The sequence below is a fragment of the Mus caroli genome, unplaced genomic scaffold (genome assembly GCF_978045245.1).
Source record: "Mus caroli unplaced genomic scaffold, Mus_caroli_1 scaffold_8, whole genome shotgun sequence".
Taxonomy (NCBI): domain Eukaryota; kingdom Metazoa; phylum Chordata; class Mammalia; order Rodentia; family Muridae; genus Mus; species Mus caroli.
Window position 1 is genome coordinate 14,075,468 of NW_028227263.1, and position 71,128 is coordinate 14,146,595.

The 71,128-nt window shown below is 46.2% G+C and overlaps 3 protein-coding genes across 3 annotated transcripts; all 3 read right to left on the minus strand.

The window, feature by feature from the left end:
• Positions 1-10,522: 10,522 nt before the first annotated feature.
• Bub3 (BUB3 mitotic checkpoint protein) lies at positions 10,523-21,797 on the minus strand. Its single transcript, XM_021166750.3, has 8 exons — positions 21,661-21,797; positions 21,211-21,405; positions 20,517-20,586; positions 18,864-19,015; positions 16,067-16,225; positions 14,047-14,224; positions 13,687-13,903; positions 10,523-11,539 (listed from the first exon to the last, which is right to left on the minus strand). Exons 2-8 carry the CDS (start codon positions 21,403-21,405, stop codon positions 11,530-11,532), a joined length of 981 nt encoding a protein of 326 aa, XP_021022409.1. The 5' UTR covers positions 21,661-21,797; the 3' UTR covers positions 10,523-11,529.
• Positions 21,798-25,666: 3,869 nt separating this feature from the next.
• On the minus strand, positions 25,667-33,399 carry Hmx2 (H6 family homeobox 2). The gene is made up of 3 exons (XM_021169009.3): positions 33,323-33,399; positions 27,632-27,900; positions 25,667-26,778 (listed from the first exon to the last, which is right to left on the minus strand). The coding sequence occupies exons 2-3, from the start codon at positions 27,897-27,899 to the stop codon at positions 26,225-26,227; spliced, it is 822 nt and encodes a 273-aa protein (XP_021024668.1). The 5' UTR covers position 27,900; positions 33,323-33,399; the 3' UTR covers positions 25,667-26,224.
• A 4,210-nt stretch (positions 33,400-37,609) lies between these two features.
• On the minus strand, positions 37,610-39,291 carry Hmx3 (H6 family homeobox 3). Its single transcript, XM_021168944.2, has 2 exons — positions 38,892-39,291; positions 37,610-38,280 (listed from the first exon to the last, which is right to left on the minus strand). The coding sequence occupies exons 1-2, from the start codon at positions 39,289-39,291 to the stop codon at positions 37,610-37,612; spliced, it is 1,071 nt and encodes a 356-aa protein (XP_021024603.1).
• Between the last annotated feature and the right edge of the window lie 31,837 nt (positions 39,292-71,128).

Sequence of the window (71,128 nt, forward strand, 5' to 3'; positions counted from 1 at the left end):
AGCTTCTGGATAAAGGAGCTCGAGAAAAAGATCATCTTCCTACACTACACAAATGAAACAAAGAAAAAAGGCTCCATGGTGACACCGGCTACCAACGTCATCTCAGGTGAGCCAGGTGAAAGGATTTCCCGACGAAGGCCATAAAGCTAGCAAGAGGGGTCCAGCATCAGAGCACAGGCTCCTTCACTGCACACTGCTGCCTTCTCTGGTGAGAACCAGCTTGGAGCACTATCAACAATGCCCTCCACCCACAGGACAGCACTTCCCAGTCAGATTCAGGGTGATCTCACTCGACTCCGTCTCACACCCAAACTTGAAATGATCCACACAAAGTCATCTTGTCACCAGCTGCCAAGACCAGCAACACTTTGTCCTGGCCTCGGGGGTCACACTGACAATAGAGGTAGGAACACACTCTAAGAGCCCAGCTAGATGGTAGCTCACTGGGTGAAGGTGCTGGCTGTCAAGCCTCACACCCTGATTTCCATCATCCTCAGAAGCCACCTGGTAGAAGGAGAGAATTGACTCCTGAAAGTTGCCATCTGATCTCCATGCATGGGCTGTGGCATGTACACACACACACACACACACACATACACGCATGCACATACACGTGTACACAAACAAATGTAGGTAACAGATGGAAGGCTGAAAATATTTGAACCATTTTTGTCATTTTTTTCAATTGTCTCCAACCAAGCCCACCTTGCACCATTATTAAGGCAAAATATTTTACTTTTTAAAACTTTGTGTGTGTGTGTGTATATATGTGTGTGTGTGTGTGTGTGTGTGTGTGTGTACATTTATATATATATATATATATATTAAATGAAATATTTTTTAAAATAAAGCAAGAAAAAGAAACATACAAGGGCTAGAGAGACGGAGAGATGGCTGGTTCAGCAGTTAAGAGCACTGGCTGCTCTCTCAGAGGATCTAAGTTCTACTACTAGTACATACCTGGCAACTCACAACCAACTATAACTCCAGTTCCAAGGGATCAGATGCTTTCTCTGTCTTCTGCAGGCCCCAGGCATGCATGTGCTGTACCTATATACATCCAGGAAACACTCTTGCACATAAGGTAGCTTTTTAAAATTAAAAACTAAACAACAAAGTAAAACAAAATGTTTTTATTACATATTGAATTTTCAGTTCTAGCGACCAAAGATGGCATTTGAAGCATTCAGAGAGGCAAATGAAGCAACCTGTGAAATGATGTCGCTGAAGTCTGTAAATACAAACCAAGGGGTGGGTAAGACAAAAGTTGAGGGCTGGTGAGACAGCTCAGCACGTAAAGGAGCCAGCCTTCAAGTCTGACACCTGAATTCAATCCCCAGGAAGCCCACAGAGTGTAAGAATAAAGCTGACTCCCACAAGCTGCTCTGAACTCTCCACACACATACCACAACCCTGATACATACATACATACATACATACATACATACATACATACATAATACATAAATGCAATTTTAATTAAGTGGGCATGGTAGTTAATGACTTGAGAGAAAGAGGGGACAAAAAAAAAAAGAAAAGGAAAGAAAATTTGAAAATCTAGAAGCAACAACAACAAAAAAAACAAACTAAATAAAATAAATTCTGGACGAGATACAGATTTCACAAACAGCAAAAGAGTGCTAAGAAACCCAACCAGAACAGAGCATGGGGAGAAAACAAAATGAATACGGAAAGATAATGGACGTGGAGCAAAAGCTTTCATGTTCATCAGTTATCAGTCATCCGTCAGGAGGCGGGAGCGTGTCCGGGCAGGTGGTGAGCCAACGCTCAGGAATGTGACAAGAAAGACTGGACAGGTGGAGATTTGTACTACCTCTGAGTAGCAAGCAGGGATATATAAATCCCGAATTAGACACATCAGGGGAGCTGGGACACACACAGTTAGCAGATGGGTTTAATGGCCTCCAGAGTGTTGGGGAGCTTTAAAAAAATTTAGACAGTGTTTCATTATACAACCAAAGCAGATCTGGAACTCTCTATGTAGACCAGGTTAGCCCTGAAGTCACAGAAATCCTCTGCCTCCCAAGTGCTGGGATTAAAGTTCTGCACCACCACAGCCAACAAGAATATGGCAGTTAACTTAGATTAACATGGCTAACCTGTGATCAGTTGAAACTGGTAAACTTGCAATAAGGCAGAGTGTGTGTCTATAAGGTGAGTGGGCTTCATCCAGGCAGCTGAAGACCTGAAGAGCTCCTGCTTTCAGATTCCCTCTACACCTGGCTGACCTGACTCACGAGCAGACACTTTAGAAGTGAACTACAGTTCTTCCCTTAGCCTTCTATCTGTCTGACAAGAAGGTGTCTTCAGAGAGGAAGGATTCATTCTGGTTTACAGTTCAAGAGGATGCAGTTCATCATGGCAGAACTGCTGTGGTGGGAGTGGGGTGGGGTGGGGATGGATCTTAGTTACTGTTCCATTGCTGTGAGGAGACGCCATGACCAAGGCAACTCTTACCAAAAAAAAAAAAAGCATGTAGGGGCTGGAGAGATGGCTCAGCGTTTTTTGTTTGTTTGGTTGGTTTTTTTTTTTTTTTTTTTTCCTAAAGATTTATTTATTATTACATGTAAGTACACTGTAGCTGTCTTCAGACACACCAGAAGGGGGCATCAGATCTCATTATGGGTGGTTGTGAGCCACCATGTGGTTGCTGGGATTTGAACTCAGGACCTTCAGAAGAGCAGTCAGTGCTCTTAACCACTGAGCCATCTCCTGATGGAAACTCTGGTGAGCTGTGGTTCTGAAAGGTCACTCACTAAGTCCTAGAGATCGCAACCTGCAGAGGCTTTAGCACCTCCAACCACCTCCAGATTCTTACCCTTCCCAACTTTAGAACCAATGGCTTGGAATGGACACCATTCTGCAAAAGGCATGCTTGCCTCTAGTTTGCTTGCTCCTGTCTGTGTCATGGTTCACACTCGTGTGACCTGGTACAGTTGTGCTATTGGAGCTTAGTGGAGGGGAGGGAACGGGGACAAAAGTCCAAAAGCACGCTGGAAGAAAGGGCACAGTCCTCGGGTAGTCAGTCCTCTCACCCTAGCGACTCAGAGACTGTCAAGGGGCTCAAGGGAGATGCTTGGTTAACATCCTATGGGCCTGAAGCAGAGCGTATGGCAATAGGCCTCTGGTATCAAAGCAGAGGAACAAGGACTGAAGGAACCCAAAAAGTACCCAGCAGCCATCCTTCAGTACACCTGGCTGTGGAGAAGCCCTTCATAAAGCTTCCTGCTTCCCTTCAGCCCCCTCACCCCCATTCCATGCCATGTTCCCCTTCTAGCTAAGTCTAACCTGGGACCATACAGGATGCTGAACCAGGTTGACCCAGCAGTCCATTGGATTCCTTTAATTAAATATAGAATACTTAAAGGTGATTATTCACATCTTTGGGGAGACTGCACATTTTAATCGTAATTATGTGATAAATATTTCATGGTATATATCTTTGTCATATAATTAGGAATAAAAAATGTAATCTCAGAAAGATGCTAAATAATTTAAGCTACTGAGGATGTCAAGCCTTGGCTGAAATGTGGTCAGAGGGTAACTCAGGACCCTCACACAGTCTTCCACACGATAACCCTTCTGAGGGGCCCAGGGCTGCTAACACCATTTACCGTCTTCCATGAAGCGTCTATCGGGGTAAATTTTGCTTCAAGAATAAGCTAACAGCATCACTTCAACATCTTTCCTACCTTTGAACTTACCAGGCTTACAATATGTATATAACACCCAAACAGCTATCTTGTTACAGTGTTTAACAAATAACAACAACAACAACTCTGCATTCCCCTGAACCTGAGTGGGGCCTATGAGTGGGAGAGTATCCCATGAGCCCGGGAGAGCATCCCGGGTCTGATAGAGTCTGGTAGAATCCATTCTCAACATTTTAGGAATTCAATGAACTGTAAGCTTTTTTAAAAATAGTTTTTAAATAATTTCCATATACTAACTTAAATATAATAGATTCATATACATTTTTATTCTTTTTTTTAAAGACTTTTTTACTTTATGTATATGAGTATACTGTTGCTTTTTTTCAGACACACCAGAAGAGGGCATTGGATCTCATTACAGATGGATGTGAGCCACCATGTGGTTGCTGGGTATTGAACTCAGGACCTTAACCACTGAGCCACCTCTCCAACCCCACATTTTTATCCTTTAAATATTTATGTGTGGTTAAGTGTTTTGCCTACATGTCTGTCTGTGTACCACATGTACACCTAGTCCCCACAGAGGTCACAAGAGGGTGTCAGACACCCTAAAACTGGACATTTGTTAAGCTGTCACATGAGTACTAGGAATCGAACCAGGGCTGTAAAAACAAGAGCTCTTAACCCCTGAGCCAACTCTCCAGCCCCCGTACTGGAAGTTTTTAAATGGGCTGTCACTGTGCTTTCAAAAGGCCCAGTTCCCTTATGGTGCACACACACACACACACACACACACACACACACACACGGCAGACCAAACCCAACCCAGACTTTGTGGGCACACAGAACAGTGTTTTCATCCGTGGATACCCACCACCACTCAGAACAAAGGGCACAGTTGTGTCTCAAGCCTCCATTGCAAAAACTACCAGCCAACTTTTGCAGATTCCTTTTATTGTTTGTTAATGGAAAACAAAGATAGAGGAACTGAGGGGGCAAGGCTAGCTGTATACCCAAATCACCAGGAGCCAGGAGCCTAGAGAAGACCCTTAACAGCACAACTGTCACCACAGCCCGTGTGGAAGACCCCTAATATTCTTTTCCAGCAAGTCATTGCCAACGTTGGACTAGAAGAATGGTCATGAATCCATGTCTTCTTCTTCCTCTTCTTCCTCCTCTTATTCTTCCTCTTCTGCCTCTTCCTCTTCTTTTTCTTTTTTTCCTTCTTCCTCTTCTTCTTCCTCTTCCTTCTCTTCTTCTTCCTCCTCCTCTTCTTGTTTTTCATCTCCATCCTCCCACTCCTTCTCTTCCTCCTCTTTTACTTTGGTTAGTTTGAGATGGGCTTTCACTATATAGCCATGGCTGTCTTGGAATTTGCTATCCATGGGCTGCATGTTTTCTGAGGTCCTCAGCATTCAGCATGAGATGAGGTCTTCTGGAGTTACATAGAATGTCCTAGGAGTTGGGATAGCCCTGGGTCAGCAGGTTCGGCAGGTTCCTCAGTTGGGTGACTCATTTAAAACTGATTTCAGTTCCCTATTTCTGGATAGCTAACAAAAATAAGATCATTCTCCTTCTCTCAGAAACATGGCTTCCTAAAGAGATCTGACCAGTGCTACTGTGAAAAGTGGAAAGTCAACGAAGCCTCTGCCCTGCACCAAGAACTGCAGGCAGCCAAGGGAAGCTGAGAGCAGATGAGTCTTCCCCAGGGAAGAGCTCGCCAACTGCTTATCCAGTACCAAATGTGCGGCCCTGAAAACATACACACATCCAAGTACCGCCACATGGGCTGAGCAGGCTGTGTTCATAGATTTAGGAATACACATATCGATGACAATTGAAGAAAAACAAGCAGTGAACATGAAAGAGAGCAGAGGATGGAATCATACAAAGGGTTACAGGAATCAAAGGGAAGGGGAGAAATGGTGGAATTACATTATAATCTCAGAAAACACACAAACAAATAATGAGCAGATTGCCAAGACGCCAGGTATAAGCTCTGCAAGAGCAATGCTCCTCTAGACTATAGTTACTGGGGAGGCCAAAGACCAACCAGTGAGTAGCAGCAGCGGGCATGCTGAGAAGCTAGTTGTTGATATGCCTGTCCTCTGTTTCCAGAATTACCTTTATGCTGGGGTCTCCTGGAAAGCCCTGCTTCCCCCTAACAGCAGCGTTCTCAATGAACTAATATCAACCAGAGAGACAGCTGCTTCCTCACTCAGCTTGATGAAGCTGTACATTGCCATGGTTCCAAACTAGGCTATTCCTCCAAGTGGAAACCGTCAGGAACTGCATGCCATGGTCAGAACGGAAGGTTTTGGTCAAGCAACTCTGAGAATGTTGGGTCTTAGCAGAGGAGATACTCTAACATAACACGGAAAACAAATTGGGCTCTTTAAGAATACATGGCTGGTGCTAAGGAAATATTCAGGAGCCAAGTTTTTGAGAATTATAAAGTGATGTTATAACAAGGTCAAGAGTCTAAGGTACAGGGTCTTAAATTACTGCAATAGCCTGTAACAGAGTCCTATAAACGGGATGGAGGAACTCCATTATAACATTGGCCAGGCAAACCAGTAGGTATGATTTGTACTGCTTCTTCGGTTTTGTGTTAACTGCACAGAACTGGTCAGAGGTGAACAAATATTTCTTGAGAAATTAGTTAATGAAATAAACCACAGGAGGAACCGTCGGTCACTTAAGTCTGATAAATGGCACACGGAAGGTCAATAAAGCAGTTCCTTTTCCTTTATCAAGGCAGGTAATTTAGGAAGCCGTGCTGTTAGCCAGGGGTGTAGCCAAGAAAAACAAAGCAACAAAACGCCATCAATTGCTTTTCATTCAAAATAAGTTCTGAAGACCAAATTATATTAAATGAAGAGACCAACCCATGTCAGGATTTCCCAACTACAGACCTCTTTAAATTAGTCTGTTTTTCCACCTTCAGATTTTTCTTTCCCACATCAGCACACAAAACTAAAAAGCCAGTGCCCTACAACAACCCCAGGCCAAGTTCTGTGGGCATCGTTGGAAAATGAAAGCACTGTTTGAGCAAGTCACTGATCAAGGGGAAAGTGCCTTTGTACTCAATGCCCCAATTGGTATTTGTGGCCACTGGAAGCAGCAGCTTTCATTTCTCTTAGCGCTCGTTCCAAAGCAATGTAGCCAGGTGCCACTCTGAAAGGAAACCTCTCTAACTACCCCAAATAGCTTAAGTCAGTACTTCCCCAAGTCAAAGATGGGGTGCCCTGAGACACTTCAGAGGCTAAGGTGGAGAGTCAAAAGAGAGCACCATCAAACGAGAGTTGTGCTGTCTTTCCCAATGACAGCACAGATGTGCCATTTTTAAAAGGCCACCAATTACTGGGAGTATTAGCACATGTGCACATTTTCCTGGGGAGCAAGAACCTTGGTTAGGGTATGAAGTTTTCACCTGTGAAAGAACCAAGTCAGACAGCTGCCATTCGTTGTAATGGGACTGGTTTCCTGAGAAAGGGGCACTTGGCTCAGCCACACCACCACATAACCTTGCTGCAGCTCCTTTTACCACGTCAGGTTAACAAAGCCTGACACTGGGTGGGGGTGAGTTCATTCGAAACAAAAACCTCTAGCATATACGCAAACCGAAAGCTCAAAATCCCTACTGTGTGCGCGTGGGTCTGTGAGCAGGAGCACACGTGTTAGAGGTGCGGTCCTTGAGAAAAGAAGTGATGAAGACGGATGAGAAAAGATACAACTTCCTGTGGACGGCCTCTTCAGACACTTTCAGAGCCAGAGGATGAAAAGGTATAAACAGAGGCCAAGTGGATATGTTTGTACATCAAAGCAACTTGGATGGCTTACAAATGTGATCTGGGACTTTTACTGCTACTTTAGTTCATGGGTTAGTTTTTAATGGTTTATTCTTATTTTTATGTAATTAGTGTTTTGCCTGCATGTCTGACCTTGAGAAAAGAAGTGACTGGAGAGGCAGAGGCAGGAGGATTTCTGAGTTCAAGGCCAGCCTGGTCTACAGTGAGTTCCAGGACAGCCAGGGCTACACAGAGAAACCCTATCTCAACAAAACAAAAACAAACAAACAAACAAAAAAAGAAAGAAAGGAAGTGAATGGAGACGGATGAGAAAAGACACAACTTCCTGTGGACAGCCTCTTCAGACAATGTTTCAGAGCCAGATGATGGCTTACGAACGTGATCTGGGACTTTTATTGCTACTTTAGTTCATAGTTTTTTAATGATTTATTCTTATTTTAATGTACTTAGTGATTTGCCTGCATGTCTGTCTATATAAGAATATCAGGGGGCTGGTGAGATGGCTCAACGGGTAAGAGCACCCGACTGCTCTTCCGAAGGTCCAGAGTTCAAATCCCAGCAACCACATGGTGGCTCACAACCATCCGTAACGAAATCTGGGGCCCTCTTCTGGAGTGTCTGAAGACAGCTACAGTGTACTTACATATAATAAATAAATAAATCTTTAAAAAAAAAAGAATATCAGATCGGCTGGAGCTGGAGTCACAGTTAGTTATGAGCTGCCATGTTGGTCCTGGAAATTGAACTCAGGACCTCTGGAAGAACAGTCAGCGCTCTTAATCGCTGAGCCATCTCTCCAGCCCCAGTTCGTGTTTTTAAAATACACAAGTATCCTTAATAACTAGAGATCCAATAATTACTTGAGAACCACCTCAAGTTATATAAAATAATTAAAATAAGTCAGTTGACCAATTAAATCTGATCCCCCCCATTCCCACCCCCTCTCTGCGCTGGAGATGAACCTAGCACACAGTAGGTGAGCACCATATCACTGAGCCACACTCCCAGCCTAGGTTGAACTTCTACCCAGATAAAGGGGATTTGCATTCAGACTGTGGCTAGCACATTCTGATAAACGGCAAGCTCGGGGTTTCCTTCACAATACAGATGGAGAGACTCCGACTGAATAATTACACTGGCTAGGAACTGGGTGCTAAGGTCAGTCAAGCTCAACTCCCAGACTCACACTACCTGTCCTGGAAACAGATATGACTCTGGAGCTGTGACGTCATACCAAACACTAAGAGCCATCGGTTCTACAATACTGACTGAACAAAGCCAAAGGTCACAACCAACATACCTTAGTGTCAACGTTTCCAGAACTGTATCTGAAGTTACACTTTAGTGGGACTGCCTCCATCACTCAGCAATGGTAAAGCCCAGAGAGGGGGCTCTAAGTAAAGATGGCTGAGCCAAGCTGGACAACCTGAGTTCACTCCCAGGAACTCCTGTGGTGGAAGAACTAACCTCCACAAGTTGTCCTCTGGCATCCCGGGTGCCATGGAACCCACTCACACACATAAATGTGATCTCTAAAAAGTTCCTCGACACCTCTAACTTCCCAGGCATTTTCTTTTCGAGATTTTTTTTTTTAATTTTTATTTTGTGTTTGGATGTTTTGTCTGTACCAAAGGCAGAGAAGCAGGAAACGCTCCATTACATATTTTGAGAAAAAGAAACTTTGTTGTGAGCTGTAATAAAGAGAGAGAGCATCACAGAAGAGAATACCTTGAATCAGACCTTGCAAAGTTTATATAGAAACCTGAAAGAACAATCCAGAAAGGATAGATGGAGATTTGGATTTTACAGTGCAACAAGCAACCCAGCTCCTGCCAACAGTGAAAGTTCTGCTAAGGTATAAACAGAGGCCAAGTGGCTATGTTTGTACATCAAAGCAACTTGGGGGTACCAAGTTGAAAACTGTATGAAAAATCTATGTGTATTTTATGACACTGAAGTAGGTTTCCATATGGCTTTTTCAAAAGGCCTTTAAGCAGGGAATGGTGGCATACACCTTTGGTCTAGGCCCTCAAGCAGTCCAGCCTGTCCTTAAATGAAAGCCTTATTTCCCAGGGGACGGGATGACCAGAAAACACCTTCCCATTTCTGTAGTGGGGCTCAGTACCACACATTTATCTCATCTATTACTAGGATTCCAAGTGAAGGGCAGTCCTGCCCAGCTCTCCCGACAGCTGAAGACTCTGGAAGCATCCCTTCCGTGACTGACAGGCTGAGAATGGGAAACTCTATGCGACTCAAAGGGATACTACAAGTGTCACTTTTGTTTTTGTTAATTTTGCAAGGCATCTGAAAATTACAAGTGACAATGTATTTACTGTTAAATAACATAAAGACATTCTAACCAGAACTAAATTTAGGGGGCACGCACATGCACACACATGCACACACACACACAGAGAATTTAGGGGGCACGCACATGCACACACACACACACAGAACTAAATTTAGGGGGCACGCACATGCACACACATGCACACACAGAACTAAATTTAGGGGGCACGCACATGCACACACATGCACACACATGCACACACACACACAAACACAAACACACCCAGACGTCCCACATACAGAAAGGGCAAATTTGACCAAACTTGTCTGTCATACTAGTATGCTGACTTGGCCTCTGCTAAAACAAGAAAGTCATCACTCCAAGAGGTCAGAGATTTAGGGAAAGGGCTGGATATGTAACATTCAGCCAAAAGACACCGAAAGTAGAAGCAGTCAGCAGAGTGATGAAACATTTATAATATGGTTAAGACAAGCCATTAAAATGTCACTGTTGGGTTGGAGAGATGGCTGAGAGGTTAGGATCACTAGCTGCTCTTCCAGAGGACCCAGAATTCAATTCCCAGCACCTACGTGGGTCTCTAGCTCCAGTTTCAGGGGATTTGATGCCCTCTTCTGGCTTTGTCTGTGCACACTGTTGGTGTACAAAGCACCCAAACACATAAAATAAAGAAACCTCAAAAGGGGAAAAAAAAAAAAAGAGAATGCCAAGGTAACACACCTGGAAAACTGGCAGCAAAGCTAACTTTAATAAACAGGCAAACTGGGAGGGTGAGCTGCACAGGTGGCACACAGGGGGCAGGAGACACATTTAGGGACAGAGGGACAGCCAAACGGAACCATCAGCAGCTCTCTATACCACTTCAAACACAAGTCCATAACACGGCTTTAATTTGATCACCTTTAACAATGGCCCATTCTCTTTTTAAGTTATACAATGTTTGAAATTTATGCTCAAGTGGTTATGACTTTAAAAAGCATAAGACTACACCACAAGACCGATCCCACCAGTAGCTCCTGGCTGGTACACCATTTATCGTCCCGAGGGCTTCACGCTGACGTAGCAGCTGATGGCTAAGTCCAGAGGGGCCTGCCCTTTGGCTCTGTCTGCAGAGGATGGTAGCGTCAGCCCAGGGAAGCATGAGCTCTTCAGCACTGGCACTGCTAGCAGCCATGCAGATGCTGCCAGTCTGTGCCCATCCTGAGAAGCCGCAGAGCTGGCTCCCGGGCCTCACTGAGCCTCCAAAGAAACAGGAGCAAAAAATGGCTGAAAGAAGTCAAGTGGATGCCTTTACCCAGGGCTGACCCCCTGGTACAAGCGCAGATATAATAAGTAAGGCAAGGTACATTTAGTCAAACGTCACCTCTAATGTCCTCTGACAACGAGTACTTTGCCTAAGAGAAGCCTTGTTATGCAATAAATGACACTAATTACCAAAATGTTTACAAACACCCAACTTTTAAAAGTTCCAAATCTCTGATTTATTTATTAGACAGCAGAAAAATAGAACAGTTTTAGATAGCAAACACAAACAAAACTGGCTTAGGGGAGGAGAATCGTCAGACTACTGTACAAGGATACAAAGCGTCCCTACCCAAAACAATCACAGGACACAGAGACAATTCTGTTACGACACAAGACATAGAAATCCACACACTAGACCAAGTGTCCAATGGCTGCAAGCAGGCCTCAGGGAAAGCGCGTGTTTTCCAGAGAAACTGCTTTCCCCAGATTACGTGGACCTGCAATGAAGAAAACACAGTTCAAGGATGCATGTAGATGGCACATTAATTTCTCACTGAAAATCTTACAAAATAAAAATAAGACTTCTCTCCGTAACGAAAGATTTTTTTTTTTTTTGGGTAAAATAAACTTCATAAAGGTCCATGTCCTTTTCAGAGATACACATTTACAAATAATACACATTAAAAATAACAAGCATGACAACAGAAACACTGGAACTACTTGAAACAGGCCAAGCTAAGTTCGTGTTCTGCTCCAAGACATTACATCTAAATGAATCTCATTCTCACTATAATTTTTTCTTCTTAACCTTTAATCACCAGCGGCTGGGCAACTGCAATGGGCATGAGAACTATATAAATGTCAGAGAAATATGTAAACCTCATTAATGTTTCCAAAAATTCATTTAGAGATAGAAACAGGTCCAGATAGATGCCTGTCTAAATGCACTGCAATTACGTTACAATGACTTTCCCAAATGCACAGATACGCTCTGTCTTTTCTCAGCTCATTACTGACTCAAACAATTTGCCCTTCTGGGATCAATTGTTTGCTAATAAATAATTGTTTACAGTCACAAGATGATGTTAGGAGCTTTTCTTATTAGTTTTCCTTCTGCAGTCTAATAAGATTGAAAACTAGCTGATTCCCGCGAGTCTAACCTTAACCTCGCTTTGTTTAGCAGCCCAGGAAATGATGAACCATCTGCTTCAGAAAATAATGGACAGCCGAGAGGAAATATTGTTTAATTGTAGATTAACCTCCTCATGAGGCAGTCTGAAGCAGCTTTCGCATTACCAACTATCACCAGCAAAGAAAGCAGTGGCCCCAGAGCCTTCTCCTCCACCATTTAAGGACAGAGAGAACACAAAGGGATTTATAGAACTGCTATTTACAATCACTTATTTCCACAGCATAAACAAAACCCAAGGTCAAAACTGATTCTCAAAAGTGCAGCCACTGCTCTCAAGTCTGATTTGCCCAAATACCTTTAATGTAAGCAAACCATCAAACCAGCTTGTGCACTTAACTTTTCATTTAAAATAAATAAATAAAAACCTCTTTTCCATTATTTTCAGGTTCTTTTTTTTTTTTTAATCAAAATTAGTATTTTCCTGGTTTCTTTAGTAATAGTTATGAATCCACCTCTGGGAAGAACCAATTGTTTTATCATCATCAGCATGATCAACATGGCATTTACAAACATGAAATCTTGTCAAGAACAAGTTCAAAAAAAAAAGATTAAAATGGCGAGGACAAAAATGATCAAATATATCAAATGCAAGTGCAGGCTTTTCCCACAGGCTCCACAATCTAAAACTCTACACATTGTAAAAGCACACACATTTCTCCTTGTTAAATGCTCTGATCCTACAGAGGCCCAACCAATTTAGCAAGGGGACTTCAGAAAATTACAGAAGTCCCATACATTTTATTTATCCGGAAACTATTCCCCCAGGATTTCCCTGTAGGGCCTGAGAACAGAGTAAGGGACAGGACAAGTCACTGGGGTAGGTACTGCACGGTGTAATCTAGGCCCAAGCGTCTGCATTCTCAGCCCAGGAGAGGTTACGGGGTAAAAGGCTTTGTCCTGCTGCTGCCAAAACATGGAGATGGGCCCTTGCAGACAATCCTTAGAACCCAGAGCCTACACCTCCACCTCCTGAACATGTCAAAAGGAAGGAAATTTGCTATGCTAGGCGAGGCCATATTACTCTGGGTTTCCAGTGTGACCCAGAGGCCATCACTTGTGTAAATACTACAGAAACAATCGCTGGAGAAGGAAGAATTTTTTGGCAGTTTAAATATCTTAAATATAATTTACTAAATTATTCTTGAATTCCTCAACTTAATTTTAAAGCAATGAGGTAGCAGTAAGTCCACAGGTTCAAATAATAGAGCCTATTCAAGGAGCACGAGGGCTTGACATTCTTCTCTACAAACAACTGGGCACAGTTTCATCCATCAGACGTCTATCAACCTGCGGATATTGAAAGCTTGGGAGAACAAGATAAAATCAACTCCAACCCTACAGTCAGCTGTAATATCGAGCAGGCATCAACAATGCTATTCATGAATTTAGAAAAATTCATAAGTCCTGGGTTGAATGCAAGAAAAGGCTTCAATCCAGGTGAAGCCTACTCACTTGGGCTTTGTTTCTGCGTCTGTCACTTGGCGAATGAAGATACCATCTTCAGGATGCTCGGTGTCATCCATCTCATACATATATGACGATGCTATTGCAAGCGTAGTTCCGTCATTACTGAAGGCAAGGGAAGCGATGCTGGTGGGGTACCGATGGAACTGGCACAGGCGCTTCTTGTTAAATGGGTCCCAAATATTGACGAATCCATCTGAACCACCTGCAAGGGATGCAAACAGTTAAAATGGCTTTGTTTCGGAGTCATCGTGCTGTCCAAGCAAACAACAATCTCTCGGGATTCTGCCTGAGCATAAACAGTACACAGTCTTAATACTGAGCTCAGGCCTGTGTGTCCCACTTCACCTGTGGCAAACGTGTTGTGGATGTTGTGAAAGGAGATGGCGTTGACTGGGTAAATCTGCTCAATGTTGTTCTCCTTTAGCCTGTGGCACTTGAAGGCGTACTTCTTCTTCTGAACCTCAGGGCTTGGGTCCAAGTATTCCACAGCCACTCGGCCTTCAATGGAGCTCAACACATAACCCTGCCAAGAGAGCAGAGGCCCAAAGTGGCACAACCTGCCTTCCAGAGAGCACATGAGGTCCCCAATTCAACCCATAAAGACGACTATTTCAAAAATGAAAGTTCATCCAGGTTTAAAAGGCCTGGGCTGTACTGACAGGCACGATGCCTCTATAAATAGCTAAGAGCATCAGCAGCTAAAGGCACCTTACCTGCTGTGTAAGGTAAGGTGCAAGCCCTGATTGCTCTCTCCACACTATCCGTACCTAACACACTGCTACAAAAAATGACTTGTTTTGTCAGATCTAAACAAAAAATTGTAAATTTTAGTATCCTCTGTCTCCGAAGGGGAATCCAATCTGTTCCGTCAGTTAAAACCTCCTCTCTGTCTTTATCTCTCAACAGTGTGCCTCCCCTCACCTCGTTCCAGTCCAGCTGGCCAACCTCTTGCTTTTGCTACAGTGAATCAGGCTTGCCTAAAGCAGACTGTGAGGAACCATCAAGAGTGCTTCATCTTCTCTTCAAATAACAACATGTAAAACGATAATGCAACAAATATGAAATTTATGCTTTTTTATATCTTTACATTTTGGTCAAAATGTTTAAAAAAAAAGTTATTCTCCAAAACTGCTTATAGAAAATGAATTCAATAAAATCCATTTTTAACATATTTGTGTGCACGCGCTTGTGTGTGTGTGTGTGTGTGTGTGTGTGTGTGTGTGTGCGCGCGTGTGTAGGTTAGAAGATTACTTGAAGGAATTGGTTCTCTCCTTCCACCATATGGGTCCCAAGGCTAGAACTCAGGGCATCAGGCCTGGCAGCAAGCATTTCTGCCTACTGAGTGTTTCCACTTTTTTTTTTTAATAAAATATAATTTTAAGCATACATTATAAAAGCAAAGATAAACCTATAGAAAAAGGTAAATAAAGATACAAAAACATTTTTTGTAACGCAAGCATGTTTTAATCACATCTAAACCTCCCGGTTTCATTAAGCACAACTCCATGTCTTCCAGGATCAGCACACGAGGCTCACAGTGAGATGAAGGACTGAGCACTGAGTCCCTCCTTCATATTCACAGCAGCTAAAGGCCAGCCCTCATTCAAATCATCTACTGCCTTAAGTGAACTTTTCCTCTTAACGCCCCGCCATCCCCCCCCCCCCCCCCCCAGCAGCTTACCTCACAACCACCTGCCCTGGCAAATTTTGGGACAGTGTCTCACTTTACAGCCTACGATGGCCTTGAACTCAAAATCTTCCTGCTTCAGACTCCTAAGTGCTAGGCGTATAAGAGTACGCCACCAGGACTCACCTCTCCTTACAGTGTGAAGGACTGCTAATGAATGCAGGCTTACTAATCTTTAGAGATGCTAGAAGGAGACTCACTCAGTATATCATATAAGACACAGCCTGATCTAAATATTGCTATTTTAAAAAAGATTTTAAAAAGAAAAAGAAAATCAAAGCTCTGTTGTTACATGAGAGAAACAACTGCTAGTATTACAAAAAGCAAATTCCATAAACCTCAATTCCCAAATTTAAGCTCTGATTGGAAACTGAAGTATGTTTGAACTCTGAAACTGCATATTCATTAAATATCCTATACCAAAATCAGCAGTAAGACCTATTGAAAACACTTGACTCTGGAACACCAACATCTTCCCTAAAATGTGGAACTTATTCCCACAATTTACAGTTGTCTTGAAAGGAGTATAAAGAACACATACAGTTTTAAAAGATTACAGAAAGCAGACCTAAAAGTCATCACTACTTTGAAATTCCAGGCAAGTGGGGGTGAGTGGGGGGGGGGGGTGAGGAGGAGTACAGTGAAGAGGAGAGGGGAGGAGCGACGAGGGGTGGGTACCTGCTTGTTCGGGAAGGCTCGGATGCAGCGAGTCTGGTACTTCAGGCTGGACTCCCTACGCTGCTGCACATAGCCCATGTTCCTCAGGTCCCACACCAGCACTCGGCGGCCCGCCGTGCCCACAATCAGCCTGTCCCCAGACACGGACAGGGTGTAGACCTTTTAGGAAACATCAAAACTTGATCATCATCTACTTCCTGAAAATGACATTTGCTCCTAAAGTCTATCTAATCCTAAAACCATAAAAATAAAATCAGATCAGGTGTCAACTTTAGACATTTAGTGAAGTGACTCAGATAAACTTCACTAAGTAGAAAATATAACTCAACTAGGCTTGCAGACCTTCTAATGATGAAATAATCTCAATTAGAACATTTTCCCCAAAATGTCTTGCTTCATTTAGGATAAAAGTTATTAAACCCACTTGAAACAGGTCAATAAAGTCAAAACACCTTTCAGAGAACTTCTGGCTTTTTGTAAAAGAATCATTTTCATTTTTTTTCTATGACCAGGCTAGCTTTTCAAAGATTTCATTTGGCAGCTCTCAAACTCTTGGCCTTTCCCAGCTGTTTCCCGGGAAGAATCAAGAGACCCTCACCAGCGGGCTGTCTCAAGGCTTGCAAAGCCACAAAGCCATGCTTAGGCTCTGACATCAGGTTCCACGTTCCAAAAGGAAGCTCAATTTTGGGAAATGAAAAAAAAAAAAAAAAACAAACTAAAGACTAAAAAGCATTTTATTCCCTGAAAGTATCCATTTTCCCTCTCATAATGTCTTTTCTGCCATATTTAAGTTTCCACAAAAAAAAAAAAAAAAAAAAAAAATTCCTTTATAAGAAATCATAAATTTCCTGCAAGCAATGTGTGGACTTCCTTGCAAATCAGATGCTATGCAGATGGCAGAGGGGGCTAATTCATGAAAAAGCACACAACATCTTCCTAAGGAGAGTCATTCTTTAAAAATCTAGACTTGAAGTCTACAACTGATGTTACTGTTCACTTTCAACTCAGCAGGATTGCTATTATGTAGAGGACCCAAGATATGGCAAGGCTTCATTTTCACCCTCAATATCTAAGCCACATAGCTGATAATCACCCACAGGTTAACTTCAGACCACCAGGCAAAGAAAGCAGGCCAGGTCACAACATGCAAACAGTAGCCACTTTAAATTTCAACAACTAAATCAACTGAGGGAAAAATAATTATAAAATTTGAAATATTAAATGATTGCATATGTAAATATGAATACTTTATGTTTATTCTGAAGGTCAATGTCTTCCAAAAAGGCAAAGAAAAAAGAAAATTAATTTAAATTTTATGAAGTACTAAACTTAAAAAATAAACCAGAAAAAGATCAATTTATAGTGGCACGACTGCATCCAGAATTTTACCTTAAATCTTTATACAGGTGACACACAAGCTTCTAAAACTGCTTTCTATTCGCACTGATCATAAATCAAGGGAAACCACTGTCATACTACTGACTGGGTATATACATTTATCAAAGAAAGTATTAAAAAAAAGCGACATAATGAACTTCGCTGAACCAGTAAGCAGCTTGCTTCAGTGTGGCTGTCCATTATATGATAGTCTGTCAGCAATTTATCACAGTTCTTAACATGTTACATACAACCATAAATCAAAACTAGAAACAATGCAATTATTTTATTCTGAACAAAGGTCTTGCCAGGAGTAGAGTCGACTGTGATGGGACAAAAAAAAGAATGGCTCTTTGGATTCACTGCTGTGTGTAACGACGGCTGGCAGGGCCCACCAGTGTATTTACACTAGGGAATGGACTCAAGTGAAGAATACTTGAAACTGCTAAAACAATCCATCTTTTAAATTAACTACTACCCAATAAAAGTCTGGGGAGGACACAGCCTAATTGTGTTTATGAACAGACTGAGAAGTGAGAATACACCCAAGTCGGTTTTAAAAGCTCCACTCACAGGAGGCAGATTCCGTTTTCTCCAGGGACAAGACCCCTAGGAGGTTTTCCAATCCTGAGTGGTCAGCCACAAACACATGTATAAACAACACCACCAAATGGTGTCAGTAGCTTGTGTGTATTCACATGTGTGCATGTGTATAAAACAATCCTAAGGGAGAGGCCAGGCACCTGAGTGAGCGGAGGAAGTCAGAAGGGGACGATGTAAATACAGCGTACTCACGCATGAAATTCTTAACAAAAACACAGGCATCATAGACATAAATGGTTTTATAATTCAAAGGTAGAGGCTGTCAAGCTGGGCTGATAAAAGGTAAGACCCAACTATGGTGCTGTCTGTGGGAAAGGAAATTTAGATTCAAAGGTGTTTAAAAGCTCCATTTACTACAAACCTTCAAACTACATCTGTCAGCATTTAAATGCACACACAGCAGTAAGTCAGAGAACACAGCTCTCTCTCTAAAGCCGAAATGATTCCCTTTTCATTCTCAACTGTCAATTCAAATGGAACCTTGAGTCACAGCCGAAAATGAGTCATGTTCCACCCTATCTTCTGGTTTGGGGTGTCAGACCAAACTTAAGACAGTAAGCCTCTGTTAATGGCTTCTATGAAAAGGTAGTGAGTTACCTCTCAGACCCAAAGCACTAACAACAGACTGAAGAGGAATTTGAGCTCTTGCTCTCCAGCCCAAGTTTAATAACTGACAGAAAAAGATGACCAAAATGTAAAAGTTAACTCCCTTCGCATTAAAGCATTTCTATACAGTTAGGTTTCTCAAAAACGATTCGTAACCTATTCAACAGCACACTTGCCAACCACCACACCCCTGGTGCAGATAAAACCCTACCTTTTCCGGCTGGGAGAAGGTCCCAGCATTACACGGAGTTCTGGGGTCCCATAGTTTAACTGTCTGATCCCAACTTCCAGTTACCATCACGTTCACTTCTGGACAGTATTCAACACATCTGATAGGGGCATCGTGAGTTCCAACAAGATTTTCTATTGCAAAGAAAAGAGAAAAACAACACAGCTAGCTTTACTCTCTCATAGGATACCTCAAGTGAACCCACAGGGCTGTCAGCTGAAATGAATTCATCTCGGTCACTCCACAGAGATGTCTGCATGCAGAGCAATCTCTCCACGACTACAACGTTACCCATTCCTCTCTAATTGACTTCACACTGGCCAGGTTTGGTCATTCACTAGCAGGAAAGCAGCACAGTGAACTGTATGAGGATGGTGTACAGTTAACTTGATCCTAGGTTTTGTAAGAAAACTGATTAGCACTGCACCTTTGCTTGTATCTAGTGCATGCTTGGTACACTGTAGGCGCCCCAGAAATACTTGGTGAGTGAGCTAAGAGTGGAGATCTCTGGCTTCCTGCACCCTGACAACACTTATCTTCCCATTAAGTCAATGCTAGTATGAAATGGTTACAGGATTTGAAGGCTGAGGGGAATCTTTCAATTAATTCACTTGCTTCTCATGGTAGGGTCCAATTTCTGCTACATAATTTCCTTCCTGTTAATTTCAACTTTCACAGTATCTCATTTGTTCATTCAGTAAACATCCACTAAATATCTACTGTGTGCCAAAGCCCATGTGATAGACAAAAAAAAAAAAAAAAAAAGGATGAGGACCAGGACCAGGAATATAACTCAGGCAGAGTGCTCTCCTCGCATGTGCATATTACACACAAAAGGTCACTTTTGGACAGAGGCCTCTTCCAATGAAAAGCCATTCCTTTTCTCCTGGAAACAGAGTCTTAGGTGGTCTAGGCTGGCCTCTATCTATGTAGCTGAGGCTGGCCTTGAATTTCTTATCCTCCCACCTCCCCTTTCCAAGTGCTGGGATTCCAGGAACAGCATCACACCTAGCTCAGATGTGCTTCTCAGTCCACTCACATTGCTCAAGCTGGCCTCTAGGTAGCCACATGTCTACACCCCCACCATCGCTTTCCAGTATACCTACATCCAATACAGGGCAGGCAAACAAAGTTCAGAGCGCTTTGCACGTCTTGAGTTCCATTCCAAATCCTGCCACAGTGATATGTTTTTACACAGCCAACTGAAATACATTCTCCTGCTAAGAATGCAAAGGCATCACTAAGATAAATATGACGGGGCTACCGTGCTCCATTTTTAAAATGTACTTTTTTTTTTTTTTTTAGCCTGTGAAAAGACTACCCTAAAATATCAAACTGTCCAAAGAAATCCTGACAAATCGGACCCTGAGTCCAGTCCTCTGCTTAAGACTTCTAACAGTGACAGTCAAACGCTTAAGTGATGTTTCCCCTAGACACTTAAGACAGTGCTCAGAAGGGGCTTTACTGCAAAATTCAGGTTCCATTTGTGGTAACATAATCCAATTTTAAAAGTCTATTATCAAAGCCGTGTTCCACCTTCACATAAGTATTGAAAACACCTACTCTTCCTAAATAAGCATTTCTACACAAACACACTAGTAAAGAAAAACTGGTAAAGTGTAGCTATATTAATACCTTGATCAGTGTTCAAATCATGCATTTTCAGTTGATGATCTAATCCACCACTCCAGGCATGCGTTGGATCCTACAAAGCAAAATTTGGGTTTAATTTTTTTTCTTTCTTACTTTTTTTTTTTTTTTTTTTTTTGAGATACTATGTAGCCCTGGTTGGCCTCAAAACTCAAGAGCTCTTCCTGCCTCAAGGATTAAAGTTGTGCCCACCACATCCTCCCACCCCACTCTTACATTTGGAGCCATTTCAAAGTTACAAAGCTTTAGCAAGCATTTTCAACACTGCTATTTCTACAGCCAAGTGTTATGTCCAGTGTGACAGAAACTAAGCAAACAAAAATGCAAGTGAATGATCGCCCCAAGGAAGCAAATACAAGGCAGACACCAGGAGTTAAGGCTAAATTAGACAACATTACTTTTCAAAGGATAGCTAAATCAGTCTTGCTGCTAACTTCAAACAATTATCTATGTCCAGAAAGTTTACTCAAGTCTGAATTTACAAATGGAGATTGAAATTACCATGAGAGAAGAAATAAGAACAAACCATTGCAGTAGGCTTGATGCCAGGCTAAAGGGAAGAATTCCCGGGTAGTAGTTATGAACTATCAGAATTCTCGAACCGTGTCTGAGATGCTACAGGCAACGCCTAGGACATCTCAGTAGTAAGAGGACAGGAGCAGAAACTGAATCCACCTACGTAGAAGGCGCAGTCCAGGACAGCACCAGTGTGCTGGTACTTGAGCCTCATGGAATTGGCGGGCACATCGTAGAGGCGCACAGACGTATCCCAGGAGGAGACCAGGAGGAACTGGGATGTGTTGGGGCTGAACTTAACCGAGGAGATGCCATCCTCGGGTGGCTGGTTCAGCTTGAATTCGTTCGAACCGGTCATCTGTAGAACAAAACGCTAAGTCTGAGTTCCTAACCCGAGCAACAGAGGCCGGCCACGGCCTGCGCCTGCGCGAGTCCCCCTTGATCCAGGCCGGCCGCCATCCCGCTTCCGCCGAGCTCCACCCGGCCTGGCCTCCTTCCTTGCCCGCAGATCCCCATATAAAACACAATGGAACTCGACCGGACCCCTCTGTGCATCGATGCGCCGGCCACGAACCACAGATCCCACTCCGCCCGCCCTCACCCGAACCTCTACCTCGTGTCCGCCTTAGCAACGTTTCTGCACCGGCCACTACCGATCCGCTTCCCTCCGAGCACTCGCAGGCAAAGCGGAGGAGGCGGAGAGGAAGCTCCGGAGCAGGCCTATCATTGGCTTATTTTGAACGCCAACGGCTCGATCTCGGCAGCTGATTGGTCTGATTTACTGCCTGCCTCATTTTCCGCAGTCATCTTGTTCCGGCTCAAAGGGAAGCCGCGTTTTTTGGTTTTTTTTTTTCCGTTCACCGGGTCTCTTAGTACCACCACGCCGAGGTTACGTCTCTGGAGCTGCAGAAGGAAAACTACAACTCCCAAGTATGCTCAGGCCATAAAGGCGTTCACGCCCGCCCACAATTGTACGCTGCATGCTGGGAGTTGTAGTCTCTCTGGAGCTGCTTGCCTGAACATCCACAGACTAGGAGGCAGAAAAGATATTTTTATCTAGCTCTTGTGACATCCTTCTCCTCTATCTCTCAGACACAAAATTTCATTTTGGTTAATAACTACTATAGATATAAATTAATATTTTCTTTCTGGCCGTGCACATACCCCTGGAATTAATCCAGACTAGTCATACTGAAGGATAATTTCTAGTCAAAGGCACTATTTGCTTTTATTTTGCTGGGTTGTCAATTTGTGAACTAGAGACTCATTTCCCTTGAGTTCTAGTGATCTCATTTTTATCATTTCATCTCTCCACAGTTTTCAAGCACCTGAATGCCAGGCCTCGTAAGCAGCTCTGGGAGTACACACTCAGTCAAACTACCCCTTGTTTTAGAAGAGTACCACACCTGGAAGGGTGAACAGAGCAGGACACAAATATTTCCAATCTTTAACGATCAGCCAGAATCTCTTAGGAATGTGCATCATAGGACTTAGCATTGTGGCTGTCCTCCCTCTCCCACCTTCCTCTGCATTATCATGGGGGTTGCAGGCTCAATTTGCTGCACTTTCTGTTTCTAGAATCCTCTAAAAAAATACGAGAATGGAAAGGTTGTTTTGGTTCTGTGAAAGAAAAGCAGTGCTTAACAAACAATATAGTAGCATACTGACATGCAAAATGTTACTGAAAGTTTCTAATTAATCCTCAGATACAACTTCTTTTTCTCTGTCCCATCTTTTTGAGACAATCCCTTTTATTTTGAAATTGTTGCATGAAGTAGGAAGCTGTCTCTAGTTTTAAACTACTTAACTTTCAAGGTACATTAAAAAAAGAAAGAAAGAAAGAAAGAAAGAAAGAAAGAAAGAAAGAAAGAAAGAAAGAAAGAAAGAAAAATGGAAAAATGACCTTGCCGGGCAGTGGTGGTGCATGCCTTTAATCCCAGCACTTGGGAGGCAGAGGCAGGTGGATTTCTGAGTTCGAGGCCGGCCTGGTCTACTGAGTGACAGCCAGGGCTACACAGAGAAACCCTGTCTAAAAAAATAAATAAACATAAATAAATAAAGATCTTATATGTGCACAGACTCTGAACTAAATGCACTTAAGATTCCTGACAATAACACACACACACACACATACACACACACATACACACACATACACACACACACACATACACACACACACACACACACACACACACACCAGCCTTTTATCCTGATGATAATTATTATGGCTAAAATATTCTGGTTGTCTTCCCTTTCCAAATAGTTCCAGTATGTGGTTCTTTCTCTCTCTTCTCTTTCAACAAATCAATGGCCAGGTTCAATTTTCTTTAATGCATTGAGTTGTTTTGCATTCTAAGTTTAGCCAAATAATTTTACCTCTTGACTTATTTGGTTCTCTTTCCCAGTTGTTTATTTAATTCCATTACTGTTTCCAGATTCTGAGCATAAATTACCTGCTAATAAAATCTAAGCATATTTCATTATCCCATGTGTGTATGATTCAGGCCCCTCTGGCTGTGCCCTTGCAGCCCAACTCTATTTGAGTTTTAAGAAACGTCAATCTTTTAAATCAAGTTTAGAGCCTGAAACGAGATGGACTATTTTGCTGATTATTCAAATGAATTGCTAGACTTGAGATAGGAAATCTGGCCACAAGCAGAGTCTTGACCATTTTACAACACAAATGTAAAGTAAGTGTGTGTGTGTGTGTGTGTATGTGTGTGTGTGTGTGTGTAATATTCAGTTACCTGTTGCAGTGGTGAGTCGCCTGCCACAGCTAATGTCTGGGTGAGTAAAGAGAGTCAGATATATACCACATGACAACTGCGGAAATGGTCATTCCCTAAAACATTATGAGCAAACTCAAGTCATTAATGCCGACAGTGACAGGAGGAGGAGGTCACTGCCTATGGAGAAAGCCATCCTGAAGCAAAGATGGTGACCCAATACTGTTAAGTCCATCATTGAATTGTAATCTGCTGAAAGGCAGATCAAAAGCATCTGAACGGAATATTTTTTTTACAAGACAGTCCTCTGAAGTAATGTGGTTGTTTCTGGGTGGAACACTCAAAGAATGCTGTCAGGGAAAGAATGCAAAGAGGTTATCTGGAGTGAAAACTACGGTGACAGAAAATACGCATATCCAATAAGCAATTGAACACACATATTTAATAAGTAAGAAGAGAACTGATAGACCTCTTTGTGTTCTCCTTTGGACCACCCCAAATTTAGTGTAGGTTCTTAGCACATGTTGAGAGCTCAACAAATACTTATTGAGGTGAACACAGCTAAAATAAAACAAAGGCAAGCGAACCAACCTAGTATTGTCCGGTGCACTCTTGTGTAGCATCCATCTAATGTCACCTAGGAGGAGTTGCAGGTTTTATAAAATATAATGTGTTAAGAAGAAAATAGGCAATATCAGAGCAAATCTCTTCTGCCAGGCATCTTTCACGGAATGATATGGGCCATGTAAACGTTTACATTCTGTGAATTTCTACAAAATGCAAGTCATTTTGATGCCACTTGGCTCAAGTGACCGGTCCTTCAGGCACCAGGTTTTCTTCTGAAGAAAGAAATAGATAGGGCCTTGGCGCTGCAGACTCCTAGCTCTTTGCACCCTGGTCAACCACTGAGGGGAGGCGGGCTGGACCTAATAACTCTACCTGAGGCCTCCTCCAAGCTCCAGACCCATTTCTGACATTTAACAAGGAACAGGTGGATGCTATGAAACATAGAGAAAATACAGTGCTGTGATTTGCATGATCCTGACGAAGCAGTTCTCCGGGTGCAGCGCCTCCCCAACCCTGCATGGTGGCGGGCAGCCGGGCACTGCAATCCTCAGGGCTCAATTCAGAAACAGCTGCTGCGCGTTAGCCAGTGATCCGACCTTTTGGTCACTCACAGTGCAAATTTAACAACTACAAAAAGAAACTAGGGAAGCGCCCGTGTCATCTGCTCCACGAAATTCCTCCAACGAAATCTGACCCTTAGGCATCACTTCCCGCTCTGCGCAGAGCTCTCGCAACTGTGTCACCAGCGGAAGACCCCTGCGAGGGCTGCAAGCCGGTCGCGTGTGGCTCTGGAACCCAAGCGGACACTTTCTCACACCCCACGTTTTACTCCGCGCAGGAGGACGCCAAGAACGCCAAGAGCTCCGGCCTTTCGTGGCGTGCCCAGCTTTCGTCTAGCCCAAAACAGCCCAGTATCAGGGAGATGTTCACCTCCTTGCTTGGCTCATTCCCAGAGGCGACGGGGTCAGCAGCCAGGTTCCTGGCTTTGTCTTTCGCTGCGCAGGGCTGTGGATCTGGATTCCATCTCGAGTGCACCCCAACCCTCACACCTGGGTCGTGGGAACTGTGCTGTTCCGGTAAGCAGCCCCAGTCACGTGCTGCCTGGGCAGCCCCAATATCCCAACCTTTAACCTCTGAGCCCAGCCCCACCCACACGTGGTGAGAGCGGAACCTTGGGGGCTGAACGAGGAGACAGAATCCTGCATGCTCTGGCAAAAAAAGAAAAAAAAAAGGAAAAAAAAAAAAAGAAATCCAGAAACTCCACGCGCTGTCTCGTGGGACAATTAATCCCTTCAAAGTTAGCAACCATGTTTAAAACGTTTTATTTTTTCTCTTTAAAAATATTTACAGATCTGTACTCTCCTCGTTTTGCCCCTACGCATCCTCAAGATGAAGGGAATAAAGAGAAGTGATTAGTTCAACGACCAAAGCCCTAGTTGGTTCGGCTCGGCTGAGCTTGTGTCCTGGCACATTTTCTATATACAGGTGTATATATGGGAGAAAGACTACCTGGTTCTGTTGGTGGTTTTTCTGATGTTTTTTTCTTGCTACTGGTCAAAACCGACCTAATCAAAACCCCCCTTCCCACCACCACCCGAGAGCCTCCCTTCCAAAATAGTTTTCAAACGCGAGTTGGTTTGGTTTTGTGTAGAAAGCAGGTGCTCTGGCGTGAGGAATGCAGATAAATACTCAAAACAAAACAAAACAAAAAGTAGGAAAGAGGCCATAAATAAGACATAACGAATACACATGGTGTATTTCTTAATATTTCTGGACACGCGCCGCTCTGCTCCGGAGCTCTGCGAAGGATCCCGACCGGGCCGGGCTATGCAGGCAGCTGCAGGCGACCAAGGGCGTCCCGGGAGCCGGCGGGCGAGCATGTCAGTAGTCAAGCTTGTTGTACAGGTTGTAGAGCGGTAAGGCCGAGAGATTGCTGCTCGGGTAATAAAGCGGCGCCGGGAAGGCCAGAGAGCGCGGCACCGGCACTCGCAGCAGCGAACTGTCCCGAAACACGAGCGGCATGCCCACGAGAGTCTGCGCCGACGCGTGTGCCATGTTGGCTGCCTCCAGCTCGGCCGAGAGCTGCCGCTTCCACTTGTTGCGGCGATTCTGGAACCAAGTCTTAACCTGGGTCTCGGTGAGCTGCAGGCTGGAGGCGAGGCAAGCGCGCTCCGAGCTGCTCAGGTAGCGTTTCATGTCGAAGGTGGACTCGAGCTGGTACACTTGGCTGCGGGAGAAGACGGTGCGCGTCTTCTTCTTGGCCGCTCCGGCTTGGCGCTCCGCACCGCCGTCCCGTGGCCGCTCCGGGCCCGGAGAAGGCGAGCCCGCCGGCAAAAGCCTCTCCTTCTCTTCCTTAAAGTCCGGGTGAGAAGGAGAAAGGAAAGGCGTGCGCTCCGAGGCCGCAGGCCCTGCGCTTCCGCTGCCCTTGGGGGTACCTGAAGAGTGAGCACAAACAGAATGGCCATGGAGTTGATGAGCCTTGAAGACTCTCAGCTCTGCCGGGGACAAGGGGGTTGACTGACGCCTGCATCCTTGATTCCCCTATTGCTAACCCTTTCCTTTTCTACTGCGTCCTGCTAGCGCCCAAAGTCCAGAGCCTCGGCCTTTCAAAGCAACAGAAGAGGGTTCCATATAATCCGAGCTTGAGGGTCTCCTTCCACTCTTATAAAAGTAAACGTGGTAACGGGTCTGGAGTGGGGACATTAATACCATTTTTAAAAGGTGATTTTTGCCTTTGAGGACTGAGCTCTACAAGGTAGCATCATTTTACAGGCCGTTTTCTTTGAGAGTCGGGCTAATTTTATACATAACTCCTTGGCTGTCCTCCGTTAGCTTTTACCTCTCTGAAACTCAGCACTGTCAATCATTTTAGAGTACTAATCACTTCGAGAAGAGACCAAGAGAAGGGAAAGGACATAGAGCCTGCAGGACTGACAGAACACCCAAACCAGACCTGCAGAACTAAGTCAGGACAGAAAGTACCCGGCGTGCGAAACCATTTTGGCCAGCATTGTGTACCGCCCGCAGAGTTCCTGGCCCACTCCAGTTCACCCTCCTTCCCCTTACCCAGTCTTCCCCTTACCGCCCCAATATTCCTCTACTTCTCCCCAGCGCCGGCCCTTCCGGCCCTTTCGAGAATGCACCATGGGTGCGTAGTCCCCTCCCCTTAGCCTGGACCACTAGCGGCCCGGCTGTGACCGCGGGATTCCCTGCTCCGAGTCTCCGACAATCACACACCGCATAGGTTCACGCTCACTCGGGGCCAGACTCCCGACCTGCGATCCTTACCCAGGCAAGGGAAAGGGATGGGGGTATGGTGCTTAGGGCTTGGCTCCTTGGGGCCGTGCGGATCTGGGCAGAAGCAAGCCGGAGCCTTCCAACCTTCCTCCGGCTCCTCCTCCTCCGAGGACACAGACAGGCTGCGTTTCCTGGCTGGCCACCCGGCGGGCTCCCGCGGTGCCTCGGAGGGGCCCCCGCCCAGGATGGACTGGATGGTGAAGCTGGAGACGCCACCGGCCGCCGGACATCCCTTCCCCACATCTTCCTTGCTGCCCATCCTGGGTTCATAAGAAATCGGAGGAAACCAAGAACTCCCTTTAGAGCGGGTCTGGGTGGAAGGTGGTGCGGGCAGGCGGGCGGGGGGAGGGGCGGGAGGGAAAGCAAGGGGAGGGGGCTACGAGGCTGGCGAGGCGTCCCTTCTGCTCCAGGACGCGCAGGCACCGGACCGCTGTGCGCGGGTCCCTGCCGGCCGGGCTCTGGGTGAGCCCGCCCAGCCCCGGTGCCAATGTCCCTTCCTCGTTTGACAACTCCACCGGTCTCCAGCGACGCGGAGGCTGCGCGGCCTCATTTGCATAGAGGTTACCCGGCCGCGGCCAATCGCAGCGCCGCGGAGCGGCCCCGGAATTTTTTAAAAAGCTGGGGCCGAGCTCGCAGCACCGGGAAGCTCCCGGAGCAAGCCTAGACGCGCACCCGCATCAGCTCTGTCCAGCCCGTAACATCTGGGGCTGAAGGCAGCTTAGATTGCAGCCTGTGTTCCTGGTCTTTACCCTGCCTCTCCAGAAACGAGAATAGCGCCCGGGGTCGAGCTGGTGGGGCTCTCTCACATCCAAGATGCACACCATAGGCTGCTGCCACCCTCCCCAGCCCTCAACCCCTTCCAGCCTCTTGGGAACTAACAGCGCTCTAACAGTCTGTGGCTCAGAGAGACGCCTTCTCGGCTGGGAGACACAGGAGCAAAGAAATTCTACAGCTCTGGACCTGCAGACCCCACTGGCTAAAGGGACCGTAGGATTTTGGAAACAGAGTAGCCCCCAGATGTCCCGAGGTTCGGCTCACATTCCAGCAAACGCCTTTTGCACTATGCGAACTTGAACAAGTCTGGTCCCAGTAGAAGCATCCCTGCCCTCTGGCAAACTTCTTAGTGTCTCCTGCCCCCATTCTCTGGTGGTGATGATGTGTCAGCTAGAAACCTATAAACTCTCAGAGTGCAGAATAGTTATTTCCTAATCCTTGACCGAATACCACACAGCTCGCCTTCCCACACTGCAGCTAAACTCGTTTACTTTATTTTGCTGGTAAATACTGGCGGTCTCAAAATGGCTACGTTGCTTCTGGAAGGAAGCAAAGTAGGTAGGTATAGGGACTTTTTAGAATTGGACAGGATCCTGTTAAATATAGGTAGGGTGTCTTTGGGCAAGATATGTACACTTTCCACGCCTCGTTTTCCCTATCCTAAAATTGTTTGGAGCGTTGCTTTCCTTTCAGAGGTCAAGGTGCAGCTCTATAAAACCTGACTCTCTCCTTCCTTCTTGTGGCCTCTCCCTGAGCCCTGACTCTTGCTTGTTTAATCCCTAGAGCACCTGTTACCTGATCTAGAGTCATCTCAACAAAGCAAGCAAAGGGATTTGAGGCGACAGTTATCTACACAAGCTTTATGGAAAGGAACGAGATCCAAAGCTTCCAGCTTGGCTGCACCCTTAAGGTCCCGGAAACCCTGTTTCCTTCCTTAGACACATGCCAGAAGATCCAAGAGTGAAGAGAGACTGTCGAGTAGGTCCCCACAAATGTCCAGCCTGTACCGTGACGGTGCAGTTCCTCGCCTGCACCGCTCCCGGATTATTGAGTAAAGCGCTTATAATATCATTAGCCTCAGTGAGTTACCGACTGCGGCCCTGCCCGTGGCAGAACTCTCCCTACTTAACTCCTCAAAGGGCTCGTTAATGGGCTAATTGATTAGGGGTCGGTGGCGCAGCCGGGACAGGGGCAGGGGAGGGAGCGGAGGGCCAGGAGGCAGCTCGCCCAGGGCCGGGAGGCTGGCGAGGGGCAGGTGCCGGCCTCCGTCACCGCATTAACCTCTTCAGGGCTCTGCGGCGGGGTCGAGACACATTACAAATGGTCAGCTTTAATCATGGTGTCAGCTCATTAACCCGGAAGGACCCGGCGCTGAAATACAATTTGTGCGTCCTGCTCTGCGCGGCCGTGGCACAAGCTCCGAAGCCTCATCACAGCAGGTCCAGCGCGCTCCCGCGGAGGTAGAGGAGGAGATTCCAGAAAGAAACGTTCAAACTCATGCACTAACCCTTGGCTTTTCAAAAGCACACTTATCTGGGCCGTGTCGTCGAAGCTAGAGCCAAATCAATACCACAAGAGGACTGTCTGGACAATTGGAGGGTCAGAGCCAGCTATAGGGATTGTAGGAAAATCATAGTGGAGGAGAAAGAGTTAAGTCGTTCTGAGCTAGAAAGGATCTGGGGCTGTGAACACGTTGGGGACATCTCATTTTAACTACAGCAAACATGACTCAGATCTTTACCGCCATTGTACAGACGTGGAAACTGAGGCGCTGGAAAATAAGAATTTAGCCAAGTAATGGAAACAAGCTTGCGCTCAGGGTTGTTTCCCTGCCGCTACTGTGCTCTTGGGAGAGAATAGGAAGAGAAGCCGGCAAAAGCGACAAACTTGGAGAATAACAGCCTTAAGAGTTAAACAACCCCCACCCCCACCCCCACCCCTACCCTCAGATCCCAGGGCTCAAAATGGGATCAAGCACTTAAAAGGGTTTAAGGCGGTGAGAGGTGACTTCTGAGGAAGGTCTCAGAGCAAAGCCCAACAGGGCACATTACTGAAGATGCAAGTCTAAGACCAGAAACCTATGAGACATCGTGACCAAACTTCTCTCCCGGGCTGATTTGGGACTTTGAAGGCAGCCTTTTGCCTATTCTGTTCCTCTGCTCAGAGGGTGTTGTCCACAGAGGGATGCTTGCTTCAAGCCCCGACCAGCTAGCCATTAAAGGACACATGCACTCTCATCTAAACACTTGTTTACCCATACACATTGAACTAGCAAATCACACACAACAGAAACAAAGGGACACACACTCTCAGACACAGCACAGAGAACACACTAAGCTAGTTAAGTGAGTGGGGGTGGTGGGTACAAGAGGCTTGAAGACCTTCCTCTGACTGGTCACCTCTCATCCCACTCATTCCACTTAGTCATTCTACTCTCATTCTACTAGGCCATAGGGAGGGACTGGAAAGAATAAAATAGCAACACCCCACCTCCTCTTTCAGACTCCTGGGGACTTAGACTTCACTAAGTGTGTAGATAAGGGCCAGAGCCTTTTGAGTCCCACACCCCTCTGGTACACACTCCAAGAAACCTTCAGCTACAGTTCTCTCGACCAAGTTGATCAATCCTTCAGCTTAGTACACCCCCACTTGGCCCCACCCATTGAGTCTCCAGATAGCTCCTCCCTTCCCTGTGTCTCTCCGGTTTAATGGACACCCTAGGAAGTTGCTTTTCAGAATTTTGGGGGCAGGGGGGCTTGAGTCTCCTCTCCATAAGGGTTAGGCACAAACCCGGTTCCAAGGAATGATAAACCTTTCCAGACTGAAAGAACACTTAAAGTTTAGGTCCTGAGATTATGTGGCTGCTCAATATTAAAGCGGCCCAGAGCAAACTTGCGGAGGAGCCTAATAAAAATTGATCCTCTCTGCTCTGCGGCAGTTGGGAAATAGGCTGGCCGAGCCTGGTAATAGTGGAAGAAGGCTCCCTCCGAAATGACAGATGAAGTCATAAACAAGTTTGATCTTGGAATCAAGCTTCGATAAATATTAAACACAGTCTCGCCCCCGCCCCTTTCAACGAGTGGATTATGATATATGGCGCGTCCAAACTTTAAAATAAGGAAATACCAGAGAAAATGATCTCAATAAATTTTCTAAGTATAAACGTTGATTATGTTTCGATTTTCATTCAAGGGCCTCTGCTGTTCGTTCTTTGGTGCAAATGACATCTCACAATAGGCTTTTGGGGAAAAGGGCTCCCTACTTGAAAAAGAGAACCCCAGAGGTGTACAATTTATGTAATCTGTGGCTGGAAAATGAATTGTGTAATTTATTGGAAAACAGAAAGTCATGAAGATTGGATCAGCATAGCCTAGTCCCGACACCCCCCCCTCCCACATCCATCAAGTTCCAATTAGAAGCCTAACCAGAGAGCTTTAATGGGTTTCCAATCTAGTAGCCTGATAGACTCATCAATTCCTCTGGGAGAAATTAAGAAAATCGAGCGCCCCTTGGCGACTGAGTGTCATTCCTTTCTGCAACTATATGTCAAATTAAAAACACAATTAAAATTTAAACTGTTTCAATCAAAGGGTGCCCTGCAACCTATGTTTCACTTAATGGAACTTGGATGAAAATCTGATGCTTGTACTCCATCACCGAGGGGGGTGAGGGTGGTGAAGGAACTCTCTTGAGAGAGGATTCTTTCTATATCTTTAAGACTTTAGTGCTGGGGTGAGGGACACCAGATGACTCCACCTCACTGCTCCTGACTCAATGATGGGCGCCTCTCTTCTCCTACACCTTTTCCTTGGCTCACTTCTCCAGGCACCAGAACCAGAAAGAACTCTTTTGCCACCTCAGCGCCCAGACTTTGCACTCCCCTCCATGGACTAGTAAGCTAGCATAGCCAGTGAGCACTTCCTTCCTGGAGGCAAGAAGCATCAAGCATCAATATTCTCCCCAGTCGTCATGCCCAGTCATGCCCAGTCATGGGTGGGAGTTAGAAGGAGTCTCATGCAGATCAATAGATCAGGTTGGGACTATGGTTGTAGTCTAGAACCCTACCTCCTTGGCACCCCCTTCCCCCTCCCACCTCACTGTTGGTTCTCACAGTTTTCACAAAAGAAGAGAAATCAAGTGAAGTTCAAATCTTCATCCTAGATCCCAGAGGGAAGCACTAGGCAGTGCTTGCTAATATGTAAGGCATAGTTATGTCGAGGGGTGCCTCTTTCACCCTCCCTGTTTGGATGATAAAAGGTCAACATCATCTGCTCCAGCAAGGAAAGACCCGGTGTGTACTCAACTGGGTACACTTTTCAGACGTGTGCACGCTGGTGGAGTCGGTGGCTAGCACCCTAAAGTCAGGGAGGGCCTATAAACATTGCCTGGTAGCTGGTAGAGAGTGAGCAGGAGAAAAACAGGAAGTGCTAGGCAGATGGCTCCTTTAAGGTCAAACAAATGCTTGTGTGAGCGTAGTCCCCTGGGTCTTCCTAGCTGCCTCCAGGATTTCTGTGGATCTGACCACCCTTGATGCCTTGGCTCAGTTTCCTAGGCACTTTGCAGAGTTAGAGTTTGGGCTACTGAAAGGGGACAGTCACAGTGCAAGCTAAAGTGAAATAAAATGAGGTCTTTGAAGTGGTCAAGGGCCCATCCAGTAAAGGCTAGAGCCCCACCCCAACCACCACCCCACCCAAGGACTCTGGAAGACAGTTCAGCTATCCCATGGGTTGAGAGAGATTGGAAGCGGGGATACTGACACCATAGTCAAAAGGATGTTACATCCCTAGTGTTACAGCCCCAGAAGCTTCCAGATTGAGCAGACTTAGAGACTCCTGGAACCTCCCTTCTCTCCCTCTCCCCAGTTGCCCAGTACAGGATGGCTTCAGAAAAGACATAAATCTCACCCACCTTTCCACCTCCTTCTCCTTCTCCCCAGCTCCACTTCTAGTTTCCCAGGCAAGGAGAGGCAGGTGCTCTGGGGTTCCCTCCTTGTGGTCTCTGACTTTGACCTACGGAGGGGACATACCCCCTTAGGAATGAGCCCCAGTGGCTGGGTTACCATTTATATATCTTGCTGCTGTTTGATGTACACACATCTACTCTATTTACTACCAAATAAAAGAAATACATCTGTGTTGCCAACAGAAACAGTTCACAGGCTGGCTCTGAGCTCTCCCAGGGCCTGAAGGCACTCAGAGGTGCTTGGAACTCTGTGGGGACTCCTTATAGTCTTGGCACACAGGACTGTGAGGGTCCCTGGTAGAGGGGTGGTGAGGTTAGGCTAATTTGACCACGTGGCTTGTGATGAAACTCCAGGAACCACCTGCCACCTGGGGAATTTTCAGGCTATGCAACTGAGATGGGTGGGTAAATGCCCTGTTCCTACCCATCTGTGCTATCCACTCTCAATTCAGCTTAGCCAGGGACCATTGGAGAAAACCAGCCACCTGGAGTCGCTTTGAGCAAAGCCCATGACTCTGTGTATGCTCTAAGCGATCAGAATGATGCTAAAAACCACAAACTGTGAGCAGGTGTGTTGGGCTACTTTGGATCGCCATGTGTGCTGTGTCAAGTGAGTGTATTTTGTGTTATTTGTGAACATCCATCTATTTGGTGGCCACTGTAGAAGGTTTCGTTGACCAGAGAGCATTGACTGGTGTTGAGAGTGGGTGCAGGACTGTAGGTAGGACAGAGAGAAAACTTCCAGGTTCCACAACCTGAAGGTGGTACAAGGATAAAATAGGAGGTGCCCACTCAGCATCCTGAAACAGGAAAGTGTGGCTGCCCTGAACTCTCCTAAGGAAAGTCCACAGGGATTTCAGGAGGACTTGTTACTCTCCCTACAAGTCTTCTTGGTAATTGGCTCTGGAAAGTCCTGGGAATCTTTTCAAAGACTACATATGAGAAGACAACCAGCTCTCTGGTCCTGTACTGGGTTTCTTCTGACAGCAAGGTCCACTGTGCCCCACTCAGAGCGGCACCAGTATTCCATAATGTCACAGGCTTCCTCCTCAAACACTGAACATGGGAGAAACCCATCAGGACCCCACTGGGCTGGAAGATGGTATGAACACCGGCCATCATTCTTCAGAGCTGCACTGTGGCCCTGGGGTGAGAGGTACCAGCCCGGAGCAGCAAAGCTCCCAAGCTCCCACGCAGGAAGAAAAGTGAAGCCAAGGGGCCTCCCACAAAGGATAAACTACACTTGTGGAGAACCAGTTACATCTTGACTTTCAAAAGACTGGGTCAGTCAAGAACCGTTTTCTGGAATCCAAACAAATAAAGAAGTATTTTCTTGGCTTTTGATAACATCGTGCTCTGGCTGTAAAATCTGAGGACATGTTTGCTATTGCAACATTATTTTTAATGAACTGTTACTGGCCTGTCCCGCAGTTAGTATTGCCAACAGTAAAAGGCATCACTCTGTTTTCAGGCAACACAGGGAACAACATATTTTGACCCCGATATTCTGTTTATTTTTCATTTACGACACATGCCCTCGTTTTTATTCCAAACCAGAGGAAAATAAAGGCAGATCTATCTTCACTGAAGTCCAGGCTAAAATTTTGCCACAAATACCTACACTGGTTTATTTGGGGCCAGTTTTCCATCAACAGAAAAAAAAAAAAACCGGTAGTTGCGTTTCAGCCACAGTAGAATCAATTGTGGCGATTGAGTTGGAGGAGCCTGGCAGCACAGTAGGAGAAAAGAGCGCGTGTACAGGCGCTCCCCAGTGGTTGTGTCCTGCGTGTGGCAATCCTCTCTGAAATCTCGGCCATTGCTTGCTTAGTTCTTCAGCTCCAAAAGAACAGGGCCTGGAGTATGATCGGGACACACACACACACACACACACACACACACACACACACACACACACACACCACAGAGCTTGAAGTCAGGCATGCATGCTGAATTGGCAAGGGGCATCTAAACACCTACTTCCTTCGTTCCCTATTAGGCCAGTTCTAAGCTGTCTTGGAATGCCTTGCCTCTCTGGTGCTGAGAACCAAGGGTGAAGTAGCCTAAGGAAAAAAGGCTTCTAGGCCCTGGCTAAAACAGGTGGGTGGAGATGGGCTAGCTATCTGTTGGGGCAGCTTTGAGAACCAATGGGCATAGAAAGCCTGGTTGGGGGAACCAGTCAACTCCAGTCCTTTCTCAGCCAGTGGCACATCTTCTACAAGGTCTACACTGGGTGCTTGAATTTCTCCCAGCTCAGCTGTCTCCCTGTCCTAGAAGTGGTAACTCCTTGTCCATCTATCTCAAGGACTGTTAGGTTTAATGACCTGCCTCAAGATTCAGCAGAACTCCAAGCTTTGTGCTCCCTTCTTTTCCCCAATACCCCTGCGGACAATCACAGGCACCACAATCTTAGACAGACATCTTAGGGATATCCAGTCCAGCTCTTGAATGAACCCTGGCTTGAAGAAAGAATGCAAGCTTTAGCTTTTTCTTGGGAAATACCACCTGCCTTTAAGCTCAGGGTCATTTTGCTCAAATTTGCAAGCTGAACATAAACCTGGATCTTTATACCTTTCCCATGCCTCATTCTTCCTTGCTCTGACGAGGGCCTTTCAAGCAGCAGAAGATACAGAGGAAAGAACGCCCTTGGTCCTGAACAAAGCCACCCCTGTCTCCTCTGCCGGCTGGATTATAGGGGCGTGAGTGCAGGTCAGACTTAGCACAAGAGGTAGTCAGAGAGCGAGGCAAGGAGAGTTTCCCTGCTCACCTGCTCCCAGGCGGTGAAAGCATCCAAGTTACACACTCTGGCAACATGAAAGGCTTATTTTTTTCTTTTTAATTAATTCGATTCCACAATAACATTAAGTGTAACAATATTTTGTGGAGTTTTGTTTTGTTTTCTTATAAAGGGACTGAACTCCGGCAGAGGACAGGGAGGGAGGGGGGAAACAGACGAATGAAAACAACAGAACAACAGGTGTAGCCAACAGGGAACCAGAGCAAGGTGCCCGGTTGAGTTGGGGGATTTTACAAGAAAACTGTACAGTTATCAAATAAGTTAAGATTCTCCTACGTTGATTGTCCTTCACTTAAAGCGCTCCACTCTGCCTAGCTCACTCCTCGCTACCTACCTTGCTTTCTTCCTTCCCCCTCTCCTGCTTAATCTTCCCTCTACATTAATGATTATGCTGTGGTGTGGTGGTCTTTATCCCAGCAGAGGAAGGGGCGGGGCTTGAGGGAAATTTTGTACAATATTGCACAGGCCAAAGCACAACGGTTGTTGCAAAGTAAAAAAACAAAACAAAAGAAAACAAAAAAAACCGGGAGAGGATAAAATGTAATTTTTTTCTACAAAAAAAAAGTGAGAGAGAGAGAGAGAGAGAGAGAGAGAAGGAGAGAGAGAGAGAGAAGGAGAAGAAACCAACGTCTCAAGCAGGTAAAGTAGTAATAGTGATATTACCACTAAATAAATTCGAGGAATAAGTAAGACCACTGCCACTCAGCCAGATATGAAGCTGGTACAGGTCTGGATTTGAGGCTTTTGTGTTTTCCCTTTAAACATTTTGGTTAGTGAATTCTTCAGTCACAAACGGAGATAAATGAAGTTGACTGCCACAGGCAGGCCAAGTGAGGATCTTACCAGAGGCCGCTCAGATTTTGGAAGGGGGGTGGTGGATAACTGATTGGGTGTGGGGAAAGAACCACACCCAGAAATCCAGAATAAATATGGATTCGATATGAATTCTCTCTCTCTCTCTCTCTCTCTCTCTCTCTCTCTCTCTCGGGACTTTGAAAATAGTTCCTCAGAAAAATGAATAAACTAAAAAAAAAAAGTTGAATTTTTCGCTTATTTTCCTTCTGTAAAAACACACCCTCTCCCACCCCCCAGCCATAGAGCAATGGTAATTTAAGGGGAGATCTGAACTTTTTTTTTTTTTAAAAAAGAACTTTCAATTGGAAGTTTTGACCTGGTAATTTTGTCGTTCCCCCCTGCCCCACCCCGTTTTCTCTCAATGGTAAGCAAAACCAAAAATAAGAGGAGAAGCGCCTCAAATTCATAGGAATTAATTGCACGGAAAATGCATTGCAAATACTTACAAAATGCTATTGGGGGGTGGGAGGCAAGGCAGTGAGCCCAAGGTCGCTGGCCACAGCCCGGTACCCGCGGCCCGGCCCAGTCTCCTCCGGGGTCCCCGAAAGGTGGCCGGGTGCTCACTCCCTGTCCCCTGTCCCATCTCACACCGGCCGTAGTAGGGGCACGGACGAGACCACCGGGTGAGAGTAGTAGACTGGGTGCGGGAAGGTGAGCAGCGGCTGGCTGACTGGCACCGGTGCCCCCGCAGCCGCTGCCGCCCCCTCGGCCGCAGAGTTCTCGTGGTAGAGGATGGGCACGCGGACGATGCGCTGCGCAGCGGCGTGGCTCAGGTTGGCCGCCTCCAGCTCGGCCGCCAGCTGTCGCTTCCACTTGTTGCGGCGATTCTGGAACCAGATCTTGACCTGCGTCTCGGTGAGGTGAAGCGACGCGGCCAGGCCGGCGCGCTCCGAGCTGCTCAGGTAGCGTTTCATGTCGAATGTGGACTCGAGCTGGAAGACCTGGCTGCGCGAGAAGACGGTGCGCGTCTTCTTTTTGCGGCACGCCGGCTTCTTCTCGGGACTCTCGGCGCCCGCCTTCCAGTCCTCTGAGCCCGGTGTCGCCGCAGTCGCCCCCACGGTCGTCCCGGCCGCGCCAGGCACCGCCTCGCCTTCTTTTTTGCCTTCCTCCGAGTCGCTCTCTTCCAGAATGATCTCGTCCGGGCTCTTGGAGTCCAGCTCCTTGTGGTCGGGGTCAGCCTTGAGCAGAGGCTCCGGGGAGTCTCGATCTGTGCCGGACGCAGGGGAGGAGTCTCGCAGGAGGGCCTTTTCCGAGGCTGGGGAGACAGACAAACGGACACACACACAAGCACAGCGACACGGCCTTGAGCGAGGCGGGGATCTGGGAGCACCAAGCGCAACCCACACGTTGGCCTCAGGCTTCTGGCCCTGGGCCTCGGTTCTCCCGTGTCCCCGCTGGGCTGCAGTGAGGCAGAAAGACCTAAGATCTCCTCGCCTTTCTAGGACTGGCCAGGCAATGGTGGCATCAGGGCCGGTCCTTTTATCTCACGTCTCCCATGCCAGGGGTCAGCGGGAAAATTCTCCACTGCTAAGGTTCAATCCTGCCTTCCAGGCCTAGTTCCTCCCCCCCCCCCCCCCCCAAGGCCATCCCAAGCCACCCATTCCTGCTGGAGGCCAATTTTTTCCGGGCATCGCAGAGCCCGGGCCTCCAACTCCACTTCTTTTCTCAGCAAGTGGGATTGGATTCCGTGGCCTCGTAGCCAAGCGGCGCAGGAAAGATGCTGGCTAGAGGCCGAAGGAAGTTAACCAAAACTCGGGTTGGCAGGTGTCGGGGCATCCCTAACTGCAGTGACACCATCTCTGAGAGGGGATGGGGCCGGCCCACAGGGAAAGAAGGGAGAACAAAAGTTCAAAGAGAGCTCGGTACCTTCTGGTCGCGGGAGGTGACCGCCGGCGGGGGTCAGGGTGTAGGGGTACCACCAGGCCGGGGAGCGCTCCAGGTAGTGCGCGGGCAGGGCAAACCTCTGCGCTGGGATCTCAAAGCGGGGGAAAGCCAGGTCGCCCACCTGCGAGAGCGCGAAGCCCGCGGCGCCCTCCAGGGCACCTTTGGCTGCGGCGGCCGCAGCGGCGGCGGCGGCGGCCGCAGCCGAGGCCGGCGCAAAGAGCGTTCGTGGGGGCGGCTGAGGCTTCGGGGGCGGCCGGTGATGGTCTCCGTTGAGCAGGTTCCTGATGGAGAACGGGGATTCCTTGGGCGCGGGAGGTTGGGGCGGTGGCTGCGGGGGCGGCGCGCTGGCAGTGCCCGAGGCGTCCGGCCCGGGCTCCGGCATGGTCCCCAGTCCTCCGGGTCCCACGGAGGGCGGGAGCGGGACAGGCGGGCGGCGGGGCGAGCAGGCTAGGGGCCGGAAATCAGACCATAAACGGAACTCAACTACGGGGCTCAAAGTCGGGGGCCGCCCCGGGCGCGAATCGAGCCGCGGGAGGGCGGGGTGGGGACCGGGCCGGGGCGGGCTCGCATGGGGGAGGGGTCCAGAGGGGCGGGGAGCGGACCTGCCTCTGCGCCGAGGGAGCGAGGGGGCCGGTAGGAGCTGCGGCTCCCCGGGAGGAGGCTGCGAGAGCGGTCCCCGGCTTGGGGATGCGTCAATCCGGCGCCGGATGCTAATGATGAAATCAAAATGTCATCCAAGTTAAATGCGGGGAGTATACGGCGATTGGGCGCGTACAATGGCAAATGGGATTAGGCCGGCCAAGGCGCAGCCGAGCCCAGGCCCCGCAGCCGCCTCCTCTACCGCCCCCTCCTCGCCTTCCCTCGGATTTTGGCGCTTTGGCTTCGGGCTATGAGAGCCCGCCTGTTATTGGCTTTATATAGTCCAATTAGGCAGCAAATGAGGACAAACCTATTAGCACAAAAGGATATTGGCTCTCGCTAAAGAGGCACTCTGAGAGCTCCCACCAAGCGGGAGGCGCGCAAGGGACCTCAAGAAGGAGACGCCCCCGGCGGGCCGGAGCGCACGGACCTGCTCCAGTCTGGAGCAAGCACCTCCCTCTACCCCCTGCAGCTCGGCCGCGGGCTCGCTGCTGTCCGGTCTGCCTGAGGGGGAGGGGCAGAGCAGGCTGGTCTGGGTCACCTCGGGGTTATCCGCGCTAGCAGCCGCCGCTCTCCCACCCCTCCCGGCCTGGCAGAGGCCAGCTGCCCCACGCGGCTGGAAAGCCTTGGCCCTGAGGGTCCAGGAAGTAGGGCGCCTCCCCGGCCCCGAAAGAACTCAGTACTTTCTTTCCCCAAACCTGCTAATCAGGGTGCGGTCAAGAAGAGCTTCCCCGCTCTTCCTCTAGTCGAGAGTCTGCCGGTTTAGGAATCCGCGTAGCCTTGGCCTTTAATCCTGAAAACGGATGAGTGATTCTGAATCTTTCGGGAGTAGGAGTTGGGTATGCGGCTCTGTGCACGCGCTTCCCCTGTGCAACTGTCGGGGTAGCGGTGTTTCCACACTGACAACTATACTCCGAAGGACACCGCTCTTTTCTGGGTGACTGTGTCCACGGCTCAAAGATCAACTTTAAGCCTGCGATCTGAACACAGCACTTTTCCCCCAAAGGGTGGCATTTGGAACTGCTTAATGCTTTAATATAGGCGCCAAGAACCGAAGGCGCAGAAGACTACCCTGGCAACGACACCTGCAGCATGTCCCAAGGGCCTCCAAGTCCCTGGAGAATCTCGGCGGGCCTCTGAGGAATAGCTGGACTCATTCGACCTTAACAGCTCCCTGGGTCGAGCAGGAAGCCGGAGAGACAATCAGTTCAATTCTAGATTTCCATGGGGTCCTTTCCCCCCGGGGATAGTTCCTTGGCCCGAGAAAGATGACAATTTGTTCTCAGCCTGGATGAAACTCCCTTCACACCTGAACTTCCTCCGCCTCAGCCCATTCTTTATCTTTCGGTTGAGTCTTGCCTAATTCAAGCTCCTCTTGCCTACCTAGCGCAGACTGGACAGTTTTGGGTCCCCAAATGAGAAGTAGGCTTATTTTATTTTTCAGTCGTAGGGCACCAGAACCGCCTCTACCAAGTCTTGAAGGTCGTGTTTAAAGTTTTGACATCCACCCTCGGTAACGAACCCTACTATTGCCTTGTAAGTAGCGCTTCTAGAAATGGTTACTATTATTCTTTTGATTTCGTATAAGGCTTTACCGGAATGCACAGGGCGCATCATCTAAAATCCAAGTTGGAGCCAATCACAGCTCCGAGGCTCAAGCAGGGTTGGTAATACGCTCAGATTTTATAGAGAAAAGGTGTCCAGAGAGGAGGCTGTACCTAAGGCGCCCAAACAGTGTGGGACAAGCAGCGGCCATCCCCACCCACCCACCCAATGCAGAAATGGTTTTTTCTTGAATAGACGACATCGGTTCGGAGCGCACTGCTTGCGCACAGCAAACCTGGAGGCCCACTATGGATGAGGAGGCGCCCCCTCTCCCCAAGGGTATGTGCGGGTCTGGTGGGGAGAAGCTGCAGACGTGTGCACACTTGCTAAAGTTCTGATGTACAAGGACTCTTTTAAATTAGGGAAAGAGGAAACACTTTCCACTTCTTGGGAAGGTGGTCGTTGTGAGTCAGTGCTACCTTACTCTCTGCCTACCCCGAGAGGCCGTGTGTCAATCGCCATGTCTCAAAACAAAACAAAACAAACAAACAAACAAACCAAAACCAAAACCAGCAACAAACCCATCTCTACGAGTCCATAGACCTGAAAGACGTTCTGTCCCAGGAAGACAGGCGTGAAAGACATTCGGTCCACGGCTTCTGGCCGATCTCAGTTCTAGGACTAGACCCAGAAGTGTGGACCCAAGAAGAGTTAAGAGGCAGCCTACTTGGGCCGATCCAACATGTCTCTTTCCTAACCTGAGTGTGTGTGTGTGTGTGTGTGTGTGTGTGTGTGTGTGTTCACTAGAGGAAAGGGTCTCTTTATTGGGTGTCAGCATCTCCAGCTGGACATCAACATCAGGAAGCACAGACTTGAGCTTTCCTTTCCGGTTCGAAAAAGCTCGGGTGCCTGGATAGCAATTTACTTGTTCTCCAGAAAGGCTTGTTCCCTTCACTTGCCAGCACCGTGCTGCCTTAAAAGCCAGGCAAACAGCACCCTCTATGGGGCATCTTCGAGCCTACAGGAGCACCTGAAGAAAACAGAATCTATGCTAAGTATTTAAAAGCCTAGGCCCTAATATTCCCTACCACCCTTAGAAAACAGCACTTAAAAAAACAAACAAACAAACAAACAAACAAAACTGAGTTATGGGAGAAACCAAGGGAGACGTCGCCTGCAGATTCCCACAGGTCTAGCCACTTTTGGAAGAGTTCTCTCCTGCTTTTCACTCTTCTGGCTTTCTGTCTCCCTTTAAGGCCGGTTTTAGTTTTCTCCTTACAGCCTTTTCTTTTCATGTGGAGCCTGACCGCAGTTGCTGGAGCTTCAGGATGCTGCTGTATGAGGCCAGGAGCTGCCTTATTTATCTTTTGAGAACTCAGTGCACACTTGGCCAGTGTGTAGGCGTTTCAGTAAAGGTTTGTGTTAATGCCTCAATTCTTGACTTAGGTGATGGGTGGGCGAGTACATGGATGAACAGATAGGTGCGTGGGTGGATGGGTGGGTGGGTGGGTGGGTGGGTGGAGTCACAGTTCACACTGCAAAGGATTGGTCTGTTAGTACTTCAGACACCCTGGCAACTTCCTTCCAAACACTCCAGCTAACACAGTTTTTGAAGTGTTTAATGAAAATCTAGCTTGTTTGGGGTTTTGGCATAGGATCTTGGTCGGTAGCCCAGGCTTACCTAGAAGTCTGTATGTAGCCTCCCTAATGCTGGAACTACAGGTATGAACAACCACACTCAGATAATCTGAGGTCTTTGATTACATATTTTACAAAAAACTAAAGGCTTTTCCAGGAATCCAACTGCTGAAGAGTACCTCACAGATTTTCAGCACGCAGGCTGTGCAGAGTCAGATCTCCACACCACTGTATCTTGGGACAAGTATCCAAGAGGGCAAAAGGGGCCTGGAGAATACTAATGATTAACACCAAAAGTTTACCCAAAGAATCGGCCTCGGCGAAAGCATGCTTAGAATGGTGTCCTACACCTGCCACACTCGAAAGTCTTATGTGCATTTGCGCACACTCAAGTCGCTAAGCAGATTGTTCCCCAAGGAAGGGGAGCGTACACATGTTCTCTAGGACTTTACCCAAGGCAGGGGGCTTCCTTCTGCAGCCAGAGTGGATGAGTCCTCCCCAGAGGTAGTGTACAGACTTACAGAAAGGGTAGGGACCAGCTAAGCGTTTAGCCAAAGCTGCAAGATCCATGCTGGAGGCCTTCACAGCTAATAGCTAGGGTTTGTCCTGTTCCTGGTGCTTAGATTTACCACCCAACTCTCCTGAGCTACAGGTTTTTGATTTGTAGGTAAAATGGACAAAAGCCTAGTGCTGCGATTCCCAGGAAACCTCTGACCCTGTCTCCCAGGAAGTTCCTGCTCATCTTTCCCCGGGCTCTGACCCTCATCTTTCCCCGGGCTACTTAGAATACTACCAAAGACCCCCTGCTTTGGCTAATGAGTGTGACTTTGAGGAATGTATAGCTCTTAGGAAGTGACTGCAGCCTCGGAGTCCTTGATGACATAAATACCTTGAGATATGTACTAAACTCCTTAGAGTGGCCAAATTACTAACCCTTCTCTGAGAATAAGGGGAACTCACTATGCAGAGCTAATCTTAGGCATCGGTCACTGGTTGGGTCCTTGCTGCACACTGGCCACTATCCCAGGGAGAGGTGGGCGGTACTTGAAAAGTGAAGAAACTGAGGCACAAGATTATACAACAAAAGGAAGTGGATCTTACCCGAGGACCCAGCCTCATAACATTGCTATGAAGACACTTGGGTATGCAGTGACTGCTGGTTATGCTTATGGTAAATTCTTACCCACTCTACTCTTGGAAAATATTGACTGATTGATTGGTTGACTGACTGACTGACTGACTGACTGACTGACTGATTGATTGATTTGTCGGTGGTTTATTTTGAGACAGGGGCTTACTGGGTCATTCCGGTTGGCCTGAAATAAGATTTCACAGAGTTCCAACTTGCCTCTGCCTCCCACGTGCTAAGATTAAAAATGACCCCACAGGGGGCTGGTGAGATGGCTCAGTGGGTAAGAGCACCCGACTGCTCTTCCAAAGGTCCGGAGTTCAAATCCCAGCAACCACATGGTGGCTCACAACCATCCGTAACGAGATCTGACGCCCTCTTCTGGTGTGTCTTAAGACAGCTACAGTGTACTCACATATAATAAATAAATAAATCTTTTTAAAAAAAGTTTTAAAAAAATTAAAAAAAAATGACCCCACAGACCAAAAAATCTGTTCTCGTTGGTTTCTCTGACAAAGCTAGGATAGCTAATCCTGGTAGGCTGCCTACATCCTCTCGACCTTCCTACTTCTGGGCGTCTTCAAATGTTTCCTTCTAAAACAGGAGTCTCCCCCACACAGTTATGCACAGGTTGCTCTGTCCTAAGAGTTCTTTTTTTTACTTTTTAAGATTTATTTTATTTTTATGTGTATGAGTGCTTTGCTGGTATATATGTCTGTCTGCCATATGTGTTGCTTGAGCCCATGGAGGTCAGAAGCAGACACCGGATTCCCCTGGAGCTATGAATGGCTATGAGCCACCATACCGGCGCTAGGAATTGAACTCAGGTCCTCTAGAAGGGCAGCCGGTGCTTTTAACTGCTGATCCACCTCTTCAGCCTCTCTGTAGAGTGCTTGTGAAGGGGAAAGAACTTTAAATGTTTGCGGTTTTCTCCTTGGAACTTGACTGTCTAAAAGTGTTTTAGAGCTGTTGGGGCTCCACAGGTAAAGGACTCTCCACCAGATCTGGTGACCTGAGGTGAATCCCTGGGATCGACTTGGTCTCCTTTAAGTTGTCCTTGGACCACTACACAAACCATAGCATGTGTGTGCATCCCTCCGCTAAATAAACATCATGCAGATGAAAGCGTCTGATGCTTAGATGGCTGATAATTTGCTGATGTCCCAGTCCCCTAATTCTGAAAAGCCACTAGGACCCATCATCATGAACCCAACAAGAGCAAAGCAGGACAGCATTAGGAGAGGCTTCTCAGAAAGGGGTCCCCAGTGAACCTTGGCACTCATCTCTTCCCAAGGCTCACCCTTTGGGGAGTGATGTCCTCGTTCTGAAGCCACACAGGCTCCCATTGTGGACATTGCTCTTCCATTTCTCTTATACTGTGGAGACAGGCTGGGTTTTCCAAACAAATCCTACCAAGTGCCAAGAACTTCATCACAATGCCTGGAATGCCTGTTGAGCAGCAGATGTGTGCTCAGCACTACTCTGGGCACTTGGGATGCTGCATTGAACTTGCAGTTCTTACCCTTAGGGAGAGTGCACTAGAGCTGGGCATGGGTAAGTAGGTGATAAGGGTCATGGGAAATGCTAAAGGAAATGGGAAAACGGTAGGGGTGGGGAGGATGGCCGGTGTATTAAATAGGTAGGCAAGAGAAGCTGCCCTAGGAAACTGGGGTTAAACTGGAACAGGGATTCTCAACCTAACTAATGCTGTGACCCTTTAATACATTTCCTCATGTTGTGGTGACCCCTAGCCATACAACTATTTTCATTGCTATTTCATAACTGTAATTTTGCTAATGTTATGAATCCTAATGAAAATATCTGATGTGCAGGATACCTGATATTCTGCCCCTGTGGCCGTGACCCACAGGTTGAGAACCACTGAACTTGAGTGATGCCTCATTGCTCAAAAGCACTTGCTGGGCAAGCATGATGAGTGGAGTTTGAATCCACAGCAGCCATGTTTTAAAAAGCCAGATGCAGTAATGTTCACTTATAATCAAAGCAGTGGGGCTTGTTGGTCAACCGGTCTAGCTGAAAATTGGCGAGCTTCAGCTTCAGTGAGAGACCCTGTCTCAAGGGGACTAAGGCAAGAGGCGATACAACAAGATACCTGCTATTCTCCTCTGGCTTCTGCATTGATATGCGCAGGCATGAGAATGTGCATGCATCATACCCAAAGTGCAGGTTAAGCAGATATTTTGAGGTATGCTTGGTGGTGGGGTTGGGGGCCAGGACGAGTGTTGCAAGCAGAAGGAAGTGCCTAAGACTGAGACTGCAAAGATGTGGTGTTGCCAACAGACTAGCAAGAGAGGTAAAAGGACTCACCGTTTGGGACTCTGGAGGCCTTGGTAGAAGACTTGGCTGGAGGTCATATTTTGTTACCTAGAACAGCGACACAAGTTGGAGGTGTAACTCAATTGGTAGAGTGCTTATCTAGCATTCATGAAGCCCTGGGTTTCGTACTCGCATAAAATAGGTGTGATGGTGCCTGCCTATAATCCTGGCACTAGTTTGAAATAGAAGAGTCAGGCAGCAAGATGGTTCAGCTGGTAAAAGAGCTTGCCAGGCAACTCTGACACCTTGAGCTCAATCCTTGGAACTCTCAGTGGAAGAGAACAGATTCCCTAAGGATGTTTACAGACACCTTTACATGTGCATACATGTAAAGTATATGTATAGTGGCATACATGCACACCAACACTCACATAACACAGGAACACACACACACGCGTGCACACACACACACACACACACACACAGAGAGAGAGAGAGAGAGAGAGAGAGAGAGAGAGAGAGAGAGAGAGAATAATGAAATAATGACATGGAGAATAGCTCTTCAGAGACAGTTTGTTCAGGAATAGTCTCGAGTTACCATCTGTAGTGTATCCCATTCATGCAGTGGAGTTGGAACCCAAATGTTTTGTTCCTTGTCTGTCTGAAGCAGGATCTTTTTTTTTTTTTTTTTTTAATTTATTTATTATATGTAAGTACACTGTAGCTGACTTCAGACACTCCAGAAGAGGGCGCCAGATCTCGTTACGGATGGTTGTGAGCCACCATGTGGTTGCTGGGATTTGAACTCTGGACCTTCGGAAGAGCAGTCGGGTGCTCTTACCCACTGAGCCATCTCACCAGCCCCCTGAAGCAGGATCTTAATCTGTCACCCAACTAGACTGGGATTTTTGTTTCTATTTTGTTTATAAACAACTTTGTTTATGTTTATTTTATGTTTATTTTTGTTGTTCTTTTAGTGTGTGTGTGTGTGTGTGTGTGTGTTTGCATATCATGTGTGCAGGTGCCTGCAGAGTCCAAAAGAGTGTGTCAGATCCCCTGGAACTGGTAGTTGTGAGCTGTCAGACATGGGTGCCAGGATTAAATACTCTTGAGCTGATGAGCTTGCTAGCCCTCTTCCTTGAATAGTATCCTCCACAAGGCATGTGTGCAGGAACTCTTGTGGCAAGACCTGAAATCTACATGCATTGTAGCTCCTTCTCCATGACTACCTGGCATGTTTCTTTTATTTTGATTCAGAACACATGGATCCACATGGACACCAGTAACTTCTATATAATCAAAGTTTTAGTATAATTTACCGTGCGTTGGGAATCTCATGTCTTGAAAGACATACAGTTCAATAAGGCTTTGGCAGATGCACACCCCTGAGTATACACCTCCAAAATCACCCCTGTCCATTGCAGACAATTCCTGCAAGTGCTGTCCCAGGAAGCCACTGGGTTGATACTGCTGTTAAAGGTTAAATGCTCTAGCTTTAGAATTTCACAGAAGCAACATGTCTACTCTCTCTTCTGGGTCTGTCTTCTTGAACTCAAAATGTGTGGATAGTTCATCCCTGCCACTCTGGGTAGCATTCTCATGACAGAGCTTCTTGTAAAAAGTCACACATGACTTATAAACATCCATTGTGGATTTGTTAAGTTTCGAGGGGATTTGGATTTCTTAAAAAAAAAAAAACGCAAATGTTATGAATGGATAAAGGTATGTGGTATACTAGGCTTGGAGGCACATGTCTTTCATCTTTGAACTCAGGCAGAGGCATGTAGATCTCTGTGCGGTTGGGTTTGAGGCCAGCATGGTTTACACAGCAATTTTCAGGTCAGCTAGAGCTACAGTAACTGTCTTCAGACACACCAGAAGAGGGCATCAGATCACATTACAGATGGTTGTAAACCACCATGTGGTTGCTGGGAATTGAACTCAGGACATCTGGAAGAACAGTCAGTGCTATGAACCACTGAGCCATCTCTCCACCTCCTGACCACAATAACTCTTAGAAGGAAAAATTTAATTGGACTGGCTTACAGTTCAGAGGTTTAGTTCATTATCATTATGGCAGGAAGCATGCAGGCCAGGCAGACATGGTTCTAGAACAGTAGCTGAGAGTTCTACATCTGGATCTGCAGGTAGCAGGAAGACTGAGAGGCTAGGCCTGGCTTGAGCATCTGAGATCTCAAAGCCCACGCAAACAGGCCACACCTCCTAATTCTGCCATTCCCTCTGTGCCTATGGGGGCCATTTTTACTCAACACCCCTCCCCCAAAGGAAATAAAACATGGCATATCTAGTTAATTGCATATCACTCAGCAATAAAGAGAGTGAAGTACTGGGCTGAGGGCACAGCAGTCTGTAGAGTGTTTTCTGTGCAAGCATGAAAACCTGTGTTCAACCCCCAGAACACATGTAAAAAACCAGACATGGTGGCACATCAGGGAAGTGAAGATAGAAGTTTCTTTGGGACTCCCCACCCAACCAGCGAAGTCATATTGGTTAGTCCTACTTCCCAGTGTGTTACAGTTAATATTTAATCTCAAATCAGGGTTTCTACCCCACCTTTGATCATTTAGTTCCCAGATAAAAGACACACAACCTTTATTTTTATAATCAGCACTAGATCTGGGCAGATATCTACCCTCTATGCTCTTATGTGTACTTACCCATCAATAAACCTGAGTTAGAATCTGCCATGTTCCATCTGGGCAGCTCTTAACTCCAATTGACTAGCCCTCATGGCCAAGTTTTCATGACTCACCTATCCCATGGAGTCTTCTCTCTCCACCTTCTCCCTCTCCCTTCCTCATGGTCTCTGCCTTAGATCCCAAGCCCAGGAAATGAAACCCTGCCCATCTCTCTTCTGCCTAGCTATAAGCTGTAGGCATCTTTATTCATTCACCAATCAGGGATAACTTGGGAGGCAAGGTTACATAGTGTCACACAAGAGTCTATTGCAGATTCTCTCATTCCTGGAGGCAAGCAAGTCTTGAGGACCAGTATTTAGTATTGTGATACATAGTAAAAGGCCAGTGAGATACATCAACACCAGTGAGACACTGTCTCAACAAACCAAGACTGACCAAAGAAAAACACCTATGATTAATCCCTAGCCTCCACATGTGAATACACACATGTGACCCTCTACATATACACATACACAGAGAGAGACACATAAACAGACAGACATACAGACAGACACACACACAAATAGTAAAGTTCCTTTTACACCACGGCACAAATGACCCTTTAAAACATGAAGTGGAGGAGTGGTCATAGAGCAGGTAGTCCTCTTTGACACAGTTCCTCATGTTGTGGTGACCCCCAACAATAAGATCATTTTCACTGCTCCTTCATAACTGCCGTTGTGCTACTGTTATGAATCGTAATGTAAATACCTGTGTTTTCCAGTGGTCTTAGGAGACCCCTGTGAAAGGGTTATTCGACCCCCCAAAGGAGTTGCTATCCACAGGTTGAGAATTACTGTCACACAGGGTGTGATTCCAGCTCTGTGACTACCAAGCTCAGACTGCCCCCAAGGAGACAAGTGCTTGCCCTGCCGTGGGAGGGAGAATGGGTTTGGTGGTTCACTTAGGAGGTTGTAGTGATGCTCTAAAGTCATTCTCAGGCTGGCAAGATGGTTCGATGTGTAAAGGCAATGACTGACACGCTTGAGGACCCGAGTTGCATCCCCAGGGCCCCGCCCACCTGGTGAGGTTGTTGTCTGACTTGCACCTGTGTGCTGTGGCACGCCCCCACATTCATGCACATACACACAACAAGTGAGATGTAATTTAAGATAATAATAATAAAGTCAGTTGTGGTAATGGTGGTCTGAAGCTTTGACTGTTAAAAGGCACTACATTGTTTCTTTTAAATACAAGGATCATCTAACGCCCAAATGCGACCTCAGTGAAGCTGATGCTTAAAGATACCCACCTCTTAGTCATGTGTAAGGGTAGCCTAGCCAGTGTTCCTTGTCTTAAGAGTCACATGGAACTAGTTCAATGACCTAGCTAGGGCTCTTTTACCTTTTCCAAACTCTGTCCCCTCTTCTTCCCCCTCCTCCTCTTCCTCCTCCTCTTCTTCCTCCTCTCCCCTCCTTCTCTTCCTCTTCCTCTTCCTCCTCCTCCTCCTCCTTCTCTTTTGTGTGGTCTTTGAAAGACAAGGTTTCTTGTTGCAGCTCTGGCTATCCTCTCTGCCTTGAACTCAGAGATATGCTAGCCTCTGCCTCCTAAGTGCTGGGATTAAAGGCACTTTCCACCACTGCCTGGCTACTACATGATTCTCTCTGCTGGTGGCTAGACATGAAGAAGGGATGCAGGGACAGTCAGCTCAGTCTCCTTACATAATAAAGGGAAGTCTTGCCTCTTCACCTCAATGGGATCATGCCAGCCACACCAGAGCACGCCCTCTGCCACTCCAGTGCCCACATAGTTCATGAAGAACTGTCATGCTCGATGTCTCCGCTCTAGCTGCAGTGTTCTTTGATTCTGTGGTGCTTGCTTCAGCAGCTGAGGATTAACCCATTCTCCTTGAGCATCATTCTCTCCTGCCCCGTGGACATGGTACCATCGGAACAATTGACGGTCACATGGGATAACTCAGGACAGCTACTGAGGATTGACTGTCAAGGATCAGGTGCAGCCTCCTCCAGATTACATGCAAAGGATGAGCAGCCTGGACAGTCCTTCATTCATCCACTCTAGGTTATGCGCCAATGATAGCATCTATGGCTCTAAGGACAAGGAACTGACTATGTCACAGCTCCCATCTTTGAGATGTTCATAGCTTAGGGAAGTAAAACAAGGGGCTGACAGTGGCAGTGTGTCTAGCATATGTAGGCACCAAGTGATCACAGTCATAGAAGGAGGATTTACTCTGATTTACTCTAGAGGTGGAATGTGGGCAGAAGAGGCTTCCTGGAGGAAGTCGTCATCGGGACAGGGGACTGATGGGTGTGCTATTTTGTAGGAAGGAAGAAGGACAGAGTAGAGGAAATAGTCAGCATGTGCCCATGCAGGTTGTGGCGGGGAGCGTAGACAAAGGACAGGAGATGAAATACAGATCTGGCCAAAAAGACTTCTTCCCTTGACTTCCTACAGATGAAAAGGAAGAGACCTCTGCCAAACCCAGTGGTGGTAGAAACAAGGAGTCAGGATTCTGTAAACTTTGCTATCTGTGGCAGCCACGCCGGGCTGAGGTCTTCACAGTAGACTCGGTTCCTCTGACATCACAAGAAGGAAAAGTCTGTCTTTTTATTATTATTTATTATGATGTTATTAATTTAATTTGTATATGTGTATGGGTATCATATCTGAATGGATGTCTGTGCACTACATGTGTGTCTAATGCCCAAGAAGATCAGAAGAAGGCACTGGATTCCCTGGAACTGGTATTACAGTCAATTGTGAACTGTCATACGGGTGCTAGGAATCAAACCCAGATCTTCTGCAAGAGCAACAAGTACTCTTAGCCTCTGAGCCATCTCTTTAGCACCTAAGGCTGTCATTGTGGGTTCTACTGGCCTTGGTGGGCACCAGGAATTTAACTGGGGAGTGGGAAGCAAGGTAGAACAAGTCCATCAGACTCAGACATGCTTTGCTTTTGAGCCCAGCACTATCACTCAGAGGCCTTGTAGATCTGGGCATGTTTCCCACTTCCCATGAGTCCCAAATCCTTCATCTGGGTGACAGTGATGGTATAGGTCTCAGCATAGTCTGAGGTTGACATGAGTCTGTGTGTGAGAAAAGCCCATATGGCATCTGGGTCTAGTTGCTCAGTTGGTAGCTGATCAAAAGCTGAGGGTGTCCTTGTCACTTTTGGATGCTGTAACAAAAATACTATAGACTGAGCTGCTTGAAAAGTGACATTCACTTGCCATAGTCCCAGAGGTTGGAAGTCTGAGGTTAGGTGGCAGCATCATTTGTGTCTGATGAGGGGTCATTGTTTGGTTTAAAGTGACCAACTTCTTACACTGCATTAGAGAACAACAAGGTCACTAATCTCATTCATAAGGGTGCCATCTTTGTGATCTAATTACCTGCCAGAGGGCTCACCTCATAGTCACTCCAGGGCAGGAGTACTAGAATTGCCATACACAGGGGCTGGAGCAAGGGCTTAGTGGTTAAGAGCATTGGATACTCTCAGAGGACCTTAGAGGACCTCGGTTCAGTCACCAACATCCATACATCAGCTCACAAGTGTTTGTAACACTAGCCCTAATAGACCCAATGCCTTTTCTGGCCCCCAAACGCACTGCACACAGGTAGGTGGTACACAGATATATGTGCAGGCAAAACATCCATCACACAGAAAAATACCTTTAAAAACAAAGTTCCATACGTAAATTTGGGATCATGGACACAAACATCTGGACCATCGTGCCAGCTGTGTGACCACAGACACAGTACTTAGCTCCTTTGCTCCTTGATACCCTTGTCTCTAGAATCCATGTTAGTGTCAGCTTTCTCGTGGTGCTGAGCAGGTCAGCAGATGATGCGTGAAGGATGCTAATACAGAAGTTCCTGGTGCACTCTTCTTAAGCACCAACCATCTGTGCCAGGTGGGATTAGTGTTATTGTTTGTTCTACTCCATGAAGGATGGCTCTGAAGCACAGAGGAGGGAAGACTAGAGCCAACAGCACTAAGATAGGCAGTAACTGTCCTGAGTCAGATTCTCATAGCAAATGCTAGGATAAGGACTTGTTTTTTAAGGTGAACACCAAGGTAGACTGACAGGTATGGGGAGAGAGAGGAAGGCAAGCATGGTACTCCCGGCCAACAGTTCTGCAGAAGGCAGATGCATTCTGACCATAGGGCAGTTGCTATGGTCTTTCTAGAATTGTTCCTATCTGAAGCAAAAGTGTTTGGTCTTCGTAGTTCTGCTCCTCTGGGCTAGTAGTTAGTCAGTGTGAACTTCAAGGCACTTTCCAGGTCTTTGCTTATTTGGATGGAACGGCTCCATGAATTCCCTTGAGAAGAGCCCAGCACTCACCACAGGAAGCAGAACACATGTGACCCAATGCAGGGATGGAATGGAGCATGCCAAGGATTGTGTGGGGATGCTAACAAGGTCCTACCGATGTGGGAACAGGACCAATTCTACCACTTCTGGGTTAAATGTGCCCCCCACATCCAGCACCTTCATCCCTTAAATAGCCTGATCAGGTGAGACTGGCAGGCTCAAACTGGCACAGTCTCTGTACATCTGCTCCTGTGGGGCCAACAGAAGTGACTTTCCCTTTTGGTGGCAACATTGAAACAAGGGAGAGCTCTCTCAGAACAAAAGGCACCCCCTCCCCAGTCTGCTCCTTGTCTTTGGAAATTTGTGGCAACCGTTTCCATTTAAGCATATGACAATTAAATCGTTGAGGGTTCCGATGCCGGATTAATTACCCAGTAGAAAAGGGATCAATTGTGTAAATATATCATTTATGTAATGAATTCTGGCTGTGATTTAGATGTCCAGATAGGTCTTGCCTCCAGCTTCTGTCCTGAAAACAAGTCTAAACAGCCTCTATTAGGTCTGAATCCAGGGCATGAAGTGGCCCAAATAGACAGGGGGGCAGGTGATACAGGGGGCTGAGATTGTGGGAAAATTGGAGCAATTTGCCAAAATGAGCCAAGTTCCTCCTATTATTCTCCCTGTCTCTACAGAAAATTACTCTTCAGAAACAGGGAGTGGAAGTTAAACATTCCCTTAAATGACTCTTCAAGCTCAGCCCATTTCACACACAGACCCCACCAGACACCCAAGGCCAGTTGTGACGGTTCTTCCTAAAAAAAGAAAGAAAAGCAAAAGTAAAATAAAATAAAAAAGCCTCCACTGGGCTCCAGGAGGCAGCTGAGGCCCCAAACATTTAACATTCCTGTTATTGCTGGAGGTGCCCGTCACGCATGCGGCCTGCTTCCTGCAGCAGCCACAGGACAGTGTTGGGGTGCTCCTCACAACTCCCAAGCACATAGTTCTCCAGCCACTTTTGAGGAACACATCAGATCACTGGGCATCAGGGCGGCTAGGAGTAGAGAGAGGATGAGTCCTCCTCAACCTTTGTGTGTTCTGAAACCCCATCCCTGACCCTCAGAGGCTTCTCTTCCCTGTGGGAGCCCATGTCTCCCTTCCAGACTTCTAGACCTATCTTCTCTATCCTCCTCTTCTCTATAAGGAATGGAACTCCCCTTCCTAGCTTGAAAGGGAAAGAGAGCTGATCTGAGTCTCCATGCCAGTTCACCTAGAACAGAGCTTTACATTACAATTCACAACAGTAACAAAGTCACAGTTAGGAAATAGCAAAGAAATCATTTTATGGCCGGGGGTCACCACAGCATGAGGAACTGTATTAAAGGGTCGAGGCATGGGGGAAGGTTGAGAACCGTGTCTCTAGAACCTTGGTGGGATGAGGTTAGGTGAGTCATGCAAGTCTTTTGCCTTGAGACTCAGTTTCCCAGTTTTAATTTCAACAGCCCTAATTTATGATTACACTATCTGCCAGCTCAGCTTCTTATGCATGGAGTGTATCCAAGACACCTGGCCCAGGGGAAAGGAACATGGTCTGTTTTAGAGGGTGAAAGTGGGAATATAAATGGTCCAGGGAGCCTTGGCCCTGGGGAAAGTGAGATCGGAGGGATAATTATACATCAAATGCTATATATTTGCCAGGGATTCATTGCTTAATTGATGTTTTATTGCTCCAACTACACATGTGAGTGAAATGAGACTGCATCTGCAAGGGAGGAAGCAGAATTGATTTCTGCTTGTATCTTAATGGGGGGAATAAAGTGTCAATTAAACAATGAAGATGACATCTAGTTGATGTATGACCTGAAGATGTAATATTATTCACTAAAATATTATTTTACAATTTACAGTAATGAGCACCTGGCAGTAAAGGAGAGAGGCATGGTTCACACACTTTCCATGACTTAAAACACGCACACAAATGCCATTATTAGGTAGTACAAGGAGAGTTTGCCTGAGATCACACAGCATAAGAATTCAGCTAGCAAGTGGCTGTCAAGATACCCAGGGGAGGAGCAGAGAGGGAGCAGAAGAATAGAAGTGGTGGGGAGGGGGAAAGGCCCATGTTTTTCCTGAGCCTTAAAAATAAGTAAAATGGAAGAGAGACTTGGGGATCAAGGTCCTGAGGCACTGCTAATTAAACCCGGCTGATCACTGGCCTTGGCCCTTTGACCAATAGTCTCTTCTTTGCAAACAGAGAAAGTGAGGCTCCGAGGCCTCCCTCAAGACCACACAGCAAATATATAGCCAAGTCAGGATTTGAACCCATGTCAGTCCGACTATGAGGGCCTTTTTGGTTTTCTGTCCCAGATAAGAAGATATTTATCCAGTCAGACCAGGGGAGGCTGAGGTAGTGCTGTGGACAAAGGCTTTCCGGATGCAGAGTCTGAGGAGAGGTGGGCGGGCAGCACATAGCAGCAAAGGCTACAAGAGGTAGTGGAGAGGCAGGAAATGAAAACCAGAGAGAAGTACACAGAAGGGGCCAGTTGGACAGATAGCTGAGCTGTGTGCCGGTCTCATAGATGGTCTTTAACTCAGAAGTTAATTTGTAAAGGAGCTGTGGTCAGCTAAGCTTGTGAAGAGAAAGAGAGAGAGAGAGAGAGAGAGAGACTTCATATGCAAAGGAGACATCTGTACCGGAAGGGTTTAGATTTTGCCTTTTCTTTTTAATTGGGAAATTGTTTTTTTTTTAATTTTAAAGTCACATTACAGATATTATTTTTTGGGGTGGGGGAGAGTTGTGTACCCAAGCCACGGGGCACCTCATGGGAGCCAGTTCTCTCCTTCCACCTTGAGGGTCTTGGATTTGAACTCAGTTCATTGGGCTTGAGAGCAAGTGCCTTTATCCACTGAGCTGCCTTGCCAATCCTGTTTTTGTTTTCCAATGCTGGGGTTTGAACCCAGGCCCTTGGCCATGCTGTGCAACCTCAGCCCTAAAAAGCTTAGTTGTTGTTGTTGTTGTTTTGTTTTTATAAAAGTCAAATACTATGTACCGAGCCTGGGGATTATAGCTCAGTTGGTCGAGTGTTTGCCTTGTGTGAATGAAGCTCTGGGTTCAAATCTTACCCCAGTATCATACAGATACACAAATTCCAAAACACAAAAACACTCATGTGCTCAAGCGCATGACTGAAATATGCTTAAGAATGCATAAAAATTCCCTGATACAAAAGACAAAGACTTAATATACTCAATGTATAAAAAGCAGGTGTAAATTATTACAAAAATACTGGACAGGTAAGGAAACCCAGACAAAAGTGAAATCGGCTGTTGGGGTGTAGCTTGGAGGCGAGCTGCTTGCTCAGCACCCACTACCCCCTGAAGTGGATCCTTACAAGTGCAAACACGATGTTTTCTTTTAATGCACCACGTGACTGTGTGGGGATGTGAGAAACTATTTGTACTGGGGTTAAAAAAAATCTTTGAAAAGATCTAAAAAAACTTTCAAAAAATTTTGTGGTGGTAAGTGGGTAATTTTATTTCCATTTTTAACTTTCATATAAGTTTCAAGTTCTCTACCATAAGCAAATATTTTTGGTTTTGTTTTTTGTTTGTTTTATTTTGTTTTTCGAGACAGGGTTTCTCTGTGTAGCCCTGGCTGTCCTGGAACTCACTCTGTAGACCAGGCTGGCCTCAAACTCAGAAATGTGCCTGCCTCTGCCTCCCAAGTGCTGGGGTTAAAGGCATGCGCCACCACTGCCTGGCAGCAAATATTTTTGTAACCAAGAAAAAGAGTCATGTTTGGAAATAGTAAAGTGCATTTGAAATCAAGCATTCAAAGGAAAGATGTCAAGGATAAAGGATTAATCCTATGTGTAACAAATCAGAAATTGGGAGCAGAACTGGTGGGTTTCTATTGAGCATCAATTGCTTTGAAAATTAAGGACACAATGACCAAACTTTATTTGAACAAATAAAACTAGACTGGAAAGTCACTTAATGATGAAGTTGGTGGTTAATAATAAATTAAACTTATACCCTGAAGGGATCAACACACTCAGGCAAATCATAGGTGTGCACCCCTCCCCGGCAGTGCTTCATCTACAACAGAATAACCAGTGTCTCATGGGCACAGTCTTATCATTATTTTGGCAATAGAGTCATTCTAGCTAGAGCAACAGTCGGCTTTAGAATTGGCTTCTTTTTGAAAATGACCTCTTTTTTTAGAGAGTTGATGGGGATGGAAGTGCTTTGCTTTGGCAGAGGACGAGTGAGTTTGACTTCATTTGGATGTACAGGATGGAGGGACAACATTCAGCATGGTCTGGTACCCGCCCCATTCCTGCCAACCCTGAGGAGGCTGATACAGAGCCAAGAGAAGAAGAGAAAGTGAGGCCAGAATGTGAGGGAGCTGTTTTCACCCGAACTGTGAGAGGTCCCAGGCCCAGGCAGCATAGCAGGGGTGCTCAGGATAGGTAGAGATGGTGGTCAGGGCTGTGGCTCTCCACAGAGAGGACATCCAGTGACCCCTGGCCTAGGATGTAGCATACTTATGGTGGGTCCCAACACAAGTGGCAAGGATTAACCATTAATGGTATTCCTTCATTTGACAGGACATGCAGTATTTCCGGAGAAGGGGAGGCTGGAGACCTAGATATAGGCATCTCTGGGAGTCATGCTCTTTTCCGAAGAAGAATAGAGAAGTGGATCTGTGGGGGGGATAGAGGGAGTGGGGGGCACTAAGAGGAGTGGAGGGAGGGGACTGGTAGGACTGGAGAAAGGGGAAACTGAGGTTGGATGCATTGAAAACAAAAAGACAAAACAACACAACCAACAACAAAGATCAAGAGACAAGGATGTTTAAGATTTTGAGCACAAAGGGTCACCAGAGGAACTCTCTGGTTAGAGCATGGCAGTTGTGTTAACTCATAGTGTAGTTAACATGGAGATCCAAACACAGGCCTTCAGCTGCCTGACCAACACAACCAGCCCTTTGGGCCTCTACTGGTAACAATGGGACTTGTTCTTCATCTCTGCCCTTCTCTGTCCAGTGCATCTGATTGGTCAAACCAGGTCATACATTTGTCCCACCCATCAGGGATGGGGAGCTGGGAGATTTGTCCCTCTCAGCTTTAGAGCAGGGGTTGATGGGTAGTGTTAAGTTCTCAATTTGACAGACAGAATTACTCAGGAGATGGGACTCTAGGCATGCCTGTAGGGGATTATCATCTTGATTACATTAACTAAGACAGGAAGATTGGCCACCTCAAGTGGCATCATTCCCTAAGCAGGGAACCCCCAAGTGTATAAAATTGGAGGAAGTGAGCTGAGGGTTAGCCTGGATCCAGGCTTACTCTCCACTACTTTCCTGTAGGTGGGTTGTGACGAGTCTCTGGGACTTCCTCTGAAATGAACGGCAGTGACCTGAAGCTGTGAGCTAAAATAAACCCTTTCTCCTCTGAGCTGCTTTCGTCTGAGTAGTTTATCTCAGCAACAGAAGAGAGGAAGGTAAAGACAGGGTTTCTCTCTACTGGGCTGGTGGTCCCATCTGAAAAGATGGTAAATTTCCCCCGGCAAATAGAGCTCCAAGCACACATGTCCACTCTGAGTGTTTGTTATTATTGGAATAATTATTGCAATGAGACCTAACCTGGACCAATTGAATGAGGCCCCAAGGATTCTGACTCTGCAGAGACTCAGGCAGATTTTGTTCACAGATAATAGGGTAGGTGAAGTGGAGTGTTTAAGAAGCCCAAATAAAATAAGCTGTGAAAAATCTAAGCCTACGGGGAGGGCACTATTTAATGGCTTCCAAGAGAGACAAATTTTACATAGAAAACATTTCATTCAGAAGGAGAAACAGTCATATCTAACCAACAAAGATCTGATCAATAACTAATACCAACACAGGAGTTTCTTTCCTCCACTGACGTAAGGTGTGGAGGTTTGCATTTTCAGACCAATCGGAATGAGGAATCCTTTGGAGCAGAGGTCTTGCATCCTTTCTTCTCGTTCTTGCAAACAGAGTCCAGTCTGAGGAGTGTATATTGCTGTGTGGACTAAGAGAAAGTGTACCCAGCTTTTCGTGGCCGTAGTGGCCAGGCTGCCAGGTTTTAGTCATCCCTAGGAACACATTGGGGTACTGTAAACACTTCTGTGTAAAGTTTCAACTCTATGTGGCCAGAGTTAATCTCACCCAGCAGAGCCTCAGTGCCACCACCTCTATTTAGTGCATGAGGGAGGTAGGAGCAACATATTCGAGTGTCACAGGGAGAAGTGGTAAGATTGTTGGACCGATGAGGTCAGGTCCCTTTTGAGAACCACTCTTATCCCATATACTCTGCTGGTTCGCTTTTTTTTTTTAAATGAATGTGACCATAGTAGAACTTCAATACCATAAAATACCAGCTTTTAGCATAAAATGCAGAAGTTTTGTCGAATGCATGCATGCACCCTTCAAGCACCTCGAATCAAGACAGAGAGTGTTTCCGTTACCCTCGTCCCTCAGCCTCGGGCAAACGCTGACCTGCTTTCTGTTAGAATAGATTAGCTTTGCTTCTTCTAGAGTTTTACAGAAATGGACTCATTCAATGTCAGCTTTTCAGTGTCTGGCTTCTCTTGCACGGCATAATGTTTTTGGAACTATTCCAAGCTGTTGCTGCTGCTCACCCTATCCTTTTGTACTGCTGCTAGTATAGCACTGTAAAGATGTACCACTATGTGTTCATCCAGTCACCGATTGAGACTCATCTGGTCTGGCCCTCAGTTTAGAACTGCTATGGGTGTTTTGTGTCTTTGGGTACACACATATTTTTAATTTTTTTTTCTCGAGCAAATATATAGGAATGAAATTGCTGAGCCACAACATAGGGTTCTATTTAAATTTATATGAATCTCAAAGGTTTGCCACAGACTCATAGTTTGAACACTGAGTCCTCAGATAATTGCTATTTGGGGGGGGGGTCTGGAGACATAGGAAGGTTGGGTCTGGCTGGAGGGGTGGGGTGTTGGGACAGGTCTTTGGGGTTCTGTTACTCCCGTCCACTTCCTGCCTGTCTCTGCTTCTTGGCCCTCTGTGCTTCACCATGCCCTCCGTGCCATCATGGACAGAGCCCTCTGAAACCGTGGGCCAAATTAATCCTTGCAAATTATTCTGCCTCATATTATGTCACAGCAACACAAAGTAACTGGTAACTATCAAACGGCTTTTGCAAGTATTTTATAGGATCTTGTCTTTTTAAGAACAACGAATTTTCAGAATCTGGTTTAAAATGTATAGGTATGTGTACACACACCTTTTTTAAAAGTGAGGAGTGGCCTAGACTCCAGAGTAGCCTGCCAGGTTTGCAGTCTTTATTGAGCCTCCAAATCCCACCCGTGTTTGCATTTGAACGGAGGCTAACCCTCCAGAGATTCAGCTCCGTCAGCTGTAACGAGAGCAATGCAGCGCTGGTGAATGATCCTAACTTAGAAGTCCAAAATCAGAAACTTGCTGAGAGATGAAATGATGGAAATTCCATACCTGCCCCCATGCACACAGTGAGAATACAGATGTGCTAAAAATGGATACAACTACACAATGGTACACAAATTACCTTGTGTGTGTGCATGTGTGTGTATGTATGCATGTGTGCGTGTGCATGTTTGTTTGTATGTAAAGAACACATGAAACATAAGTGAATTTTGGGTTTAGACTTTCATCTCAAATCCAGCATGTTTCATTATGTCTATGCAAAAACTATAACGTTTTTCAAAAAGTATATTTCTGAATTCTTGAGCACTTCTGATCCCACCCATTCTGGATAATGTTAGTATTAGGTAGAATATGAGTTTAAGAGATGCCTGGCATGGCACATTGTAGTTGCTTGTTATCTCAATGTTAGCTTTATGACGATGAGGGGACCTGACTAGAGAATAAGGCGTCTTTTGTGGAGGAGGTATCTCTCATCACGTTTTATAAGTCACAGCAGTGTGCACTTCCAAATGGATTTGCTTCGACAGTTCATATTAGAATCGTTGACACTTCTTGGAGTCACCAGAGTCTGGATGGCTTCGTGTAAGTCAGCAGGTGGGACAACGGCTGACAATATTAACTGTTTCATAAACAGTGTCGAGATGGGATTCCCCACAACCCCTACCCCCCAGCTGAAACCAAGTTACTGAAAAACCAATACCATGCCAGGTGTTTATACTTTTCTTGGCACATAAAACAGGTATTTTACAGACAGGAGTGTGCAATAAACCGTACGCATCACTGAAGTCACGCGTCTGATTCTCCATCAAAGAAAAACAGCCATAACCAGGCAAATTCCACTGAAATTGTATCAGAATTAATTGTAAATCTCAGACATCCCTGACAGCCCCTTAAGTAGAAATGGCTACAGAGAAAACAGAAAAACCCTCTTCTAGGTGGATTCAAACTAAACCCCGAATGTGTGCTCCACTTTCTTATGGGCTTCCAGGACTGCAAGTTAGTTACGCGAGACACATTTGACATTGATAAGGATACATGCTGTCAACTATCACCATTACTAATGATGGATTTTGTGACCCAGTAGAATTAAAAACTTTTTTAAAAGATTATTTTAATACATGTGTGTACTAGTTACACTTCTATTGCTGGGGTAAAACATGATGTGCAACCTATAGGACTCTATTTAGGTTTACCGTTCCAGAAGGTTAGAGTACAGGATGTGGGAGCAGAGGCAGCAGGTAGCAGGTATGGCAGATGGAAGAGAAGCTGAGGGTTCATATCTTGAACCAGAAGCATAAGGCAGGGACAGCATAGTATAAATGATGTGAACCTTCAAGCTCCCAAATCCTGCTTCCAGTGACGCACTTCTTTCACAAGGCCATACTTACTAAGCCTCTCCAAACAGCACCATCAAAGGGGAGGGGTCCCACATGACAATGGGGGACATTTCTCACTTAAACCATGTGTATGAGTGTTTTGCATCACTTAAGTGCCCAGTGAGGTCTGAAGAGGATTACTTACTGTCCCCTAGAACTGGAATGATGGATGGTTCTGAGTGTCTACGCAGGTGTTGGGAACCAGACCTGAATCCCCTGCATAAGCAAAAGTTGGTCTTAACTACTGAGCTATCTCTAGCCCCGCCTCTAGAATTTTTTTAAGTTGTCCTGTTATGAGTAGATGAGCTCTCCGAGGCCTAGCTGGTCGTCTGACTGACCTATAGATCATCTCACTCCATTAAAAAGTAATTGCATGATGTTCATGTCCAACCGAAGGGCATTCTCCACAAGATGGCTCAAGGGATGCAACAAGCACCCAAGCAGGTGCCCCATGAGAGGGAGGCTCCGTGGCTTGGGGTCAAAGTTAAGTGGGACTACAGGGATGAATTTGTCATCTTCATATCACTTTGCTCGTATGTGCCTGCTAATCAACTTTCTATGATGGAGTCCTGCCTCTAGCAGGAGGAAAGCCCCAGACCCTAAGCTGGGCTGGCAAGGAGGTGACATGCCTCCTTGTAAGGACACTCTGCTTGGAGCTGTCAAAGAACTTACCAGCGTAATTTTTACATTCGGCAATATTTACTTCGAATGCTGCCATGCCCTGAGGCTCTCACTAACTTAGAAGCCAAACCCAGATCCAGAGTTTGGCCGGGGCCTCATCAATGACCATGTAGATGGACAGGCCTCCATCTAACCAGGAGCAGTTAGGGGCATCCTCTCTGCCTTTGCATGACTGTGTTTTCACAAAGACATCCAAAGAAACACAGCCGGTAAAACAAGTATGAGCTGCCCCAGGGGACCAAGGGGCAGCTATGAGGGTAAGCCTGCCATTTTACTCATGAGAACCCCCTCCTATGGCATCTCCTTTCTGACAGCGTGTGTAGAATTCAGTGTACTTACAAACATGCTTTCTGGGTGAAATCAGGAAAAACTGTTGTTCTGATACTCTCATAGGAAAGGGTAGCTTTTCCCTTTTTATTTAATTTTATTCAAGCAGGATCTTAACACATAGACCAGGCTGCCCTTGAATTCATAGAGATCTGCCTGCCTCTGCTTTCTGGGTACTGGGATCAAAGGTGCATGTCACCACTCCCAGTCCTTCAGTTCTTTATTTAATAATAATAATAATAATAAGTGTGTATGTGTGTGTGTGCATATGCCAACTCATGCATATGGAGGTCAGAGAATAACTTTCTAGTGCCAGCACTCTCCTTCGACCATGTGGGTCCTGGGGATTAAACTCAAGTTGTTAGGCTCAGTGGCAGGTTCATTTGCTCACTAAGCCACCTCCACTGGTCTTACTTACACAGTTCGTGAACTTCTGGTCCACATGCCTCCACCCTCCAAGTGTGGGGACTACAGTTGTGAGCCACTATGTCCAGCTTATGTGGTGCCAGGGATCCAGCCTGGGGCTTCATGCAAACAAGGCAAGCACTCTACTTCCTGCTTCTATGAGCTGCACCCCTAGCCCTACTTTGCTACCTGGTGCCATAGTGAGTGCTCTATAATTTGGGGCTTCTTCCCTCTTCCCTCTGAACATCTTGAGTCTATCTCTTGGTTCTATTTTAAAAAGCTCCATGTCTGTCTGTGCAATGGCACCAATCTTAGTCAGGGTTTCTATTCCTGCACAGACATCATGACCAAGAAGCATGTTGAGATGAAAGGATTTATTCAGCTTACACTTCCACATTGCTGTTCATCACCAAAGGAAGTCAGAACTGGAACTCAAGGAGATCAGAAAGTAGGAGCTGATGCAGAGGCCATGGAGGGATGTTCCTTACTGGCTTGCTTCCCCTGGCATGTTCAACTTGCTTTCTTATAGAACCCAAGACTACCAGCCTAGGGATGGCACCACCCACAGTGGGCCCTCCTACCCTTGATCACTAATTGAGAAAATGTCTTACAGCTGGATCTCATGGAGGAATTTCCTCAAGGGGGGGGGTTCCTTTTCCTGTGAAAACTCCAGCTTGTGTCAAGCTGACACACAAAAGCAGCCAGTACAGACCTATTGGATTTTTTTCCCTTTATTTATTTTCCTCTTTATTTTATTTCCTCTGAATTCATTAAATCCTAGTAAGCACTGAAAAATTAAAATGTGTCTAGACATCATGGTACATACCTGTAACCCAAACACTCAGTGAGCTGAGTCAGAAAGACTGACAGCTCTGGAATAGCCCGGGCTACACATGGGCTACATAGAGAGCTCTCATCTCAACCAAACAAAGCAAAAACATGGAACTGAGTGTAGAAGTCAGTGATAAAGCATATGCCCTAGGTTTGGTACTTAGCAACAGAGTTCTATTTTGATTAAATTTTTTAAAAATGTAGTTGCCTCAACATTCACATAAGAGTAGTGGGTTTGGGCAGAGTAGGGAGGCAAGTGGATTTGTTACTTTTAATTGCTGTGGTCAAGGTATCTGAGAGGACAATTAAAGGGGGAGGGACTTATTCTGGCTCATGGTTTCAGAAAGTTCAGTCCATGGTTGCCTGGACTCATTTGCTAGCACAGTAATGGGTCTTCACCTCATTGTAAACAGAAAACAGAGGGAGGGAGGGAGGGAGGGAGGGAGAGAGAGAGAGAGGCTCTGAAGATTTTCAAAGCCATGTGCCCATCCACCTACTTCCTCCAATTAGGCCCTACTTTCTAACACTTCTAGAACCTTCCAAAATGTTGCCACTATCTGGAGACCAGTCATTTAATACATGCACTTTGTGTGTGTGTGTGTGTGTGTGTGTGTGCGTGCGCGTGTGTGTGTCTGTGTGTGTCTGTGTGTGAGTGTGTGTCTGTGTGTGAGTGTGTGTCTGTGTGTGAGTGTGTGTCTGTGTGTGTGAGTGTGTGTGTCTGTGTGAGTATGTGAGTGTGTGTCTGTGTGTGAGTGTGTGTGTGAGTGTGTGTCTGTGTGTGTGAGTGTGTGTGTCTGTGTGAGTATGTGTGTGTCTGTGTATGTGTGTGTCTGTGTGAGTGTGTGTCTCTGTGTGTGTGTGAGTGTGTGTCTCTGTGTGTCTCTGTGTGTGTGTGAGTGTGTCTGTGTGAGTGTGTGTGTCTGTGTGTGTGTCTGTGTGTGAGTGTGTGTGTATCTGTGTGTGTGAGTGTGTGTGTCTGTGTGTGTGTGTATGTGTCTGTGTGTGTGTGTCTGTGTGTGAGTGTGTGTGTCTCTGTGTGTCTATGTGTGTGTGAGTGTGTGTGAGTGTGCCTGTGTATGAGTGTGTGTGAATGTGTCTGTGTGTGTGTGTGGATGTGGATGTGTGTGAGTGTGTGTGTCTGTGTGTGTGAGTGTGTGTGTCTGTGTATGAGTGTGTGTGTGTGAGTGTGTGTTTGTGTGTGAGTGTGTGTGTGTCTGTGTGTGAGTGTGTGTCTGTGTGTGTGACTGTGTGTGTGTCTGTGTGTGTTAGTGTGTGTGTGTTTGAGTGTGTGTGTGAGTGTGTGTGTGAGTGTGTGTCTGTGTCTGTGTGTGAGTGTGTGTGTCTGTGTGTTAGTGTATCTGTGTGTGAGTGTGTGTCTGTGTGTGAGTGTGTGTGTGTGTGTGTGTGTGTGTAGCACACATTTTATACTCAGACTGTAAGGACAAATGTCTCTGTCTTTTGAGGTTTCATAGAAAGAAACCAGATAGGCGGATGAGGGGCAACCATGCCCTCTGGGTGGTATAATTTGCTGACCCTGTGGCTAGGCCTCTGCTGGCCTCAGTGGCTGCACTGGAAAAAAGGCTTGCAGAATGAAGTATCTCTGGGGTCATTAGCCAGGAAGGGATTCATTCTGGGAGAAATCAGGCCCATAGCCTGCTTGGCTGTGGCGTGCCTGCTGAGACTTCGTTTCCACTAACTTACATTTTAATTAAGAAAGTCACCCTTCGGTGAAAATTGCAGAACTCTTGTACTTAAGAATCAATAAAATGTGCACAGTCTAAAATGAGATTAATAATGGCCAAACTGTCTATTTTGGGAGTAATTATTTATTCATCAAAGAAAACCAGCTGCTTAAAACTGTAGTCCATCATGACCGAACAAGACATTTCCACTTCAGCCCTGTTGTTAAAATTCCCTTCTATTGCTCTGTCTGCTGTTAAATATAAAAAGCAGGAAGGTTCATTCTCTACCTGCATACATTTTAAATAAGAATTTCAACATTATCTTGTCCATTTAAAATAATTGTATGAAAATGTGAAGAAATATGATCTTATAAAAGCTGCAGTCTGACGCACCCAGGGAGTGAGGGAAAAAGAGCAGAGACGTTGTTATTTAAAATTCATGGAGCCTGTGGCAAGATTGATGGAGAGAGGTTCCTTTCTGGGACACTCATGAAGCCTGGGGCAAGAGGCTCAGGCTGGGAGGCTGGGTTCAGGCCAGGGTCCCAGGCCCAGCAAGTGCTCTGGGGAGGGGTGCTCACTTCATCAACCTATCCAGAGAGAGGAGAGAGGGTGGTAGTCCTCCCAGATGCTGGCACTGCATAGCTCTGGATCAGACCAACCATGGGAAAGAGGAAAGAGCCAGGGTTTCTATTTGGAGTCTGTGTAAGTCTAAACCCCAAAGTCATGACCTAGAGGTTGAGTAGGTTGGAGTTGTGAAGCAGAGAGGAGAATGGAGGCTAAGGGGAAGAAAAGCAGTGTGTGTGTGTGTGTGTGTGTGTGTGTGCATGCATCTGTGTGTATGCTTGAGTGTGTGTTATCTGTGCATGCATCTGTGTGTGTGTGTACATCAGTGTGTGTTTATGTGTGTTTGTGTGTGTATGCATGCATCTGTGTGTATGCTTGAGTGTGTGTTATGTGTGCATGCATCTGTGTGTGTGTGTGCACATCAGTGTGTGTGTATGTGTGTTTGTGTGTGTGTACTTCAGTTGAGGTTTGAGTGATTTTCCATCCTGCTCCCAGAGGGAAAAGAAGGTGGGAACTGAAGTTGTTTCCCCCCTTTCAATATCTGTGTCCAGCTCTCTGCTCCGGCCCTGTCATGATGGGGAAGGGTACCTGGACTATTTCTCCCTTTCAATATCCGTGTCTTCCCCCTGGCCCTGAGATGGTGGTAGCGGCGGCTCCTGGACTGAGTTGATACCTTTGCCTTTGTCTCTGTTTTCTTTCTGGGTGACTTCATCGCTGTAGCAAAGTCAGAGTTTGAACCAACACAAATTCCGTTCACATTTCTACCTGTGAGGAATCAGGCCTGGGGGTTCAGTGTCAAGAGCACTGCTTGCTCTTTGCAGAGGACCTGGGTTCCACTCCCAGCATCCACCAAGGCAGCGAATAACTGTCTAGAACTCCAGGTACCGGGGATCTGGTGCCCTCTGTTGATTTCTTCAAGCACCTGGCATGCTCATGGTGTAACCGACATACATGCAAGTAAAAACAACCACACATGAAATAAAAACATAAAAAGTATACAAATCTGGAATGGTATTCACTAGGATAAACCAAGGGGCTGATGGGACTGAATTCAGTCTGGAGGTTCCAGAAAGGCATCTATTTTCTGGCCTCTCTCAGCCATTGGAAAACGCTGTGTTCCTTGCCTTGTGGTTCTTCCTCCTCTTCAGAGCCAGTTGGAAGGGGCTGCAGTTTCCCAGGTCTAATCATGGGCATTTATCATAGGTACAAGAACAACAGTGCACACCTGGAACATAATCACATCTGTGAAGTCCTAGAACAGCGGGTCTCAACCTTCCTAACGCTTCAACCCTTAGATACAGTGCCTTGCGTTGTGGTGACCCCCAACCATTAAATTACTTTGTTCCTACTTCATAACTTTATTTTCTACTGTTATGAATCATAATGTAAATGTCTGATATTCAGGATATCTGATACACACACACACACAAAAACAAAAAACAAAAACAACAAAAAAAGAACAAATCCAGCTGGCCAATACCAACTTGAGGAAGGAAAGAGTTTATTTCATCCTACAGGTTAGAGTTCAATGTTGAGGGAAATCAGGGCAGGAATTCAAACAGAATCTGATGGAAAGCTGCTCGCTCCCAGGCTTCCGTTCAGCTACCTTTCTTACACAGTTCCACTGCCTTTCATATATAAGACACACCCACCTGCCTAAGGATGGTGCTGCCCACAGTGGGCTGAACCCTCCAACATCAATTAGCAAAAAACAAACCAAGCCAAACCAAAACAATGTATATGCATAGGCCAATCTGGTGGAGGTGGTTCCTCACTTGAAGCTCCCTCTTCCCAGGTATGTCAAGTCAACATACAAGTGTAGCCATCACACTGACCCTCGACGGGCCATTTGGCCTCACTTTCTTCTTTTCTCCCTTTCCCTCTCCCACTTCTTCCCTCCACTCCTCCTCCCTCTCCTCCTTTGAAATGGGGGTCCAGGCTGTTCTTGCACTTGAGGTCCTCCTGCCTCATCCTTCAAATGTTTGATCTTTTTTTTAATTTTTAATATTTTTATTACATATTTTCCTCAGTTACATTTCCAATGCTATCCCAAAAGTCCCCCATAGCGCCCCCCACTTCCCTACCCACCCATTCCCATTCTTTTGGCCCAGGCATTCCCCTATATTGGGGCATATAAAGTTTGCAAGTCCAATGGGCCTCTCTTTCCAATGATGGCCGACTAGGCCATCTTTCGATACATATGCAGCTAGAGACAAGAGCTCCGGGGTTCTGGTTAGTACATCATGTTGTTCCGACAATAGGGTTGCAGATCCCTTTAGCTCCTTGGGTACTTTCTCTAGCTTCTCCATTGGGAGCCCTGTGATACATCCAATAGCTGACTGTGAACATCCACTCCTGTGTTTGCTAGGCCCCGGCATCGTCTCACAAGAGACAGCTATATTTGGGTCCTTTCAGCAAAATCTTGCTAGTGTATGCAATGGTGTCAGCGTTTAGAAGCTGCTTATGGGATGGATCCCTGGATACGGCAGTCTCTAAATGGTCCATCCTTTCATCCCAGCTACGAACTTTGTCTCTGTAACTCCTTCCCTGGGTGTTTTGTTCCCAATTCTAAGAAGGGGCACAGTGTCCACACTTTGGTCTTCATTCTTCTTGAGTTTCATGCGTTTAGCAAATTGTATCTTATATCTTGGGTATCCTAAGTTTTGGGCTAATATCCACTTATCAGTGAATACATATTGTGTGAGTTCTTTTGTGATTGTGTTACTTCACTCAAGATGATGCCCTCCAGGTCCATCCATTTGGCTAGGAATTTCATAAATTCATTCTTTTTAATAGCTGAGTAGTACTCCATTGTGTAAATGTACCATAATTTCTGTATCCATTCCTCTGTTGAGGGACATCTGGGTTCTTTCCAGCTTCTGGCTATTATAAATAGGGCTGCTATGAACATAGTGGAGCATGTGTCCTTTTTACCGGTTGGGACATCTTCTGGATATATGCCCAGGAGAGGTATTGCTGGATCCTCCGGTAGTACTATGTCCAATTTTCTGAGGAACCGCCAGACTGATTTCCAGAGTGGTTGTACAAGCTTGCAATCCCACCAACAATGGAGGAGTGTTCCTCTTTCTCCACATCCTCGCCAGCATCTGCTGTCACCTGAATTTTTGATCTTAGCCATTCTGACTGGTGTGAGGTGGAATCTCAGGGTTGTTTTGATTTGCATTTCCCTGATGATTAAGGATGTTGAACATTTTTTCAGGTGCTTCTCTGCCATTCGGTATTCCTCAGGTAAGAATTCTTTGTTCAGTTCTGAGCCCCATTTTTTAATGGGGCAAATGTTTGATCTTGAATTACATTTACATATATATTTGTTTGTTTAGGCATGTATGTATGTGTGTATGTATGAGTGTTTATGTATGTATGTATGTATGTATGTATGTATGTATGTATGTATGTATGCGGGGTTGGGTTGTTTTATAAACAAGAATCCCAGCTGTTTGATTTTACTAATGAAGACTCAGGAGCCAGATGCTGGGGTGAAAATCTGCCAGCTCAGAGAGACAGAGAAAGCACCCAGCTAACCTTCCTTCTCCACCAATGTCCAAGAAGGAAAAAGATTCACCAATATCCCAGAAGGAAAACACTTCACAGATACCTCTTATGGGATATTGGTGAATATCCCTTCTCCACACTGTCTTAAATACCCTCCAACTCAAAGACCCTCCTTTCTGTTCACTTACATTCACTCCCGACCAGCTGCTTGCTTGCTCCACCTCTTGACCTAAGGTTGACTTTATTTAGCTCTTGGACTAAAAGTGTATGCAAGGGCTGAGCCACACCACAAAAAGCTCTAGGATTTGTTTACAGTATTCAAAAAGCTCTAGGATCAAGGGCTGAGCCACAAATAGAAACAGATTCTTACAGTTCACAATGCTATCAAATATCCTGCAACAAGATTGTGGAAGTGTAAAAAAAAAAAAAAAAGATTGTGGATGTGTGGAGACCAGAGGATGATTTGTGTGAGTTGGTCCTTTTCTTTCACAGTGTGCGTCCTGCATATTCAACTCAGATAATCAGGCTTGGTGGCAAGTGCCTTGACCCACTGACCCACTGAGCCATCTAGACAGACAGTCCCCAGCTTCTATGCTTGGGGAGTAGAACAGAACCATCTACTGATATCTGTAGAGGAACTGAGGCAATGAAACACACGAGCTTTGCAATGTGCTCCTTACCAACAGATGGCATATTTGGTAGAAATGAAGAAATTCAGCTTCAAGTCTCTTCTGGCAGGGAACAGGTTTGGCTGAATTTTAAGTATTCTGTCCTTTTCTTTTTCCCAGGTCATTGTGTTTGCGGAAAACTTGGTCCCTGGGTGGCTGAAACCCCAGGGTGGGATAAACTGAATTTTATGGAGCTACATATGCACCTCCAGTGGGGGCACTTTCACAGAGCTCACAAAAGAGCTGGTTCTGCACACGGAGAAGAAGGAGTCAGAATCCACATCTCTTTGCACCTGTGAGTCAAGTGAGGGTGTGACCTGTCACTGGAGGAGAGGCCATGGACCAGTGGTAGCCCAAGAACTGACTTTGTTGGTTTGTGACCGGCCTTGAGCAGGTTGTTCCTACATGTCACCTCTACTTTCCCACTGGAAGAATGGGAATGGAGACTGGTGCCATCCCTGGGCGCACACAGGTTTCTACAAGGTTCTGAATGCAGA

Coding starts and splice junctions, on each gene's coding strand:
- Bub3 (XM_021166750.3), bottom strand. CDS start 21,405: ATGACCGGTTCGAACGAATTCAAGCTGAACCAGCCACCCGAGGATGGC. Junction 16,226..18,863: donor CCTTCTCCCAGCCGGAAAAG/GTAGGGTTTTAT, acceptor GTTTCCTAAAAG/GTCTACACCCTGTCCGTGTC. Junction 13,904..14,046: donor CCACAACACGTTTGCCACAG/GTGAAGTGGGAC, acceptor CATCCCTTGCAG/GTGGTTCAGATGGATTCGTC.
- Hmx2 (XM_021169009.3), bottom strand. CDS start 27,899: ATGGGCAGCAAGGAAGATGTGGGGAAGGGATGTCCGGCGGCCGGTGGC. Junction 26,779..27,631: donor CATCCCTTTCCCTTGCCTGG/GTAAGGATCGCA, acceptor CTCACTCTTCAG/GTACCCCCAAGGGCAGCGGA.
- Hmx3 (XM_021168944.2), bottom strand. CDS start 39,291: ATGCCGGAGCCCGGGCCGGACGCCTCGGGCACTGCCAGCGCGCCGCCC. Junction 38,281..38,891: donor TCACCTCCCGCGACCAGAAG/GTACCGAGCTCT, acceptor CTGTCTCCCCAG/CCTCGGAAAAGGCCCTCCTG.